Source organism: Notolepis coatsorum (assembly GCF_963971535.1).
Source record: "Notolepis coatsorum genome assembly, chromosome: 18".
In the NCBI taxonomy this organism is placed as follows: Eukaryota; Metazoa; Chordata; class Actinopteri; order Aulopiformes; family Paralepididae; genus Notolepis; species Notolepis coatsorum.
Window position 1 is genome coordinate 36477092 of NC_140182.1, and position 72089 is coordinate 36549180.

The following is a 72089-nucleotide window of genomic DNA, read 5'->3' on the forward strand; positions in this document are numbered from 1 at the left end:
CCCCCTCCAATGTACAGTAAATGACCAAGTATGGTTTTGTCAATATTCCAATGTACAGTTTTGCTTGTACAGTTGTACCATAACAATAGGTTATAATTCAGTTCAAAGGTACAAGAAATGTGCTCGACGAACACACACACACGCACGCACACGCACACACACACACACACAGACACACACACACACGCACACGCACACGCACACACACACACACACACACACACACACACACACACACACACACACACACACACACACACACACACAGTCACACACACACACACACACACACACACACACACACCACACATTTGGCGCCACACATACACAGTGTTGTACCCAGGGGCGGATTTAGGATTGTAGGAGATCCGGGGCTTAGCCCAGATAGGTGCCCGCCTTTTTTTTTTTTTTTTTTTTCTTTTTTTGGCAGGCAAGGGGTGGTTTGGAGGGGTCAGGCACGACCCCCTCCACGGCATTTTTTTTTATTTTTTTTATTTAATGAACCTGTACGTGCAATTTCCTGCAATATAGAGCCTTCAATCTTGACCAATAAAGCTGCTCTTTTCACTATAAAACTCAGTTAACCATAACGTAGTTATGGTTAGATTTATATATTGGGGGCGGATATATCATATTTTTCATATGATCAAAAAGTGGTGGAGCAAGAGCATACCTTTGCTCCCCTAAGTTCAATAGTGGGAGAGCAGTGATGCTCCGAATGCTCTTATGGCCAGGCGTCTATGATTCACTGATACAAAGTAAAATAGTGCAGTGCAATAAAATAGTTAGTAAAATAGAATAAAATAATGCAATAGTGCATTGCAATAAAATAGTTATCATCGTATTCTTTCGGGAGGCCGGTAAGGAGTGCATTACAGTAGTCGAGTTGGCTTGAGATAAAGGCATGGATCTGGTTTTCAGCGTCCTTTTGATTTATAAATGGCCGTACTTTAGCTATGTTTCTAAGGTGGAAGAATTAAGTTTTTGTCAACTTGTTGATTGTGATTTAAAGCTTAGGTCTGAGTCTACCATAACACCAAGACTTAACTCACTCAAATACAGTTAGCAGCTGGATAGACCACAGATGGAAATTAGCTTCTGCTAAATCTGGTGCAAACATATTTTCATGTAACAACGATGAATTGTCAAAAAAATAAAATAATTTTTTTTTTTTTTTTTTTTTTTTTAAATAGATTCGGGGCTTTTCAGAAAACATTCGGGGCTTGAGCCCAAGTAGCCACCCCCTAGCCCCGCCCACTTGTACCCATGACTTTTTTCTTGTTTTTTTCCTCACATTTCATAACGCAGATCTCATTTAATTATCTAAAACTATAGACAATTATATAGGTCTAAGTTCACTTGGACCTTAAGCCAAGACAGTGTTGATAGAAAACAGTCTATTCTTATTTCTGACCTGATATTACGGCAAGTAGTTAGCTAGACTAGAGAGGTAGCCAGATGGCGTCTCTCACAGGGGGAACAAATCTAGGAGAACCAAGGTTATGTTGAACTTTATGAAGCCAGACAGGGAGATAAGTAAGGAGAGGGTGATAACAAATGGGCATATATTATGCCAGGGAGAGAGCGAATCTGCTGTTGTCTCTTTGGTATTTCACCTTGGAGGAGAGAGAGGCTTCTTCTGTCTCCTTCTTCAGTATTCAGCTCACACAGAGAGAACCTGAGAGAAAACTAATTGTAACTATTTTGCTGTTTATACCAATAAACCTGTGTTATAAAGAGAATACCGGGAGCCCGTGTGTCGTATATTATCTCCAGGGGAGATTTAATTTGTGTGACTTTACTTCAACATCCAACAAAGTCTAGGAAGACAGGATAAGTAACATGAATTAGAAGTCAACCAAATCTAACAGAAATGTACTCCCAGAAACGTGTAGGTGTTCACCATCTCCACCCTCCTGTGATGTGTGGTGTCTTCATCATGAGGCAATACTGTGTGGTACAGAGATTGTAACTGTGGCCATTATATGGTTTCATCATTTATATGTTATTTCAGTTTGTAAGTGTAATATTTGAGAATGTATTTATGTTTCATTTCTTATTTTCTTTATTATTTAATTTGCTACAATTTATAATATATTCATTTTGACGTCTGGTCATATATGGTGTCCCGTTAGGCTGCTGTCGCGTTTTTACCTTTGGAACTGATTAAGACACCTGCGAGCAAGCGGCAGGGATGGTCTGAGACTGGGACTGATTAAGACACCTGCGAGCAAGCGGCAGGAATGGTCAGAGACGAGTTGTACAGGCTCTCTAAATTCTAAGAGTGTACCACTATGTGTAGTGTACCACTATCAAGACTGTTACCAAGAACAGAAGAATAAGACCCCTTTTTATGTAGCATGCAGCCAACGAGGTATTTAATGTTTGTTTGTATTTTGCTTTTCTGATGTGTTGTTTTCATACCGTGTATATTATTGTTTGTGTTGACCTGACGCAGGTGGATTGGAGGACCAAGCCTTTAATAAACCTGTCGAAAGGAAACCACTTGTGTCTGCAGTGCTTGGAAGGAGTTACAGTGAAAACTCGACTGTTCATCGATGCAAGTGGGCGATGAAGCAAGTCCAAGTTTAAGGCCGGCGTCCAGCGGACCTTCCCCGACAATTGTTTGCTGCGCTGCCTGCGCGCCGACATCAAAGGACAGATGAGTCACAAACAATATGCACTACACGCATAAACACAAAGAAGTAAGAAGATGCACACAGTATAATGAGCAGCGTTTCAAGATAAAGCCATAAAGGACTTGGACATTATAAGTTAAGAGTGGTCAGGTCAAGAAGAGTGCTTTGTAAACGTTTCTATAATATATTTGACTGTGAATTCTAATTACTGTGGTGTGCGTGCTAAAATGTTTTGACTTATTTGCCTATATAATTTAACTGAAGCTAACCATTTGTACACATTAAGGTGTCAACGTTAAAGTATAAATATTTTCTGATTGAACACACATTTCTAATTTAAAGTGTGTTTTGGAAATTATAACCTATAAAAGGCATGTATAATTTATAGGTGAAGGCTATTATTGGCATCTAATATTTATGTTCCTAAGCGTTCTGAAGTGCTTAATATGTGGAGGTTATTTTGAAAGCCAATTGAATTAAGCAATTTGATTTGCTCTGAGAGTACTGCATTTAATTCAAATTTGAGTACAACACAGGCTAAAGGTTTAAAGGTGTATTTACTATTTTTTCTTTACAAATTTTGGTCAATTTAAAGTAGTGATTTACAATGACAGAGCCAATTAGGCCTGCAATTGAAGTAGGGGACAGTGTTAGGGATAGTGCAAATTCCCAAGACCGACCTGAAGAAGGTCAGCCAGAAGGTGCTGAAGCCCAGCAAGAGGTACCAAAACGATCTCAAAGAACCAGAACTCTAACAGAGAAGGGTAAAGCAATGCAGGAGGATAAGATTAAAGCGCTGCAGCAAAGATTTAATTACATTTACAATAAATGGAGGACACAAGTTAAATCTTCTAAAGGTCCGTTATCACAATCAACAGAACATTTGTCTGATGAGCTGCTTACTGATATCATTACAGATGTCACAGGTCTTTCTAATGATGTGCAGCATATTTATGATGAACTACGTGACATCTCAACTCCAGACCAGGACACACGTCTAAGAGTGGATCTGTGTGCAGGGATTTCTGAGATAATTGTGTCCAGAGCCACATTTAGACTGGGGGGAAGTGTGTTAGAAGAAGGAGAGAAAGAGTGGCCAGAAGCAGGCTCTCTCTTTGACTCAAGCACCTATAAATCTGGTTCTGCCACTTCTTCCAGGAAAAGCGCCTATAAATCTGGTTCTGCCACTTCTTCCAGGAAAGGCACCTCAGTGCATTCAAGCAGTTCTTCTGTAAAGCGACGAGATGCTGTCGCTGATGCTGCTGCAAGCCAAGCTGTTCTGGAAGTGTTAAAAGAACAAGAAAAAGAACAATTGGAAATGCAGTGCCTAGAAGCAGAAGCTAAAAAGAAGCTAGCTGATCAAGAGGCAGCAGGCATAAAGCGTCGTTTAGAACGAGAAGCAGAAGAGGTTAAACGTCGTTTAGGACAAGAAGCAGAAGAGCTTGAACAAAGAACAGACGAGGTTAAACGTCGTTTAGGACAAGAAGCAGAAGAGCTTGAACGAAGAATAAAGAGAGAGGAAGAGGAAGCTAAATTTAAAGCTCAACTGGAAGAAGAACAGGGAGCTATACAAAGGACTCTGGAGGAAAAACGGAGAAAGATACAGCATTTGGAGGCAGTGAAAGGTCTTAATGCAGCACGAGCAAGAATTCTTGTGTACGATCAAGTGGAGGCCACAGAAGAAGAGCGGAAAGACGTACTACTAGAACATGAGAGGGTAGCAGACAACAAAGTGCCTGCTCCCACAAGTCCTCTGTCCCTGTATACGTCTCCCGTACCACAAGTTGTGACCACCTCCTCAAATGACAGTACAGCAGAGCTTGTTAAGATGCTGGCAGGTGCTTTAAGTGTCAACAGAATTCCAATTCCTGAACCTTCATTATTCAGTGGGGACCCATTGAAATACAATGACTGGAAACTTTCCTTTGAAACACTGATTGATCAGAAGAGCATTGAAGACAAGGAGAAGATATACTACCTCCGTAGGTATGTAAGTGGACAAGCTAAGAAAGCACTTGATGGCTATTTCTTACTCGGAACCAAATCTGCCTATGTTGCAGCATGGAAGATTTTGGAGGAGAGATATGGAAATCCATTTACAATAGCAAAAGCATACAGAGACAAGCTCCAGGCATGGCCCAAGATGGGATCTAAGGACAGCTTTGAGCTCAGAGAGTTTGCAGACTTTCTCAGGAGTTGCGAGGCTGCCATGGTCAACATCAAGGCATTGGACATTTTAAATGACTGTAATGAAAACAGGAAAATTCTTTTAAAGTTGCCTGATTGGCTAACAGCGAGATGGAACAGGATGGTTATCCAAGAAGAAGAAGAGCGTAACCAATTCCCCTCCTTCAGCCAATTTGTAAAGTTTCTGACAAGAGAAGCGAAAATTGCCTGCAACCCTGTTACATCACTACAGTCACTGAAACAAGGTGAGACTGAAAAACCAAAATGCCCAAGATATCAAAGCTTTGAAGCAAAGGCACTGACCACATGTTCCAATGAAAAGACTGTCATAACATGTATTTTCTGTGAGAAGTCAGGGCATACTTTGCATAAATGCAGGACGTTCATGGAGAAAACTGTTTCAGACAGAGTCAAGTTTGTTCAAACCGGAAAGCTATGTTTTGGTTGTCTCAGGTCTGGTCACTACTCAAAGAGCTGCAACAGTAGGAATGTGTGCGACGTGTGCCACAAGCAACATCCTACATGTCTGCATGAGGAGCGAGCCAAAGAAGGACAAAGACCACCACAAGCCAAGCTAAAGCTAAATGAAGAAAAGCCAAGTACAAGTCAACAATGGTACAAAGAAAGACCTCAATCGACACAATGCAAAGAAACAACCACAAACTCTACTTCACATAGAGTAATACTTCATGAAGCTAACACACAAACAACTGCAATAATTCCTGTCTGGCTTTCATCCATGATTCAACCAACACAAGAAGTCCTTGTTTACGCTCTGTTGGATTCTCAAAGCGACACAACCTTTGTTATAAGGGAAGTAGCAGAAGCGTTGGAAGCAACCAAAGTCAAGGTCAAAGTCAAGCTCTCTACTATGACCTCAAGAACCACAGTAGTAAGCTCTGAAAGAATAGACAACTTACAAATCCGTGGCTTTTACTCTGGTAAGAAGATATTGTTACCACCAGTCTATACGCGGGATTTCATTCCAGCCAACAGAACACACATACCAACAGATGGAACTGCAAAAGCGTGGTCCCATCTAGAGCACCTCCAAGGAAAGATTGCACCTATGCAGGACTGTAAAGTAGGTCTGCTCATTGGGTACGACTGCTCACAAGCCCTGCTTCCAAGGGAAGTTGTGTCTGGCGAAGAAAGTCAGCCTTATGCACAGCGTACAGACCTTGGATGGAGTATTGTTGGCCATGGGAATCCCTGTGTAGACATCGGAATCAGCCATCGCATAGTATTAAGACGAGTTACAGCAGGTGTGAAACGTTCTGTTAATCTCAAAACTGAAGTACACTATGTGAGCCGAACCCAAGTAAAAGAAATGACTCCCTCAGACATAAGAGTTCTTGAACCAGACTTCTCAGAAAGAACTGGAGAACATGACCCTGTGTCTCAAGAACATATCAAGTGCCTGTCGAAGTTGAGAGAGACCATCACGCAAAAGAACAATGGTCACTACGACATGCCGTTACCATTCAAAGAAAAGGAAAAGAAAAGAAAAGGAAAAAGAAAAAAGAAGAAAAAACGACCTGTCGGAGAACTCAAGGTGGGAGAAATGAAGGAAGATAATCCTGAACTCCACAAGGCTTTTGTGTGCAACACTAAAGCAAAGGGAAACAGATCATTATTGGATCGCCTACAGAGATTCTCGGAATGTGTCAAGTGTAGAAAGTACAGAAGATGTACTGAAGGACAGAGTGGGCAACTCCACCCTTCACTTACGGTGGCATAGACTGCTTGGCATAGACTGCTTTGATCCGATCTATGTGGAAGGGAGGAAGAATCTCAAAATATATGATCTCTTACTTACCTGGCTATGTTTAAGGGCCATACACGGGGTCAGATGGTAGGGTGAGAAAATTGAAATTACTGGTGAGTGACACCACCTTAAAAGGTAAACTTATAACTAAAAGTGTTCCTTGATACCTGTACAGAAGGTTATAACGCTACTCGAAGCAGACTAATTTAATGTTTTGCCTAAAACTTATGTTAATAATGATATTTACATTTAGTCATTTAGCTGACGCTTTTATACAAGGCGACTTACAAGTTCTGTACAAGTCCCCAGGAGGGGCACAACTAGCGGCTGAATGACCACAAGAAATATTTAATTTAGAAGATAACCAAATTATGTTCAGAGAAATCCCACGTGTGTGCGATTTGGTGGGAGTGTAACTGTGGCCATTATATGGTTTCATCATTTATATGTTATTTCAGTTTGTAAGTGTAATATTTGAGAATGTATTTGTTTCATTTCTTATTTTCTTTATTATTTAATTTGCTACAATTTATAATATATTCATTTTGACGTCTGGTCATATATGGTGTCCCGTTAGGCTGCTGTCGCGTTTTTACCTTTGGAACTGATTAAGACACCTGCGAGCAAGCGGCAGGGATGGTCTGAGACTGGGACTGATTAAGACACCTGCGAGCAAGCGGCAGGAATGGTCAGAGACGAGTTGTACAGGCTCTCTAAATTCTAAGAGTGTACCACTATGTCTAGTGTACCACTATCAAGACTGTTACCAAGAACAGAAGAATAATACCCCTTTTTATGTAGCATGCAGCCAACGAGGTATTTAATGTTTGTTTGTATTTTGCTTTTCTGATGTGTTGTTTTCATCATACCGTGTATATTATTGTTTGTGTTGACCTGACGCAACGTATGTTTCTGTTTAAGTTTTCATGGTGGATTGGAGGACCAAGCCTTTAATAAACCCGTCAAAAGGAAACCACTTGTGTCTGCAGTGCTTGGAAGGAGTTACAGAGATACTGGAGCTAAACTCTGCACAGTGTTCTTGAGCAGCCATGTGAAACATACTATCTGCATTTGGCACATCCTGGCTGGTTGGGAGCAGTGAGCAGCTACAATCTTGCACCTGAGGACCAACCCTAATTGTAATGCTTGAGCCTCGGACAAGGCCTATGTGGGAGTAACTTCAAATGCATATTTGTAAGATAGTGTACTGGCTGATTTCACCCACACTAAGAGGAGGGTATATAGCGGTCAAGGGCATTAGTGCAGAAGATAACAGAAACATTCAACTAATTATGATACAAGCATGAAATGTCTTCATTGTTCTCTAGGCCGACTAGGCGGGCCTATTGATCAAATGTGCCTGATTGGCCACTTGAAAATCCAAGATGGCGGCCATTTATCAAGATGGTCTCCAAATTAGCCTATTATTATTATTATTATTATTATTATTATTATTATTATTATTATTATTATTATTATTATTATTATTATTATTATTATTATTATTATTATTATTATTATTATTATTATTATTATTATTATTATTATTATTATTATTATTATTATTATTATTATTATTATTATTATTATTATTATTATTATTATTATTATTATTATTATTATTATTATTATTATTATTATTATTATTATTATTATTATTATTATTATTTGTATTTTGTTAAGAGATAGATAGATACATAGATGACATTAATAATGGAAAAGGGAAAAACGTGATTGTTAATATATAACTTTATTGGAAAAGTAACAAAAAAGAATGCCATTATAACTGTATTGATCTGTTCTTCAGTTGTAACTCCACACAAAACTACTATCTGTGAGTTTAAACTGCTGAAAGCCTGGCTGAGTGTTCAAAGCTATGTATAATATGTGAATGTTCCTCTGGCTGCTACTGTGGTCACATGCAGCTGCAGAGTGCTGTACACGGGAGCCCTGCTGAGTTGAAGCACTTGCATGTCCGGTTGCACGTTGTCAGTTCCTGACAGCTAGCTGCAATTGGGGGTAACATATATCTGCCACGTATCTGCTGGTGCCTGGCGTGGAGATGGTAGCCTGGCCCCAGATCTCTATCTTTATCTTTATTACGGATCCCCATTAGTCATCACCGCAGCAACAACTAGTCTTCCTGGCCACACACAACAAAACAGTACATACATACATACATAACATTATAGTAGCATACATTTAAAAATACATTCCAATATTCCTACATGTAAAAAATATTCCAAATAGCATTACAGTACACAAACAGAGTATCAGATCACAGAAAATACAACAAAAGGGATTAAACTCTCAGACAGTCATATCTTTACAGTGTACACTACAGTATCTGTGTTTTTCTTTAATGTAAACTTATTTCTTTTTGTCTCAATGCTGTTTTCAATTTATTTTTCAAACTTATCTTACTGGTTATCTGTGTAAGATGTACTGGCAGTTTGTTCCAATATGACATGGCTCTATATAACACAGTTTTCTTTGCTGCATTGATGTTTGGTAGTAGCAGTGTGAACGTTTCCCTACAGGCATGCATCACGTGTACATGTTATTAGCTGTGAATACAAACAGATAGGTTCTCTTGAGATATAGATATTCTTCATGAACAAGACCAGTCTGCAATCCAGTCTGTCTTCCAGTGGATCCCAGCCTGATAACCAGCACGCTTGGCAGGCTCTCCGAGTGCTGCCTGTGTTGGTGGAATTGAGTTGTACTACGGCCTCTGCTTGCGGGCAAAGAGATCCAGTCCTGATCCACACACACCAGTGGCTGTGCTTGATCTGTCCTACATGAGGACAACAAATCTCTCCAGCCGTTTGCAGATCAAGATCACTAACTGATGTTGGATGCTGGCTGAGATTGGTGAAGATTTCAGAAACCACAGATGTTCCAAGTCTGCCATGCAGTCCTTTTCCCTTTACCGTGGAGGGCAGACACAACATCACATCCAGTGAACGCATGAAAGTATGGTATTCCACTGGCCTTCTTCTCAGGCCCTGTTGCAGAAACTACCCCAATGGACTGGAATCCATCGTACAGAGTTAATTATATTGTTTACACTGCCTATTCTTTTTTTTCGATTTTTTTTATATTTCAAGTGGGGTGGAAAACTGTACATTGGAGGTGGTTGGGTGGGTGGAGTGGTGGGGGGGGGGGGGGGGGGGGGGGGGGGTTGGCAGGGGGGGGGGGGTACTGTACATTGGAGGGGGTTGGGTTTGGACATTTACAGGGGCCAGTTTCGAATTGCAGTCTCCCGTAGGTGCTCTTTGAGAGTGGTTTTGAAAGTGGGTAGTGATGTGAGGAGTAAGGTCAAGCAGTAGTCTGACCAGTTTGTTATGTGATGTTTGTAATTTTGTTTTTAGCGCCTTTGAGGTGCTTTGGTACCATGAGGTGCAAGCATAGTCATAGTACCATTGAATGAGTGCTCCTGCCAGAGTCTTCAGGGTATTTTTGTTTACCAGAGAGGAGATCCGGTACAAGAATCTAGTTCGTTGGTTGACTTTTTTGATTACATTGGATGCCATTTTGTCACAGGAAAGATTTGCCTCTAGGATGGAACCCAGGTATGTAATTTCTATTATATTGTCACCCACTGTAACTGAGAAGCCGTCGGGTCTTCCTTGTGTTGCTCTTGGCATCTTCTCCTTTTGTGACAATGAGTGTGCTTGTTGTCTGTGACTCACAGATCTTGTCCACAAGTGAAACAGCTCAGTCTTGTGGCTGTCATCTCAAAGAAAGCTTCTCCAGTTATTCAGAGTCTTACTTGTTCCTGTCACTCTTTTTGACCTGGCTTCAGATTTCAGACTTGACTTCTTGTACACATCAGACAAACACTATGTCCACCCTTTTGTACTTGGCACCGTAGGATTCCACCTTCTGGATGAGGTCTTCTCTAGCATAGTCATCAAATGTGACCAGGCACAGACTTTAGGGTCTTGTTGAGCAATCTTTTTTTTCATCCGCTTTTTCTCCTCCTGTTTTTTCTGTGTTTTTCTCCCATCCCAATTTAGTCGTCATGCCAATTCCCCCCTCCCCTTCCTGGTCGTTGCTTGCATGTGCCCCCCACCGGCCGGTCTAGGGGGGGTTGATAGATACTATCACATGTCCCCTCCGATACATGCGGAGTCAGCCAGCCACTTCTTTTCACCTGCCAGCGCGGACTCTCATTGGTGAAGTGTAACATGTGGGAGGCTCACACTACCCTCACCATCTCCCTTCCTCGCTGTGCAGGCGCCCTGACCGACCTGTAGGAGTCGTTGTTTACAACGACCAGATTACCACCCACTGGCTTCCCTCCCACTGACTCTGCCAATTGAGCCAGTATGACGGCCGGCCAAGCCGGAGGCAACGCTGACAGCCGGATTTGATACCAGTGTCTCTCGCGTTGGTGACGAGCGCTTAGTCTGCTGCGCCACCCAGCCGCCCTTGTTGAGCAATCTTGATCAAATTTATGTAAATAAAAAATCTCATTTTGATATGAAAGTACAGGTTCATACCTTCAAAATAAGCCATCACTTCGAGCGGATACTTTTCAATCTATGTCTTATGAACCATGATGATTTTTGATGAGTTGGAGCTCTTTCTGTTAACGATGCATGCTGAACACTGATCAATACACAATGTATGATTGTGTATGTATTACACATAGCCCTTCCCCTACCTAACACCGTTCAGGTGAGGAACCATGTGGCTTTGTTATTATGATGTGATGATGTGAGAGACAGTCTTACAGTTTAACTTTAATGGAAACCTGTATGAGAGAGAGAGAATAAAATTTCTTTCGACTTTCGACATCTCTCATATTTCTTTTTATATGGATAATTTAAACTCATCATATTCTAAATTTGATGATTAATATTCTAGATCCTTTTTATTAGCCCCCCTAAGATTTAAAAAAGAAAAAAGAAAGAACCTTTTTTTGTAATAATTTATTTAATTTTTTATTCTTGTTTTATTATTATTACAGACATGGATTGCCGGTAGTAGCCTGTTGACCTCATTGGTTAACTATAAAAAACGTAACGTGGTAACGTCATGTCAAGTCCCAGTCCAAAATAATATTTTGTGGTCTCAAAATAGTATTTTGTTCCCTCATGATTTGAACAAACCTTCACTCACTGGAAATGTCTTTTTCCCATAGATGGATATACGAAATTGTGAGTCTCTCTCTCCCTCTCTATCTCTCTCCCTCTCTTTCTCTCCCTCTCTCTCTCTCGAACGCAGTGAGCGCTCCGTAATATGATCATGATCATTATGATCGACTGGAATAAAAAAAATTAAAAAATAGGTTTACTACTTACATACTGTGTAGTTGTCTCCTTAATACTGTAGTTGTTCATTAATGTAACCTAACTGTCATAAGTATAGAAACAACTCACCAAAATTGACTATTGCACAAGTGATTTGAAAAAAAATTAAATAAAAAAACACACCCTCCCTTGCCTGACCATGGCATTTAGTGAAATTATGCTACTGCTCTAGGGGCTGAGCCCCCCTAAAGGTCTGATGCTAGCACCGCCCCTGCTTATGGGTAAACGTCATATTCATTGTAGCAAGTGGAAAAGTAGTAAGCCCTCCTTTGTTTGGTTTATGAATGATTTCAAACTATATTTCTCATCTCTAAAGAAAATGTACTCTAGTAAAATAGATTAGTCTCGGCTCCTCTATGTTTACGTTTTTTGTATATATTATTTTGTTTCTTATACAGTACATGTCTCGTTTTTTTTTGATCAAATCTTTTTATTATTACTTAACATGAAAACAAGACAACACAATACAATAACCATAATAACAATACACAGAACTTCACAGGGAGATAACAGAACAATAATAATAAAAGAAATAACAATTTATAAAAACAGAGTACAACATTTAAAATTTTAAAGGGGTACTTTCTTACAATTGGCCTTTCCCAGTATTCAGTACCGTTTCCCGGCCGTGTGGCTCTATATCAATAAGACTTATGTCTCTAATTCTCATATTGGCCTCACAACCCTCACCCTCACCAAACTGAGTCATCTCAAAACGTGCATATCAGTGATGTCAGAGATTTCCAGCTGCATAACAATGTGGCAATTGTCACCAGGCCACACAGTGGTTGGAGCCCAGCCTCAAAACGGCTTAAGATCCTGAGGTAGAAAAACGCTGCCCCTGAGTACCCGACCAGAAATACAAAACAATGAACCTTTTCGAAAAACAAAACCCTACAGAGTGTTCCATAGACTCACAGGAACCGTGCAAAAGTGCCCAAACAGTGAAGAAATAGCAAAATAGCAAAATAGCTCCCCCCAATAAAATTCCCCCAGTTAAAGTTAAGAAGGACAAGACAAAAGGCAAGACAGACAAGACATTTCCTCCTCCCCCTCCCACGAGACCGCCGGACTCCCCCGAACAAGCACCTCAACCCCGCTCAGCCGCACACGGCGGTCCTGATCTTCTCAGCTGTTGCAAACCACAGGTCAATACCAGCCTGCCCCACCCCAATCACCCGCGCTGTGGATATCTCAAGATAAATCACATCCAACAGTGTTAGGGACCAGTTAATCACTGTGAGCTTCTCAGGCTCCTTCCATCTCAATGCTATTAGCTTCTTCGCTGCTGTGACGCCCGCTAGGACAACCCTTTTTAGTTGTACGGACGCAGGTAGTGTCGTTATATCGTTCAGGAGTAGCGACAGTACATGTCTAGTTATTGTAGACTGTTTTCTCATATTTATATAAGAAATCCCCCCATGTTCTGTTTTGGTGTTTCTTTTTGTTCATTTGACTTTTCGTAATTTATTTTGAAAGTGTGCATAACAGGGCGGCTGGGTGGCGTAGCGGAGATTGCGCTTGTCACCATTGCAAGAGACTCCGCGCCACTCCTCGCCACAGAGAGTCTGCGCTGTCTGGTGAAAAGATGCAACAGGCTGCCTCCTCGTGTACCGGAGGGGACACGTGATGCAAGGCTTCTATCCTCACTACAACCGACCAGTGGGGGGCATAGTCTAGCAATGTTCAAGACAGGGGAGGGGAGAATTGGCTATACGAAATTGGGATGGGAGAAAAATAGAAAAATAAGGAGAAAAAGTGGATAGAAAAACATAATGCATAGTGCAGACATAAAATCACAGTTTTTCACATTAGGATCTAACATCCCAATAGGCCACCTTGTTTATGGTAAAAAATATACAATAATAAAAAGAGTAAGATAGAATAGAGTAAAATAATGCAATAGTGCAGTACAATAAAGTAGTAGAATAGAATAGACATAAAATGAGCACATGTTGCAGACATAAAATCAGTTTTTTTACAGTGCAATAAAATAGTTCTGGATTACTGTTTAACAGATTCAAGTTGTCGTTACCTTCTCTGTTTGGTATCCACAGTTTAGTAAGTAAGTAAGTGTTACAACCCCAGAGGGGTGAATAACATAAGGATGATTGTGTTGTAACTTGTGATAAATGAACCAAAGGAAAAAATAAAGCAATGCCCACACGTTTTAGATGAAAGAAAGTAATATATTGTGCCTTATATATACAGTGTATACAAACAAAAACACCTGAACTTATATACAATGATAATTGTTGTGAAGGGCCAGATTAAACTGAGAATCTACCTTTATTGTTTGATATACTTTGTATATTATTTATATATATACACGGAATATCCCTTTACCTGCGTTCAGACCAGAGTAATATTCGCTCTCCTATTGGACAGCGCCCCCAGGCGCCAGCGCGCAAGCCCCCAACGGCAAGTTCAAAGACAACTGCAGGCATGTCGGAACATGCCCGCAGCAGGGGAGCCTCTTTCACCAGGGGTGATGGCCGCTCCCCCCGTATCAGACCGCCCCTTTCTGTCGGGGTCCCCCCTTGGGTGCGATTGCCTCATTGGTAGAGTCAGGGTGCAATATCCCGGCTCCGTGAGACACCCTGCTTGCGCGGTTGGCGAGACCAGGGTTGACAATGCACAGCGGGAGGGACCGGGCCACCTGTCTACGATTCTTAGCGAACCGGTGCCAGTTGGCGGCGGGGGCGCTTTGGGATTTTTACCACGTATGGCTACAGTAGTGCCATATGTCAGTGTCGATGGAGAGAACGCTTGTGTTACAGTTTGCACACCCCCACCCTCCGTTTTTGGGTTTGGTACAGACTCTGTTGTCAGAGTCCGCGGCAGTGACAGCCCTGGCCGAAGAGATTCGTTCTCTGGTGGCGAAGCAGGCCATCGTCGTGGTCCCATGGGAGGATGCGATGAGTGGCGTTTACTCCCGATATTCTCTGGTGCCCGAGAAATCGGGGGGGGAGGGTGTCAGACCCATACTGGACCTGTCCCATGGAAGGTTCAGAATGTTGACCGTCAACCACCTGTTAAGCGCTGTCAGAGTGGGAGACTGGTTCACCTCCATAGACCTGAAGGATGCATATTTCACATCCCGATCTTCCCTCCTAGGACATACCTACGCTTCCTGTTCAGGGCTTAGCATACGAGTACCAGAGGCTGCCGTTCGGCTACTCTCTGGCTCCTCGCATCTTCACCAAGTATGACTCAGCCGGTCAGAGGAGATCGCCAGGTCTCATACCAGGCAGGTGGTGGAATTTCCTCACCAGCCTGGGTTTTGCTGTAAACTGGTAGAAGAGTACTCCTCTTCTCAGTCAACGGGTGGAGTACTTGGGCTTAATTCTAAGCTCGAGGTCTATGTGGGCATCCCTCTCAGAGCAGTAGCGAGAGGATATTCTCGGCGCGCTCGGGAGGTTCCGTCCTGGTAAGACAGTTACGGCGCTGTCCGTGATGCGCCTGCTCGGTATTATGGCATCTGCTCAAGCTGTGGTCCCTCTTGGCCTCCTCTTCATGAGGAGGATACAGAGGTGGGTTTTTCAGTATGAAAATAGACCCTGTGAGAGTCAAGTGGAAGCAGCTGAAGGTTCCCATGTCAGTACTGGGGGCCCTCGCCCTCTGGGGGCGGCCTGGGGCCCTCACCAGCGGGGTCCCCATGGGCAGCAGGCTGTCACACGTCACAGTCTTCACCAACGCCTCCATCACGGGATGGGAGGGGGACGTGTCGGACCGACGCAGTAGGGGGCAGCTGGCAAGGACCGTGTTGGTGTTGGAATTGAAGGCAGTGCTTCTAGTCCTCGGACAGCTCGGCCATCATGTGATGGGCGAGCATGTTCTGATCAGGACGGACAGCACAACGTCGGCGTCGTATATCAACAGACAGGGAGGAGTACGCTCCCCCCGTCTACACCGGGCGGTGGCCGATTCTGTCCATGGCCGCCCGGGATTCTATATGCGTTCCCCCCCATACACCTGATAGCTCAGCTGTTGGGGCGGGTACGTCAGGAGCGCAGGACTTTGATCCTGGTCGCGCCGGACCGGGGCACAGCTGTGTGGTTCCCGGCCCTGATTCAGCTCTTGGTGGCCCCGCCATGGCCTGTTCTGTGGTCACCGCGGGCCCTCTCTCAGGCACGCGGAACACTGTTTCTGCCTCCTGTTCTGGGGCAGCCTCTAATGGCTTGGCTGCTGAAAGGGTGAATCTGGAGGGGATGCGTCTTAACTCTACTATGGTTAACGCCATCCGGAACAAGCCCACTCCGCCCACTACCGCGGTTTACGCAGGGAAGTGGTGTATGGTTCGAGAGTGGTGTGAGGTTGGGGGCCTGGACCCGGTGTCATGACCCCTGGACTCAGTTCTGTCCTTTCTCCAGTCTATCCTGGATAAGCGGTCGGCCTCGACAGTGAAGGTATACGCTGCAGCTATATCTTCTTGTCATGTGGGCTTTGAGGGCAGAACACTGTTCTGCCACCCTCGCGTGGGACGTTTCCTGCTTGGCGCATGGCGTCTCAAGCCTGTGGAACGTGCTCTGTCTCCGAGTCGGGACCTCCAACTGTTCCTGGAAAGGCTGTTGGGGGCCCCGTTTGAGCCTCTTGAGCAGGCGCCATTGGATCGTCTGTCTTTAAGACCGCGTTCCTTTTGGCCATCACCTCCGCTAAACGCATGGGTGAGCTGTGTGCTCTCTCGGTGCGGTCAAAGTACCTGTCTATGCGGGCCGATAGCAGGCGTCTCGGGACTCCCCTTTTCCCTGGCAGGGGCTTACGGGCCCTCAGGGGGTGCAATTGATGTGGCCACGCATCCGCTCTGCCCCTTTTGATCTCATAATGGCGATTGGCCAGTATGCTATATAACGAAGGTTATCCTATAACCCTAGTTATATGAATACTGGCTGAGCGTCTCGCTCTTCAGCGCCCTGAGGTCCCTTGGATGTTTTCCACGTATGGAATTCAAACTTGGAAGGGCGTGGACGTGACCACTTCCTGTGTCTTGTAGAGGCACGCACGGGAGTAGGCGTGGTCACGTGCAAGTGAGGTGCATGTAAAATGTTCCACGGGCACAGTAGGTGTTGGAGAGATGATATCTCATAATGGCAGAGCGAGACGCTCAGCCAGTATTCATATAACTAGGGTTATAGGATAACCTTCGTTTCCAATTAGTGTCCTGATGAATGACAGGAACCTGGATCAGAGTAGCAGGTGGAGTGAGTGTGAGAGAGAGAGAGAGAGAGAGAGAGAGAGAGAGAGAGAGAGAGAGAGAGAGAGAGAGAGAGAGAGAGAGAGGGGGGGGTGAGAGAGAGAGAGAGAGAGAGAGAGAGAGAGAGAGAGAGAGAGAGAGAGAGAGAGAGAGAGAGAGAGAGAGAGAGAGAGAGAGAGAGAGAGAGAGAGAGAGACAAAAGTACAAACAACATACAAGATACAACAGCCACATGCTGGAACGTAACAGTAAGTAAAACTTTATTTGTATAGCGACCTTCTCAGCACGAGTGCACAGAGTGCTTCACAGCATTTTAACCTATTAAGCCTGCTTTTCTTGATCATAAATCGATCAATAGAGACCGTATTAGATCCCCAATTATCATATCATGGGGTATCATTGGAAAGCCACACTCATTGGCTACAACGCTGTCCAAACATTTTCGAGATCGCCAAATGATTGACGGAGCTAGAGCCCCCGGAGGTCGGGGGTGGTAATGTGTACTTTGGCGCACGCCTCACATATCGGCATGTAACTCGAGAACCGCTGAACGGATTTTGTCACCTGAAAGGGCAATTGACAGGCAACAAATAGGGCTTTAATTCTATATATTGTATTAAAAGAAATGCACACCCAAGCCGCTAGAGATCGGCAAAGTGGCGTGTCGCGAATCGTCCTCATGAGGGCCCACATGTGGGCCCTTGGATGTTATGAGGTTCTGTTTTTTTATTTTATTTTTTGTAGCCTAGAGTAAAGACCATAACCCTATCAAAACAGTAGTCAAAGTGTATATATTTTTTTACCAATGTTTTATACGATTTACAGAAAATACGAATTTATCGAAAACATGCTAATTATATCTATTTTATCGTAAAACCGCAAGGAAATGACTAAATCCAGATTCAACCCTGCCATTGGAGCCTTTTCCCTATCCATAGATGCATGATTTGGCCATAATAAGGTCAAGGTCAAGTTCAAGGTCAAATATGAATTTATAATTAAAATCGATTATCATTTATTACTGTATCTACAAATCCTTCTGTTTAATCATCTTCCCTTTATTCATTTGCTTAGATTTTCTTTACACTTGATCTCAAGAAGGTGCTGAATGAGCTCAGTGAGCGAGCTCGGTTTGCTCACAATTGTAACATGGTGTTATTCACCGGCACAGATGCAAAAATAAATCATGATTCATATATTCTCCCTTTTTTCATTACAATTTACTCAAGCCTAGTAACAGACACAATATTTCTGACACTGGAAATACATACCCCCAGGTCCCTAGATGTTCCTAGATACCAAGAACATGCAAATTGGCCTTGTAGAAGTGGAGCAATCTTCCATTTACTAAGGCATGTACCTTTAGGCGAGATTTCTGAAAATAGGGCTACAGCTTAACAGGTTCACAGAGTGCTTCACAGCATTTTAAAACATCAGTAAAAATACAAGAAATAAAACACGTGAAGAGAAGAAAAAACTTAAAAATTTGCTAAGACAGCAAAAAACGAAAAATACATAAACAGAAAGAAATGTCTATGGGTGTTTAAAAAACCTGCCTGTAGAAGTATGTTTTTAGCTGCCTTTTAAAAATGAGTTTTGAGGGTTTAAAACCTGACATAACAGTCTTCCCTCCTGTTTGATACCCACTTTTACCCTTCGAACCTCCCACACAGGGCAAACCTCCCTCTCAGGGTGCAGTTCTAGGCCTGGGTCCTACACAGTTTTAAAACCTGACCGGCTTTCTTGCTTGATACCCACACAGTTTAATACCCAACAGTTTAGAACCTGTAATAAAAAGTAATATATAAAAAAAAATAGACAGAGTAAAGTAGTGCAATAGTGCAGTGCAATAAAATAGTAGAATAGAATAGACAGTATATTCTGCAAGTTTTTTGTATGCTTTAAAAACGATCCAGGCCACCATATTACAATATAAATAAGTCTACAGGGAGTATTGTATACAACATAAATTAAAACAATTGCAAAAACACAAGCACAAAATAGAATGGTACAATGTAAAAATATACATAATAAAATTAAGAGAGAAAGATAAATAAATACATACAACTTAAAGGGGACATGCATTGCTATTCCTTTCACTATTTGGGCAACTTTACACAATTCCTGTGAGTCTATGGAACACATCTGTAAAGTAAAAAAAAAATAAAAAAAATCATTGTTTTCTATTTCTAATCAATTACTCTAAAGCAGCATTTTTCCACTTCAAGATTTCAAGCTGTTTTTGGGCTGGGTTCCGCCCATAAGCGCTTTGAGTGACAGTCACCCACACAGCGTGATACATGTATACGAGAGAGAGAACGAGCGAGCGAGAGAGAGAGGGAGAGAGAGAGAGGATACATCGCTATGTGCGTGTGTAACAGAGGTACCGCATGTCTATCCACAGTCATAAGGGACTTGTATAGTGAAGTGACTGTGGACGTTAAGCGGTACTGCAAGTAAACTCACTCCCCAGAGGCATCCAGACCCAGTACTTAGAAGTGAATTCACCTGCAGTCAGGTGGCGTAGCGGAGATTGCGTTCGTCACCAACACCGGAGACGCTGGATTCACCTGTTCGAATCCAGCTCACAGCTCTGGCATTGTCACCAGCTTGGCTGGCCGTTCACACTAATACAATTGGCTGTATTAGAGGGTGGGAAAGCTGGCGGGGTGGGTCCGGGTCGTTGTAAACAGCGACTCCTACAGTTCGGTCGGGGCGCCTGCTCAGCACGGATAGGATCTAAGGGGGGTAGTGTGATCCTTCCACAAGTTACACCCTCTCAGTGAGAGTCCGCGCTGCCAGGTGAAAAAAAGCGGTTGATTGGCTAGACGTGTGTCGGAGGAAGCACGTGATAGCCTCCACTCTCCCAGACCGACTGTGGGGGGTAAGTGCGCAGCGACCAGGAAGGGGATGGGAATTGGCATAACGACTAACATTGGGATGGGAGAGAATCGGAGGAAAAAGGAGGGGGAAAAAAGATCAATAAAAAAAATAAAATAAAAAAGAAGTGAATTCACCTCTTGGTATAGTGGTCTGTGATGCCGCCCGCAGCGCGGGAGACCGGGGTTCAACTCCCACTCAGGGCGATCCCTTAACATGGGTCGAATCGAAACAAACACAATGCAGAGTGAGATCACACCGGTCACACGTGCGTGTGTACTGCGTGAGCGGCTCAGCCACGATTGTGTGTAAAATGCAGGTTGAGAGAGAGAGGGAGGGAGAGAGAGAGAGGATACATCGCTCCGTGCGTGCGTGTGCGCTGTGAGCGGCTCAACTGCGATTGTGTGTAAAATGCAGGTTGAGAGAGAGAGGGAGAGGGAGAGAGAGAGAGGGAGAGTCAGGGACAGGGAGACAGCTTCCGCATTATTCCCACTGCTCCGTTGTTGAGCGAATTGTTAATTCTCTCTGTCGGCACCCGTGCACGTCAACCCGTTTGAGGAAGTAATTCCACTCGCTCTGTTGTTGAGCGAATTGTTGATTGTGGGCGGTGACTACAACCAGTGCCTTATTCACGTCAGCAAAACAGTCAAATCAGAACGGCTTAGTTGAGTGAGGATCTCGTGAACTCGAGACTAAACTGATGAGCCAAAATGAGAATTAGAGAAACAGACCCCATTGATATAAACCCCCATTGCTAGGAAACAATGCTAAACACTGGAAATGCCATTTATAAGACACAGGACCTTTAAAAATATATATATATATATATATATAAAATAAAAATAATAATAAGTCAATAAACAATATTGCAAACCAACTCATCATTGTGGCAATGTTGTTGTCCACTATCAAGAATCAAGAGGTTTATTTGTCACATATACCAGGGCATACAGTGAAATGCGGGTGGTCATGCCTGCATCGATTGTTCAATAATACAATAATAAAAGAATAAAATAGACATAGAAAAACACAGGTAAGACACAAGATGTGCATGATAAAAATAGACATGCTAAGTTCCTGAGAAACTGGTTCCTATGTACACTACTATACAATATACAATTTTACTATTTTAACTCCGTCATTTTTATACTTAAAGCATCTACAATACCTCATTCCTTTAAAGTGACTTTTCCATTATTTAAAGTGACATTTTGTTTAAAGTGATTGTTTAATTAGATAGATAGTTTTTAGATACTCTACAGACAGAATCATAGAATGTCAGGTTCACCAATCTAGCATCTACCATAGCTTCTGTGGCATGATAGATAAAACTCTTGTGGACAGCTACAGTAGCATGTGACGTCAGTGAGTGAATACTAAGTAATACTGTATCATCTCACGAGATAAAGCTGGGAACGAGGTTAAATACTGTACCAATCTCTGACTCGTCCTGCTACAGCACTGAAAGTCAAGACAAAAATAGTTTTGCAATAAGATACGCTGCGTTAAATAAATGCCATGTTAAATGGATAGATAAACGAATGGATAATAAATGGACAATGAATGGATAATAAATTAATTAATTCAATAATGTAGTGATCGTACATAATTCACCCACGGAACTATTGTTAGGAACATTCTAGAACATTAACCGCCCGAACATTCTGGACCGTTTGTGATGATGTCATAGCAGGCCATTCTAGAACATTAGTTCCACCCGAACATTCTGGAACGTTGGTGATGATGTCATAGCAGAACATTCTAGAACAGGGGTGGCCAACCCGCGGCTCGCGAGCCGCATGCGGCTATTTGCCCGTCAATGTGCGGCTCTTCCATCCATACATTTTTTTTTTTTTTTTTTTTTTACTCTTTTTTTTTTTTTTATGTCACTCATTCCATAAGGACGTAGAATAAACATTTACAATTTTTTTTTAAATGTCCATTTGCATGTTCTTGGTATCTGAATCTAGGGACATATATGGATCAGTGTCAGAAATAGTGTGTCTGTTACTAGGCTTGAGTAAATTGTAATGAACCAAAGGAGAATATCAATTCTATTTAAAAAAAATTTATCTTTGACTGTGAATAACACCATGCTAAAATTGACCAGACCTGAAAAATCTAAGCAAATGAATAAAGGGAAGATGATTAAACAGAAGGTTTTGTAGATACAGTACTGAATTCTGACATCTTTTTTATAATGTAAATTTCTCCACCATTTTTCATCATATTGCAACACCGTTTTTTGCAAGACGTTCACAGAAAGGTAGAGAAACTAACTGCGTTCTGTTTTATGGCAATAACGTTCAGGTTTGTGGGAGATAATCCGAAAAAAATAAGAGAAATTAAAAAGTAAATCCAGAAGTCAGATGATTGACAGGGGCTGGTGTGAGCTGGGTAGGGTAGTTTTTCGAAATTTGAAAGCCCTGAGTCTCTTCCTTCAAAAGACTACACTCACTTTTGGCTGTGCCACTTCCTCCTGTCAATATGCGCCGGTTTCCGACTCAATGCCCTGAGATATCTATAATCTTATATTTCACTAATAACAGTTAAAATAATTGGTAAACAAACGTAATGCTGAAAATATACACTTTTACTGTATATCTCGGGCTTAAGAGGTTAACCCTGTGAGGCCCAAATTAAAAAGAAATTAGCAACTTCAGAGGCCAGAGGGTGGGACATATAAACACATTTACTATAAAATAGCATTGTGAGGCTGAACAACAGGACCAATTGACTATACATGTGCTTAAAGGGGAACTATCTTATAAATGGCCTTTTTCAGTGTTTACCATTGTTTCTTAGCTATGTGGACTTATATTAATAGGATATATGTCTCTAATTCTCATATTGGCGCATTCTTCCAATTCTCCTCTCACAATATTCACCCTCACTGAACTGAGTCATCTGAAAATGTGCATATCTGTGATGTCAGAGATTTCTCAGCTGCATAATAATGTGGCAGTTGATGTGGCAGTTGGCACCAGGCCACACAGTGGTCTGAGGTAGAAAAATGCGGTTTTTAGTACTTGATTAGAAATACAAAACAATGCATTTTTTTTGAAAAAAACCTAGGTGTTCCATAGACTCACAGGAATTGTGTAAAAGTGCCCAAATAGTGAAAGAAATAGTAAAATAGTTCCCCTTTAACATTTTTTAAATAAACATTATTTTTTTAAATGGCTAAAAGTGATTTTGTAATTTTGCAACCGTGGGTCTCACAGGGTACTTTTAACCCTGTGAGGCCCAAATAAAAAAGACAATAGCAACTTCAGAGGCCAGAGGGTGAGACCTATAAACACATGAAGGGTGCCGTGACTGAAAAAAAAGTTGAGAAACGCTGGTATATGGTGTGGCTCTTTGTGGTACCACAGTCATTTTTGTGGCTCTTAGTCTCTGACTGGTTGGCCACCCCTGTTCTAGAACATTAGTTCCACCCGAACATTCTGGAACGTTGGTGATGATGTCATAGCAAACATTCTAGAACATTAGTTCCACCCGAACATTATGGAACGTTGGTGATGATGTCATATTCTAGAACATTGAACATTCTTATTGGCAGTCATTCTAGCTTTCCAGTAATGTACTGTATCGTGTAGCTGTACTCAATAAATACTATTCGCTCTGCCTCGAGCCACCGTCTCCGACTCCCATCTCTCGGCACTACAATAATAAGTTAATTAATTATAACCTACTTCCTTAGGTTTCGTTTTCGTTTCTGCTCAAGACAACTGACGCCCCTTGGCTGGAATTAAAGCCCAGACCAGAACAGGAAGAGAGGTGGTGGTGGGAGAGGATCCAGAGAGTTGTTCGGGTGATATTATTGCTACAACAGCTATATGTGTCGACAACATCATGTCTTCTATTGTCTCGAAATGTGTCCTCAAGACCCTCTGCCAACACGAAGGATCTTTGGACTTCAAGCGCCTCGACGAGATCGTAGGACAGCATTTCACACTGGCGGAGTCGGTGCTGCGCGGCGTGCTGTGTGACGACGGGAAGATCGCTGTTAAAGTCGGCAGGGAGAAGGACTCCGGGCATGTTCTGAGTCCAGACAGTGTAGTTGTGGCGAAGACCTCCCTGCGACTTTGTCGAAGCCCCCCCGGGGACTGTGCACGGTGCGACAGACTACACCTTTGCAGGTACTTTGTATGCGGTAACTGCAGATTCGGGTGAGTAGTCTACTGTTTAGCCTACATGTTATACCATTCTGATAACTAGGGACACAAACCAACTAGTCTGTTAATTAAGGGCTCACCTGTTGAGAAGGTTGATCACTACAAGTACCTAGGAACAGTAGTTGACAACAAGTTAAACCACAATCGGAATACATCTGCAATCTGCAAAAAAAGGTCTGCAGGGACTCTACTTCCTGCGCAAACTAAACACTTTTAATGTGGACAAAACACGTTATGGTTTTGTTTTACAAATCTTTTGTTGAGTCCATTTTAAGCTTTTGTATTGTCTCCTGGTATGGCAACCTGTCAATACAGAACAAAAACAGTCTGGCCAACATAGTCAAGATGGCCATCAAGATATTCGGGACCCAGGCCAGCAGCTTTCCTTGACAGACATTTATAACAGACAAATTCTGCGGAAGGCTCAGACAATCTGACTCTCACTCAGACCATCCTCTCTTGGAGGAGTTTGTCCCCCTCCCCACTGGCAGGAGATATAGGCTCCCCAGGCTAAAGAGCAACAGATTTACATTTTCGTACATCCCCGGGCCCAGGGCACTAAATGCACTTAACTTCTTTTAAAATAACAGTAATGCAGTTTCATTTTCTTTTTCCTGGTTGGATTCTGTAAGATGTGATGTTTCTTGTGTTGTCCTATTTGTTGTTGTTGTTGTTGTCTCTACCACTGCTGCAAAGCAAATGTCCCCTTGAGGGACAATAAAGTCTGAACTGAACTGAACTGAACTGAAAATGTTTACAGAAAGTGAGATAACACAAAGTGTTAAACAATGTATTTTAAGTTGTACTTCCATGTGTGCTTATCTGTAGACAATTTATTCGAGTAAAATATATGCAATGCAATGCATTATTATAACAGTTAATGAAAGGTGCATGTAAAAATAAATGAGTATCGATAATTAGCAGAAAAGCTATTTAGACAAATTGTTGTTTTTCTGACACCAAGAAGCAATAATAGGGAAATTGAATTTCATTTGAGCTAGATAGGTTAAAATAACAAAATCATGAGAATTCTGAATACAAATGTGGTGATGAAGATTAGTGGCATACTGGGAAATCATTCAAGTGAAATGTGGCGCCATCTAGTGTTTTAATGGAGAGAGAGGGCACAGCTAGGGCGAATGAATGATGAATGAATGAATGATGAATGAAAAACTTTATTAGAACTTTAAATCCATGGTTCCCAAAGAGAGGCTTGGAGGGAGGCTTGCAGTTATGAATGAATGAATGAATGAAAACTTTATTTAACAGATTGCAGAATGGGTACAATACAGTATGGCTCAATACACACAATTGTTAAGGGGATGCAGACCAGAGAAAGACGTTTGTCTTGTTTACATCAGGGTCCCCCATTTTTTATTCATAGTGACATTTATGACATACACAACATACATGACATCATGACATTTATGGCATATAATAGGGACATACATGACATACAGGTATTTAGTACTGTTACATTTGTGACATATACGATATGCAAATATACAGTACTGTTACCCATAGATCCTGACGGAGTATATACATATGATGGAGAGGGGACTGTACATTAGGAGGGGGTGGGTGGGTGGGAGAGAAATATACATACGGTGGGAAGAGAATATATACATACGGTGGGGAGGAGACTGTACATTAGGAGGGGGTGGGTGGGTGGGAGAGAAATATACATACGGTGGGAAGAGGATATATACATATGGTGGGGAGGATACTGTACATTAGGAGGGGGTGGGTGGGTGGGAGAGAAATATACATACGGTGGGGACTCGGGAGAGAATACATGCGGTGGGGACGTGACTGTCTATTAGGAGGGGGTGGGGGTGTTTGGACATTTACGGTGGCCAGTTTCGAATTGCAGCCTCCCGTAGGTGCTCTTTAAGAGCGGTTTTGAATGTGGGTAGGGATTCACATTCCTTTACAGCTTTGTGTAGGGCGTTCCACATTGATGTGGCATAATGTGGTCTATTTAACCTAAATGTTTTGAAGGGCTGTTTATGAGATGGATGTATGTAGTTTTTGGCCTATTGTGAAACGTGTCATTCATTTTATAATTGTATATCTTTATAATTTCAGGAACAAATGCAAGAATTCCCACAGTGTTTCTTCTCCTCACAATGTGGCCCTTTTGACGAGTGTTGGTCTTCAAAACTTCAGTGAGCAAGAGCTGTGTTGCTTATTACTCCAGAATGACCCATATCTGCTTCCTGAGGTGGGTGACAACCGGTCATACTGTAGAAACAAGAAGTAGACTAAATCCCTGTTTATAGACAGGTTTCTCGTCCACATCAGACTCGGTGTGCACGCGCATCAAGGAGGCAAAAAGGAATGTAATCCTGGTCAGCAATAGGGCAGACTACAGTATATTAACATTTATTGTTAGCCATGCTAGTGATCTAAACAATCAATCCATTCCAACACTAGCTAATGTAAAAGGTGACAGACTCACACTCACAGCCATGCTGATGTGGCAAAATAGCATCCAGCCATTTTAGTTTGAAACAACTTTCAGGGGAGTGCCATGGGTTCTCCATAGAGCTCTGTTGTACTCTTTTAGTGCCGCAGCTCAACACAGATAGGGGGCAATTCAGTCACGTGACTCAGTGGGTATTACTGATTGGCTTGAACACATTGTTTATAAACAAGAAACGATAAAGAGGCGAGACAGAGCACAACAAGTCATACTCTAACAACCACGCCCTCTGGAGGGGAAACAATTGGCACAGTAATATTCAACCAAGGGAGGAAACCTAACAAAATGCCTTTAGCTAGGTGGTGTAGTGGGCAAGGTGCTCGCCACCAATGCAGGAGACGCTGGGTTCGAGCCCAGCTCTCCGCATTGCTATCAGCTTAGCTGGTCGTTCATACTAACACAATTGGCAGTGTTAGGGGTGGGAAAGCTGATTGGTGGGGATCGGACGTTGTGGACAGCGACTCCTACAGGTCGGTTGGTGCGCCTGCGCAGCAGAATCAGGAAGTGACGGGGTCGGCGTGTCCCTCCCACGCAGACCCCCGACACTGAGAGATCGCGCTGTGCAGGTGAAAAGATGCGACGGCTGCTTCCTCGAGTACCGGAGGGGACACGTGATGTAAGGCTTCGTCCACATTGCAGCCGGCTTGTGGGAGGCATGGCCTAACAGCGTTCGAGACAGGGGAGGGTAGAATTGGACGTTACGAAATTGGGATGGGAGAAAAATTGAAAATGGGAGAAAAAGGTAGACAAAAAAAAATGCCTTTAGCTATAGTTAAAAACATGAAATATCGGCATGTGAAAGGATTATTGTAGCACCCTGCGTCTACCAGAGAGCAAGATATATTGACAAACAATATACTGTCAATATCTGCAGGTTAGACACACCACAGGAGGGAGGAAAAGTAACGTTTATGGCAATAGTTTGGAACTAAAATGATGATGGGGCAAGTTAGTTGTTAGTAAGCTAATGTTAGCTATGTGTTAGCAAGCTAGTTAACTAAGAAACTTTAAACAAGTGTCGGGGTCCTACAGTTTGCCCATTCTTGCTGCTGATGCCTCACATCTTATATTCACTTTTCTCTTCTTAACACTTTCAGGGCCATTCACGTATACATACGTTATTGGGCGGCAACGGTTAACGGTTAGTTTTCCCTTTTTTTGATTTTAATATCCTATTCAATGTCAGGGACCTGTATGTTGCCTTTTAACACTTTGGACGCCAGACCCGATGATAGTCGGGTTAACTCGCTGACGCTTGGGCGCCAAACCCGAGTATAGTCGGGTTTTCATCGTTATTTCTTTTATTTGATATTTCCATTCATTACAGGCACACGGACATCTGGGTTAACATGGGGAATCATTCTGAGAATGCCAATGTGCAATACCGGCCGCATCCACCCAGGTGGCAGTATCGAGCACCCTTTGAAACATGATATCTTTGCCTGTGGGTCGATCAGAGGTCTCCGGTCGGATTTCTATTGGTCGGACAAGGGGACCGGTTGTCCCGATCGGATTGAGAAGCGTGAATTGCTCCCGATCCATGATGTGTGGCGGATTATGTTGGCGACACGATCGACACCAATACTGGGACTCGCGATCAGATAATTGGAATACTCTTTTTGGGGTACATCCTAGTAAAGGTAAGGCCTATATGGTATCAATCCTGCTGTGATCCAACCATGATTTCACTTCGATCACAATATGTGTGTATTTTACTCCACAACGTGTGCCGTTGGTGACGATCAAAGCATCAAAGAACTACCCCCCCCCCCCCACCCTTTCATGCATTCATGATGATTTTTATTTCAAAATAGTAGCGTGTACAGGCGAGAAATGGCAAAGTTTTTAGTGAATTGCACGTATTGCTGCATATCGTAGTTTTCTGGGATTATTCTAAAACTATAGTCATATTCACCACGGTATAAAACGGGAATGTATGGATGAAAAAATGATTTCTTTAACACATATTGAACGATAGATAGTCGATGTCAAATGGGCCATAGTATTGTATCCATAGCTATAATATAGAATATAGTTATAGCCCTGCAAACACCGCCACATATTCCTATACTTTAGAGCGTCGCGCTTTTAACAACACATCACGCATATCGCTGCGGCGTCCAAAGTGTTAAAAGGCATACTGGGACTCCGAAGGTGCAGTACCGGCCAGATCCTGCTAGTAGGCAGTATCGAGAGTGCAGTAAACCCTGTTCCAGACCAGGTGCTACACTCGAATGTCTCCGGACAGACTTTTCTAGTAATGGGAAACCTAGGGCTTCACTCGATCGCATTGAATCGTTTTCGGGACCCCCGATCCATATGTTGTGGTGGGTTATGTTGTGGACCAGATGGGCATAGGATGGACCAGATGGCGATCAAATAATTGGAATATTATTTTTTAGGGGTGGGACGATACATCGATCCAGATCGATACATCGATGTAATTATCAACAATCGAATCGGATCGATGCGATGTAATAAGATCGATTCATATCGATACTCTTATTTTGAAAATCCTGTGGCGAGTCTCATATCCGCCCAAGAACAACAGCAGTAGCTCCGTGTGTGTAGATGTTACAGCATAGCATTCTCCCTTTCTGTGTGTGTGTGTGTGCGCGCGTCTTTGGAAAGACCAGATGAGGTCAGAGGAGTTTGATGTTTAAATGTTATTTAAACATAAACAATATAATACATAATAAATGTAGGCCTATACATGATCATGCAACATCAACAAATTGTTGTAGGAACGGTTTGGGAGAGGTAGGTTGTGAGTTTTGAGTTCCAAAAAATTTTGCTTAAAGTTTAAAGCTCAATATATAAAAACATGGCACTTTACAGTGAACAGGAGGTCTATTTGTATTAAAAACAATAGATTGATTTTCCTTTAAATGTCTGGAAGAGCTCAAAAATACAAATGTCAAATGATATTTTCATTACTTTTTTTTGTTGATCTAAATGTTACTGATTGTGTTAAATGGGCATATGATATCATCTCATATCGATCGCAGGCACCTGAATCTAATCGTATCGTATTGTATCGTGAGAGACTTTGTGATATCGGCAAATATCGTATCGTTGTCCAAAGAATCGATATCGTATCGTATCATGATGAAACTGGTGATTCCCACCCCTATTATTTTTGGAATACCACCGATCACAGGTAAGGACAATCTTGACGTCAATTTCAGCTTGATCGTGCATGGTTTTCATACCCATCCCCCTGATCGGCGTGTGTTGTGGTAATAATGAATGCCGTTATTGGCAATCAATTAATCAGAAACGACCCCCCCCCCCCTTTCATGCATTCATGATGAAACATAATACCTATCATATGCATTTGATTTGAAAATAATAGCGTGTCCAGGGACGAAACGCCAATGGTTTTAGTAGAATTCACGTTGCGCCCTATAGCCAGCCTCCCAGGAATTAGCCCGGATCATTCTGAAATTATACTCCTATTCACCACGGGATAACGCATGAACATATTCATGAAAACATTTATTCTCATTTGCATCTTGAACGGAAGATAGTTACTGTACTGTCAAATTACCATGGTATTGTATCCATAGCTATAATATAAAATATAGATTTAGCTCTACAAACAACGTGACGCACAGTGAAACTATGTAATGAAAACCTGGCCGTGCTATAGCTAGATGGGGAAATAGAATGGCCCTGAATGTGTTAAAGGTCCCTTCCAGTCAAAAATGTGTTTTTTTAACTTCAAAATGAACTTTTAAATGTGAAATTCTGACACGTTGTATGTGTGATGTTAGATTATGTATTGAGATCGTCGCACCCCTACCATTTCTATTTGAGATTTTTTTTATCCACTTTTTCTCCTTATTTTTCTATTTTTCCCCCATCCTAATTTCATATTGCCAATTCTGCCCTCCCCTGTCTTGAAGGTTGCTAGACTATGCCTCCCACTGGTCGGTTGTAGTGAGGATAGAAGCCTTGCATCACGTGTCCCCTCCGGTACACGAGGACGCAGCCTGACGCATCTTTTCACCAGACAGCGCGGACTCTCAGTGGCGAGGAGTAACGCGTGGGAGGCTCACGCTGCCCCCGATACTTCCTGTCTCTGCTGTACAGGCATCACCCAACCGACCTGTAGGAGTCGCTGTCCACAACGTCCAATCCCCACCCATCGACTTTCCACCCGCTACCTCTGCCAATTGAGATAGTATGACGACTGGCCCAAGCCGGAGGCAACGCTGACTCGGGGAGTCGAGACCGGAGTCTCTTGCATTGGTGACGAGCGCAATCTCCGCTACGCCACCCAGTCGCCCCTCATTTCTATTTGAGATTTAAAAACATTTCCGTCCTTCTATTGTCTACCTCAGATTTGTCTGCATTACAACAAGGGCAACGGCGAACACGGTTCCTGTAGGTTCACGACCACCTGTACCAACCTTCACCTCTGCCTGCATCTTGTCCAAGGCGACTGTAAGTTTGGGCCTGCGTGTAAGAGGGCCCATACGCTTGACGATCACGTCATGAAGATTCTCACTGGCAGAGGATTCAGCCCCAAGAACCTTGGAAACCTTTTCAAGATCTACAGGAACAACTTCATCATCTTGGGTCACCAAGAGAGACCAGCTACTGCGGTTTCCGGTACGATATAAGAAATACATATCTTTAAAGGGGGGGACATAATTACGTATGTTTTCACCAATTTTATACAACTTCCTTGAATCTGTGCAACTATTTCAATTACTTATATTTAGGGCTGACCCCTATTAGTCGACTACTAATCGATCGAAAGGAGCCGTAGTCGACTGCCAACCTCTTAGTCTAATGCAAAAAATAAAAAATAAAAATTATTATTATAATAATAATTCTTTCTTTTTTAAGATTTCTTTTATTATTCTTTCCAAAAGAAAAGAGGCCTAGAAGCCTGGCTAACGCTAATGGCACGCATACCAGAGGCTAACTGCCTAAGAAAACAGGCACAGAGGCACTGAAAGAGGATTTCACCCATCTAATGAACACACTAGACTAGACAAATATCAAGATGTATCCACCAGTGGACCAATTGCATGCTTTTGCAGAGGACAAGAAGCCTTCCGTCGACTCCTTAGATATTAAGCACCCCCCACAGCCCAAATGGAATGATAAAAAAAAAAATATATATATACTTTTTTCTTTTCACATTTTCTTTTTTTCATAGTCGACTAATAGTTGACTATCGGCTAATTTCGGCCAATCAAAGCCGACTATCCAAATCCTTAGTCGGGGACAGTCCTATTCCAGCACTTCTTTCTTCTCTTGTGCTGTAGCTCAAACCAAATCTTAGATACATCATTATATTCCCTGCTACCCTACACCCAAGAGTAAGAAACGGTTTCCAAACTGGGCTGAAAAGCCACAGCTAATTAATTAAATCAAAATAATTGCTTATGCCCCCCTTGTGACATCACAATGATCAATATTTCTGAGGAGCTTGTTTTGGTTTGTTAATCTGAAGTCTTCAAACCCCTGGTCAGCAACAGCAAGGAGTACCTATGTCAATCCCCCCCCCCCCCCCCCCCAGCTCCTAAATAACATTTCATAATGTCAAATCCATACAAAGACTATAAGCAAAACACATTTTCCATAATATGTCCCCTGCGCATACTGATCAAACTAGTGTAAAAATGTATGTGTTTACCAGTGGTGGAAGAAGTACACAGTTCCTTTACTTAAGTATAAGTAGAAATACCCATATAAAATAGTACTCTGGTAAAAGTGAAAGTCTTCCTTCAAAATCCTACTTAAGTAAAAGTAGAGAAGTATTTGATATTGAATGTATTTATGTATCAAAAGTAAAAGTATGCGTTCTACATGATGTTTGTGTATTCCAGTGCTTTGGAGCATTCAAACCTTGAACCATTGACCTCTAAAGGTTAAAGTAGTATGTGGTCCAGTTATGCTGCTCTGATTACGTTCAACAACTCTGAAGTTGACAGGCTTCAAATGTGAAAGTACATAATCTTCATCAATTCTTGCCATGTTTTCTATGCAAAATCTTTTTCTTCAAAATAACTAGTAGCCGATGGGTTCAGATATATGTAGTGGAGTAAAAAGTACAATATTTCCTTTGAAATGTAGTGGAGTGAAAGTACAAAGTTCCCTAAAATGAAAATACTCAATACTCAAAAGTACAAGTAGCTCAAAATTATACTTTAGTAAAAATACTTTCCACCACTGGTGTTTACACACACACGTCTCCATGTGTGCATGTAAGTAAGTAAATAAGTAAACAAGTAAGTAACGTTTATTTATATAGCACCTTTCACTGACCAGGGTCACAAAGTGCTTCACATAGTAAAAACATCAATAAAGTGCAAAGATAGCAGCATGGTAAAAGAAAATAATTAAAAACGTGAAAGATCAGGAAAACCAAAACGGATAAAAAGACATAGAAGATTTACACAGAGCATAATTTGCCAAACACCTGTTTGAACAGGACAGTCTTTAGCTGCTTTTTAAAGGTGTTTACCGAGACCACAGATCTAAGGTCCAAGGGCAGAGCATTCCATAGCCTGGGGGCCACGGTTTCGAAGGCTTGGTCCCCTTTTGTCTTCAATCTAGACCGGGGGACAGCCAGCAAGCCCTGATCAGACGACCTGAGCGATCTGTTCGTGGTGTATGGACGCAGTAGATCGCAGATGTAGGCAGGTGCCTGATGTCGTCCCTTTTACTTCCTCCAGCTGCCACCACTTCCATCAGCGAGACGGACAGGAACGAAATCTGCCTCTATTTCCTCCGCAGACACTGCAGCTTTAAAGGTACCATAGTCACTCATCACACTAGAATGAATATTAAAGGTACCATAGTCACTCATCACACTAGAATGAATGTTAAAGGTACCGTAGTCACTCATCACACTAGAATGAATGTTAAAGGTACCATAGTCACTCATCACACTAGAATGAATGTTAAAGGTACCGTAGTCACTCATCACACTAGAATGAATGTTAAAGGTACCGTAGTCACTCATCACACTAGAATGAATGTTAAAGGTACCGTAGTCACTCATCACACTAGAATGAATGTTAAATGTACCGTAGTCACTAGTTACTCATCACACTAGAATGAATATTAAAGGTACCATAGTCACTCATCACAATAGAATGAATGTTAAAGGTACTCTAGGCTAGTTGCCCATCACACTAGAATAAATGTTAAAGGTGCCGTAGTCGCCCAGAGAGAGAATGTCTGTGTGCCTCTGCTTGTGTCAATTTATACCATAATTCTATTACCAGAGAAGTGTGTCCGTGTCCACCACCACCTGCCTTACAAGTGGCAGGTCCTCGACAGCGATGGAGTGACCTGGAAGGACTTGCCCGACGCGGAGGACATTGAGAAAGCGTACTGTTACCCTGAACAAGACACGAGCGCCACTGATCAGTTGACCAATGACTGGTTAGGATTTCTGACTCTCGAACCAAGGTTCATAACATAATTAATTAATTAATTTAACCAGGCAAGTTAACTAAGAACATGCTATTTATAGCAATGGCCCCTAGACATGGTTGCAGGGACAGGAAATGTCTCTCACACACACACACACACACACACACACACACACGCACACGCACACACCTGAGAGCACTCAGTACAACCAGTCTTCAACAAATGTTGCAAAACGCTACGTGGTGCAGTGGGCAAGGCGCTCACCACGAATACTGGAGACGCTGGGTTTGCCTGTTCGAGCCCAGCGCTCCACATTGCTTTCAGTTTAGCTGGTCGTCCGTACTAATACACATTGGCAGTATTAGGGGGTGGGAAACTGATAGGTGGGGATCGGGCGTTGTGGACAGCGACTCCTACAGGTCGGTTGATGCGCCTGCGCAGTAGAATCAGGAAGCGATGGGGGCGGCGCCCCTCCAAAGCGCAGACCCCTGACACTGAAAGATCGTGCCGCGCAGGTGAAAAGATGCAACTGCTGTTACCTCGAGTATCGGAGGGGACTCGTGCTATGTATCACTTAGTCCACATTGCAGCCGGCTTGTGGGAGGCAAGAAACAGCGTTCGAGACAGGGGAGGGTTGAATTGGATGATACGAAATTGGGATGGGAGAAAAATAGAAAATGGGAGAAAAAGTGGATAAAAAATAAAATAAAAAATTTAGCAAAACTGTATGAATCTGAAAAAACTGTTATGGGATTGTTATTAGATATGCAGTCAGACCCTAGAACCTTAGCACACAATGAGATTACAAGTGCTTGCCGATCTGAGCATGGCACACACACACCTGTAGTGTGGTAGTGAAAGGGTTAACCTGTAGTGGTTGTGAAAGGGTTAACCCTTTGTCATGTGGCTATGTGTCTATTGCTGCAGTGAAAGGGTTAACCATTTGGTAGTGTGGTAGTGAAAGGGTTCATTCTTTCATAATCCCTCACAAGCAGAGCTCCCAAGTAAAGTGTTATTGAAAACACAACGGTATTGTTGACCAGGAAGGTAGTATCTGTTAGGGCTGGGCGATATGACCTAAATATGATATCACGATATTTTCGGACCTTTCGGCGATACACGATACACATCACAATGTTTTTCCTTTTTCCCCCAAACAATTCATTATGAGGCTTACCAAGACAGTATTTGAGTTTGCAAACTAACATTAAAGACAAAAGACTCATGCATTTAGCATTTTTATATTATATATTAGATTTAGATGATTGGATTATTAGATTATATATTTAGCATTTTAGCCTTTCGTTTTTTTAGATTATATATTACCGTACTTTTCGGACTATAAGCCGCGGCTTTTTCCCCCATTTTTCGACCCTGCGGCTTATATAACGGTGCGGCTTATATGTGACTCGATGTGACCAAACCCAAAAATGTTAAAATCAAAATATTGCAGGGCGGTTAGGTGGCCGAGCGGAGATTGCGTTCGTCACCAGCCCCGGAGCTGTGAGCTGGATTCGCCTGTTCGAATCCAGCTCACAGCTCCGGGGTTGTCACCAGCTTGGCTGGCCGTCTGCACTAATACAATTGGCTGTATTAGAGGGTGGGAGAAGCTGGCGGGGTGGGTCCGGGTCGTTGTAAACAGCGACTCCTACAGTTCGGTCGGGGCGCCTGCTAAGCGCGGATAGGACTCGAGGGGGATAGTGTGGTCCTCCCACACGCTACGCCCTCTCGATGAGAATCCGCGCTGCCAGGTGAAAAGAAGCAGTGATTGGCTGGACGTGTGTCGGAGGAAGCACGTGGTAGCCTCCACTCTCCCAGATGATCTGACTGTGGGGGGTAAGTGCGCAGCGACCAGGAAGGGACTGGGAATTGGCATACGACTAACATTGGGATGGGAGAAAATCGGAGGAAAATGGAGGGGGAAAAAGACCAAAAAAAAAATCAAAATATTGCTTTTTTGACTGCATTGAAATGTTATTTATCTGTTCCCTTATTTGCTAAACTTAATACAACTTGTAAATGAGTTAATTCTTGTTATTTGTCCGACAGTATTGTGTCCCAATGGTAATTACATATGGTAATTAAACATTAAAACACCTGCGGCTTATAGTCCAGTGCGGCTTATATATGTACACATCATTCAATTTAGCTGCTGCGGCTTATAGTCAGGTGCGGTTTATAGTGCGAAAAGTACGGTAGATTAGATTTAGATTATTAGATTATTTATTGTAACTATTTATTGTAGGGCAAATATAACAGAGGGCATACATAGTACTTATCTTATTAAAAAACGTTTGACTGTTTAAAAATAAATGAACGACCACACTCACACATGACGACTAATTTTTCTTTAATTGTTACATTAGATATAAATACTGATATTTTTTATGTAAATCTACAAACTAGTAGCTTATAACTGGTAATCGAATGCTTTTGCATACATTTATATGAACTATTCCACTTACCAATGGCCAGGTGAAGCCTGTGCCCAAAACACTGTAGTCGAGTCCACTTGTTCAAAGCCAAGGCTTTGACAACATTGGCTCCGCTGTCTTTTCCACGGTTGTCAATGGAACCATGTCCTTTCCTATGTCGAACGTTACCGCATCTGTGATCTCCCTCCATCGCTTGCTCTTCTTGTCATAAGGGATGCTGCTGCTGGCAAATTATGTAGTTAGCGTCGTCTGTTTTGGCTGTGGTTTTAAAACACTCGAGGTAGTAGGGCTACCGCGCAACTTAATCAGGGCTCCAGACTAACTTTTTCATTTAGGTGCAGCACATAATTTAGGTGCACCCAAAAATGTCCACTGCGCCTTTTGCCACTGCAATAATACATTTTAAGCGTTACCTTTGCCATTACCTTTTTTGTCAGTTTCCATACACATTAGTAATTTCTTAAGATGTTATGTAAATTATTGTAAAAAATAACATTGTATTACTGTAGTGGCCGACTGTCATTCCTGGGTGTGCTGACAGGCGTCCACGATGCACCCGCAATTACTTCTCTACTCAGTACCAAAGTTGTGGATGTTGAATGAGTTGAATGTCCAAGTTGCAGCTGGTACGGTTTACAGGGTTTTATTGTTGTCCAAAGGTGAATGATAGTATGATGATGTTGAACAGAACAGGGCCCTATTCCCTGTACCTGGTTCAACTAAGTCGATCAAAAGTCCCATTATCCAGATTCAATTAACCCGATGTTTGAATCCAGGCTTTCCCTGTTCCTCGAAGGTGGATTCAGTCTTGTTAATTCGAACCAGACTTGATACTCAGGATAATTGCACGCGGCCGCCTCACCTGAAAAGACAGCAGGTGTAGATCGCAGAAATCCTGATTTTCCAACGCATTGATTGATTGATTGATTTAAAACTTTATTAACAAGATTGCAGAATGGGTACAATACAGTACGGCTCAATAGCCTCGCCGAGAAGTTAAATGCATAATCTATAGGCTCATTTTAAGTCCCTCATTACCCCAATCAATCAGATTATATTTCTTTAAATGTGCCTGCTGGCAGTAGGCTTAATGGAATGAATAATCAAATGAGATCTTGCTAGCGAAAATAATTAGTTCAACTCTTTCAGAATAAGGATAAAAACAAGCCCAAATAGTATATCTAATTGATACGAATTATATTATGAGGATATCTGTACTGTATGTGCTTAGGTATTATGTACTATATAAATCCATGGTTCCCAAAGAGAGGCTTGGAGGGAGGCTTGCAGTTACACTATTAATCAAGGTTTTAATCTGTTTTGGAAATCATCCATACATGCATTGAATTGATTAACCTTTGGTTTATACCAGTGACACCTCATGTTCATCATCAGATAACAGTGCTTGAAAAGATAAATGCATTTTCTCAAATTCATTCTCAAAAACGTCAAAGGCTCATTCAATTTATCAAGTCACGTCACGTCATCAAATCCATCAAACAGCGCATCTCCTCATATTTTAAACCCAGTTACAATATCACAATAACGTGTGACTGTCACAGTGACAGTGATACAATTAAACAATCCACAGATTCAGATTCCTCATAATTCATATCCACAATCCACGCAGAGACGCTTCAATGTATGCTTGAAATACACAGCGAAGAATATTAAACTAATCCGAGCCAAACGCCCGATAGGTTTCATTCATTAAAAATATCCCTGCGGGATTCACATTTGCAATGCACCGTTATTAAAATAACCACATGCAGTGTATCGCGACACCGAGCTCCGTATAAATACTTAGGACAAAGTATATCTATAGGCTGAATGTGATTTATTATCAGCATCTTAGGTATATTATTTTACATTTCAAAAGCCCCCTCTAGAAGAACGAAGCACAACAACATAATTCAGAATGGTATAATGGGATCTAGCTGTGAATCCAGCTAACTGAACTAAACTCTGCCCTCAACCAGGTTCAAACTTTCTGATCTGTTGCCATAGACAATCCGACGTCGGGGAACGGAAATGTCTGGCTTAAGTCAAGCTATGCTGAAAATTATCTGGCTAACTCAGTTAGCCAGGTACGAGGAACAGGGCCCAGTTGTCAATTGTTTGTTTACGGATAAGCAGTTCCAACAGTGAGACAGGTTTGAAAGTAAATCCTCGGCAGGTGCATGAGATTGCAGTGATCACCTAGGTTACTTATAGAAGTGGGGCTGTAATGGAGGTGGTGAGCCCCCTAGTGTTCAAACACTAGTCTAAACGATATGATATTCTGATATTTTGATATTCTAGCAATACAAATCCACCAAGTCGGTTTCTGCTTCTACAATTACAGTTACACTTTAATCCTTCACTTTTTTATGTCTATTTTAACACATTCAGCTCAGCTCCAGTTAGAGCTGTCCCCAAGCCTGTTTTTTGGATTCGAACATTCACCAGGGTTTTTCGAACCATCATTTTAATCATGCAAACAATTTCCTCCTAAATAGGGAGGTGTAGTCTGAGTGACGTCACTTTGGACCACCTGCGAGGTCCACCCGTATAGGGATTTATCTTTGGGAAAATGGATTATCGGCTATTGTAACAATTCTACCTCATGAACATTTGGAAAGCTTTCCATTTTTGCACAAAATGAGTTCCCTTCTATCACTAACATTATTTGTTGCATTTTTGGTTGAAATCAAATTCAGCGTTTATTTAATTATTTTATATGAATACGCACAGAAAGGTACACCATGCAAATGTTGATGCTTTAATTGTTTTAAACGAGACGATTTAGAAATGGGCAATGGGCAAATACATTGTGTTTTCAAGATGATGGACCAGCCGGAAACAGCAATCATGTAATAGTCTTTCGGGTATTTTATTTTGAAAAATTCCCACTTCCGTCCACGCCTCAAACCAGCGTACTGTTGAGTCTTGACTTTAGCAAAGTTTAGGCACATAGCTAGGGCTGTCTTAAATACTTCGAAGCTTCAAAGCTTGGTTCGATGGGATGAGCTTCGAACATAAAAAAAAAATCGAAGTGTAAAAAAAATATTATTATTATTTTTTGCCTCCAAAATGCATCTCCAAGTACACGACGGCGACGCCACACAAAACATTAATAAGGCTATGCCTATGCTGCTATGACTAATGTGTTGGCTAATTTAATTGTAATCATCTGCTTTTGTAGGTGCATTGTCTGATATAATTATAAATTAAATATAATATAATTGTTTGCTTGATAGATGAAGGTTGCAACATAATTATGTAATGTCATGTCGTTGGCTGTGAGAGCAGCCCCACTGCACCCAGGCAGCGCAGCCGAGTGAAACCTTGTTGGCTGCGTCACAGTCACGAAAGGGGCTACTTAATTAATGAATCCAATCCACTTTATTTATAGAGCACATTTAAAAACAACAAAGTTTACCAAGTCTCACAACATATTAATAATTAATATATATATATATATATATATATATATATATATATATATATATTTTTTTTTTCGAAGCTTCGAATTAAAATCGAAGCTCGGCCCCGAAGCTTCGATTGCCAAAAAAAGCTTCGAAGGTCAGCCTTACACATAGCGCACATTGCTGCGGTTGAGTAGTAGACTACCTACTTACTTGTCACGGGAGGGTTGAATACGTTTGAATGATAATCCATTTTGTGTATACATTTGTTGAAACAGCTTTGTTGGCCGACGGCTCCTGCTATCTTAACGTTAGCAAGCTAAAGGGCTGCGCTCTAACGTTACATGGCTTAATTAACATGCATAACATACCTGTAACGTTAAGCAGCTTGTGTTCCGCTGTGAAAGCATCACTGCATACACTTTGTTTAATCCAAACGTCCATTTGGAAACGTTGTATTATGAAACCAGTATGAGACATTTATCCTTTCAATTTGGAAAGTTGATGCTGACATGGCTATTTTGTTTATTTGTCATTCAGCCAATACGAATTTCAGGGTGATGATCAGAGCCAATCAGAGGCAGATCAGGGCTGGTCCTTGTAGAATGCACGTGTTATAGCCAATCAAAGGCAGAGATTTTTTTTTTTAGAACACACATGGCCACGGGGAAAAAGACGCTACACACACAGACAGACAGACAGACAGCACCAGTGCGACAAGGGAAAACATCCAGTCGCACTGCACTGAATTGCGACCAAAACAGTCGTACTCTGGAGCCCTGTTAATGCTTTCGGCATATTGGTAGTGTTTCCTCCCGTTGCCCCGACTTTAGCTTTACAAAGTTTGCACAGAATGGTGCTTTGACTCACGTCTGTTCGCGTGTAGCCGAACCAGGTCCATATCACTGATGTAGAACCCTTTTTTGGAATTAATTCTATGGTAGAGTCCTTGCTTTCGTTTTCGCCTTGGTCACTCATCTTGTGGCACCGAGCCACCGCCTCTCTGTTCTGGCTAGGTGTGTGCGCTTGCGTGCGTGTATGTTCGTGTAGATGACGTAATCTGGGCAAGTGTGTGTGTGTGACTGACTTTTTTTCTGCGAGAGGGAGAGGCGAGAGGGAGAGGAAAGCATTTAGCACTGCGCTTGTAAGTCTCATCTCAGCCGCGGCGGCCTCTAACGTGAGGGCAAAACATCACGATATCCACGATACATTTAAAAAGTGTATCGTTAATGACCTGTACCCGATATTTATATAATATCGCCCAGCCCTAGTATCTGTTATCACACACTATTGTCATTGCATTATTCAAACATGTATTATTAAACTTGTAAATCTGCAGACACTCACACAATGACCATGGTTGGTCTACCTTTATTCTCAGATCTCCATCCCGCGGTAATAAGTCTGTTAACTTCCTGACAATGGTTTATGAAGGGTCTCCGGTCCGTCGCCTGTCCACCGCCTCCTCGGTCTCCAAGCCCCCCAACTTCATCCTCACCACACAGTGGGTGTGGTACTGGAACGATGATGGGGTGTGGTTGGAGTACGGACTTGAGGTGAGTTTGTATTACTGAGTGAGGAATAGTAAATGGTAAATGGACTGCATTTATATAGCGCTTTTATCCAAAGTGCTTTACAACTTATGCCTCACATTCACCCATTCACTCACACATTCACACACAGACGGCGGGCCTGCTCATTGGGAGTGGCTAGGGGTTAAGTGTCTTGCTCAAGGACACTTTGACACACTGCCGGGAGGAGCTGGAATGCAACCGGGAACCTTCCGATTACAGCTCTCCTGAGCCACTGTCGCCCCATAGTCTTAGTGATAATCAGACCCAGGACATGAAGTAGCCCCCGTTTCAAACATCTCTGACACTGATAGCTGGTGAAAACATGGTAATTTTATTGAAAAAAGTTACCGAACAATCACACAAGTGCTGTGATTTATTAGTGTGAGGCAGCCCACCACAATATCAGACAAACCCACCACGAATAGATCTCACAAACTGATAAAGTAATGCATTAACTGGCTGGCCACCACCACTAAACAACCGAAGGATCTATGGGAAAGATTTGGTTGTACTGTAACTAGATTTGGCGTGTTTGTTTGGACTTTAGTTCCATTGTGACTTGGATGGAGTGTTCATGTGATCATGTTTTCCCTGCAGGCCGGTGGCGACAAGTCTGCTGGAGTCACTTCTCAGACTCTGGAGAACGCCTATCTAGAAGACACAGAGACTGAGATCCCTTTTAGTGTGGGCAAGCACAAGTACATTCTCCACTTCAAAGGTAGGCTACACCACATATATCCACTGGTATCTTTGCCAATGTGTCATTGTCTAACCCTAGAGGGTTAGGGTTAGGGAAAGGGTGACTTTCCACAGCATTACATTTGGTCCTCAAAATGGTTCCAGAGAATTATTAGATAATCTGTTTTGATGCAATTTAAGAATCTGAGGAGGGATTTGCACAAGGTACAAATACAATGAAACTAGACCTGAGACCCTGTCACCTTTATTAAATGATCAATGTCCAGTGCATTATTTGGCCCATGACCCAACGCCTCCGTTACATTTTGGTCCATGGCCCTCTATGTCATAAAGTTTGTGCACCCCTGATCTAGCTTATCTAATTATAACCTCCGTTTCAGGGATGTACCAGCAGAATGCACATCACAAAACCAAAAGAGTGGTCAGGAGGAGGCCACGCTTTGTGTCAGCTCAGGATGTGGAGGCTAAGCTGAAGAGGTATTCTCCTTATTATTTACATTCAGTCATTTAGCTGACGCTTTTATCCAAGGCGACGTACAAATTGTGTACAACATGTCAGCAGTAGGGCTACACCGAACTTGAGTGATACACTCTTGAGTGCATAGTAGTATAGACATATTAGCATAGTAGGTAGTATTATACGCATAGTAGTATAGTACATTGTGGGTAGTAGTATAGGCATAGTAGTGTAGTACATAGTAGGTAGTAGTATAGACATGGTAGCATAGTACATAGTAGGTAGTAGTATAGACATAGTACCATAGTAGGTAGTAGTATAGACATAGTAGCACAGTACATAGTAGGTAATATTATAGACATGGTAGCATGGTACATAGTAGGCAGTAGTATAGAGACCAGGGGTACCCAAAGTGGGGGTCGCGAGCCGCCGCGGGGGGGGGTCGCCAGATGATTTTTTTTGTTTATGCAGTCAGGCCACTGAACTTGGAAGCAGGCCAGGCCAGTGTTTCTAGTTGCAGCAGCGCAATAGTTGGATAACCTAGGTGGGGAACAACCAGGAGATCACTGCAACTCACACAAGTTGGAGAACTATCTCTCTCTCTCTCTCTCTTGCTCTCACACACACACAAAGGGAGCCGCATGTGATTGGTGGAGGGAATGTTGCTAATCATTGACACATGCTAGCCTGTAATAATCCCCCCCAGAAAAATCTACTTTGCATTTGATATATTGCAAATATATGCCATCACACACACTGGCATTTAAAGGGTTAGAATTATAAAATGAATATGTGGTGTTGTGATCAGGGCTGAAGTTGAATAAAATATTCTATTTTTTTTCAATCTGACATTACAAAAAAAACTGAAAATCCATCAAAATCAGTGTTGTTGCTAATCATACATATGCTAGCCTGTTTTTTAACAATAATTTGTGATGCCATCACAAACACTGGCATTTAAAGGGTACAAATAAAAAAATTCCTGCACCAGAATGCAGGAAATGAAGTCTTTGTAACAAAAAATGTCCTGGCCTGAATGATTTCCCCAGTCCGGCCCTGGTTAAAAGCCTCCAATGCTTGTGCAATGCAATGTGTGTGTGCGTTTGAATGTTTGCATGTTTCAACTATACATTTCCATTTATTAAAAAAAAATTAAGATATTAAATGTTTTTTTATACCTCCTATAATAGTGGGGGTCGCGGCTCTCTGACACCGTTATTTGGGGGTCGCGGCCAGAAAAGTTTGGAAACCCCTGGTATAGACGGTAGCATAGTAGGTAATAGTATAGATATAATAGCATAGTACATACTGTAGGTAATATTAGGCATATTAGTATAGTACATAGTACAGTAGGTAGTAGTATATACATAGTAGCATAATAGGTAGTAGTATATACATGGTAGCATAGTACATAGTAGGTAGTAGTATAGATATAATACATAGTAGGTAATAGGGCTGACCCCTATTAATCGATTAGTCGACTAATCGGTCGGAAGGGGCCGTAGTCGACTGGCCAACCTCTTAGTCGAATATAATAAAAAAAAATATATATATATATATATTTTTTTTCTTTTTTTATATATAATTTTTTTCAAAAGAAAAGAGGCATAGAAGCGTGGCTAACGCTAATGGCACGCATACCAGAGGCTAACTGCCTACGAAAACAGACACAGAGGCACTGAAAGAGGATTTCACCCATCTAATGAACACACTACTAGACAAATATCAAGATGTATCCATCAGTGGACCAATTGCATGCTTTTGCAGAGGACAAGACGCCTTCAGTCGATCCCCACAGCACATTTTGGCCAATCCTAGTCGACCATCCAAATCCTTAGTCGGGGACAGCCCTAGGTAATAGTATAGACATGGTAGCATAGTACATAGTAGGTAGTAGTGTAGACATAGTTTCATAGTACATAGCAGTAAAGACAGTAAAAAAACATTGATTGAAAAAGTCGTTAAGTGTTCATAATTTCTTTAATACATTTGAAAATCTTAACATAAAGGGGATATTATTTATCAACGACCCCCTGAGCAGTGGGATTAAGTTAGTAGTTATTTATGTCTCTACTGTAGGTCTCAGTCACCTGAAAAAGATTAGTCAATCTCTGACTGTTAACGCAATCCACCCTCACTGAACTGTGTGCCTTTGTCTCCGCCGTGGTAGTCTGGCATCCGAGGGCTCCGCTTCGTCCTGCACAGCTGTGGCCGTCCCGTCTCACTGGGACGAGGCCGCCCTCCCTGCACCTGGATCTACATACAAGGTATCAGCCAAGTGTTCTTTTTCTTCCAAATGATTGAATACATAATTCACACATATACACACAACCAGGGCTTGACATTAACACCCACCAAATGCGGGTAGAATTCGGCAGTGGCGTGTAACTCCGTCACTCTTACCAGCCACTTTGGCCGGTAGACCGTTTTAGAGTTTTAGTGAAGAGTCTCTTTCTCTCTCTCGGAACACAGTGCGCGCTTACTTGTGTCGTGCGTAATGAGAGTCTCTTTCTCTCTCAGAACGCAGTGCGTGCTTGCTTGCGTCGCGCGTAATGAGTCTCTTTCTCTCTCTCGGAACGCAGTGCACGCTTACTTGCATCGTGCGTAATGAGTCTCTTTCTCTCTCTCTCGGAACGCAGTGCGAGTAGCTCTCTCTGTCTCAAGTAGCCAAACTTTACACTATAAAAACAAACTGGATATTTAGTGTGAGTGTGAGAGTGAGAGTGTTCTGGCTAGTGACTTTGGAAAACCATTAGCCACAGTGACTGGTGAGCCAATAAGTTAATGTCAAGCCCTGTACACAACCCTTCCTCTTTCTCCGCTCCCTCCTCTCAGCTGGTTCCTCTGTCAAGCTCTATGAAGGAGTACACAATGGTGGAGAAGTTGTTCAGGAACACCATGTCGAGCAGGAAGATCAGCAGCATCAAAAGGATCCAGAACCGTTCTCTCTGGAGAGTCTTTCAGTGGTAAGTAACACTCTCATGCTCACCCAGACACCTGCCTGTTCCTCCACCCAGACACCTGCCTGTTCCTCCACCCAGACACCTGCCTGTTCCTCCACCCAGACACCTGCCTGTTCCTCCACCCAGACACCTGCCTGTTCCTCCACCCAGACACCTGCCTGTTCCTCCACCCAGACACCTGCCTGTTCCTCCACCCAGACACCTGCCTGTTCCTCCACCCAGGCACCTGCCTGTTCCTCCACCCAGACACCTGCCTGTTCCTCCACCCAGACACCTGACACCTGCCTGTTCCTCCACACAGACACCTGACACCTGCCTGTTCCTCCACACAGACACCTGACACCTGTCCTGTTCCTCCACACAGACACCTGACACCTGTCCTGTTCCTCCACACAGACACATGTCCTGTTCCTCCACACAGACACCTGACACCTGTCCTGTTCCTCCACACAGACACATGTCCTGTTCCTCCACACAGACACCTGTCCTGTTCCTCCACACAGACACCTGTCCTGTTCCTCCACACAGACACCTGTCCTGTTCCTCCACACAGACACATATCTTGTTGTCTCACACGCTACAGCTCCACTTGACCCTAAACTTGGTTCCAATGAGTCCGATTTTCACCAAATGTTTCCCCATCAAGATTGTGCTACATTAAGCTAACAGTAAGCTGTGTAATGTCCAGTATAGACTGATTCCTCAAGATCTCTAATTACAGGTGGGTTAGAAAGTAAAAAATAAATTCCAGGGCTTCTTTTGCCCCCCTTAACACTTTGAATGACCATAACGAATATTCTCTGGTTTACCCCCCGCAGGTTGAATGCCCATAACGAGAATATTCGTTTTCTCTCGTTTTTTTTATTTTTATTAGCGATCTGAATTCATATTTCATCAACCGAGTCTACCGTTGGTAAATCAGCCACCCCAGGCGCTCAGATGTGAAAAAAGCGCCCCCTATCGTCTCACAGATGGTAATTCACCCTTTTGGATTGGACTCAATGAAAATGCATGAGAAAAAAAAACCCGGACTCCACATTTTACTTCTCACGCATGTAACCGGGGCCGATCCGCTTCATGCTGGACCCTCAGCACAGCGTGGTTACTGTGTTTTACAGTATACGCGTGGGATCAATAAAAGGATAGATTTTTGGAATGGCTATCAGGAATTGGAACAATCCATTTGGATACCATCTGATCTCAAGTAAGGAATCTATTTTACCAGTCTTAGGATAATCAGACCCGTTTTCACGGAGATATAAGCTTTTACCCTATAATGTGATATGGCTGTTTGACTGTAAGAGCGATCAGGAACTGAGAGAATCGATTTTCAGCGCGCGGCACCAGCGTGCACACGTACACATATACTATCGATAATCTAGCGTTTATTTGAAAACTATTCATAAATAGGCCGAAAAATGACAACATTCTAGAATATTCCAGTAAAGGGCGATTATCATGGAATATTTATATTTTCATATATATTTCAAAATGCTATAAAACGAAAATGAACCGATAAAAAAAACAATCCGCTTCGACAATGTTGACTGGAAAACGAGTTATTGATAAGCGACATAGACATAAACATAGATTAGGCGTTATTAACGCTAACATTGAAGTGGATGGTGGGCATTCAAGCGGTAAATCAAGATTAAGCTTGGGCTCTGAAAGTGTTAACAATTGTGTGTATTGAGCCGTACTGTATTGTACCCATTCTGCAATCTGTTAAATAAAGTTTTCATTCATTCATTCATTCAAGGGCTAAACATCTGCGCAAATAGCACATACCACCAAAATTACAAATTGGCCAATGCCTATTAGACGCAAAGGATATCGGTTGTCAAGCTGCTTTTGTATGTTGTAGTGTTGTTATGATACCAACATTTTGACTTTGATACAGATAGGAAAGGCAATGGAATATATTATTAGATGACAGAACATTGAAAATTCTTTATACAATTATTTAATTCATTATAATTGAAACGCTATTGAATAATAGTTAATTAATAGTTAATACAATTATTCTGTTACAGCTACAACTGAGCTATAATTTATACTATAGCTACTGTCCATCAATGTCTTCCTTTTGAATTAAATAGGTTCAGGAGAGATGTAGAGAGGGAGAGGGAGAGAGAGCGAGACACACACAGATACGTAGAGCCATATGAAATCCATTTTTATTATTTTCCAAATTCCATTATATCTTTTCCCAAATTCAGTTTTTTCCATTTTAATATTTCAGAATTCTGTATTTTGCCTTTTACGCCCATTTTACTATCAGAAATAGTGTCTAATAAGTGGGAATGAATACATTTCCACAATTTAATAAGATATAACAGTCCATTTAATGTTTTTAAGTGCTGCAACTCAGAAATACAGTTCAATTTTACACAATATTTTTCAAATAATATTGTGACAAAATAAAAATACACATTTCAAGTGATCACAATGTCAGTAGCCTAGCTATATATATTCTATTGTGATGGAATATAGTAATGCATAATTTATGCACCTTTAGTTTATTTCATTTAAGGACCGTGTAGGCCTACTGACAATAATTTGCAAATACTGTAGATGGGTGCACCAGATTTAGCAAGAAGCTATAATTTCCATCTATAGTCCTATGTACTGTAACGTTACATATCCATTTAAATCACAATACTGTCGGTGATTAGCCTCGCCCTCTAGCTGTATATTGTGATCACCAGAGATCATCGTTAGAGAGTTGGTGTGTTTTGGGAAGCACGGTCCTTGTTCCTGACATGGTTTTTGAAGTGATATTCGCACATGTTTTCAACGTTATCACAATTTGTCCTTTTCTCCCCCTGTGCTCAGGCAGAAGGAACAGATGAAGGAGAGGAGTGCAGGCAAGTCTGTGGATGAGCGGTACTTGTTCCATGGAACAACAGATGAGTCTATAATCGATGCCATCTGTGAGCAGAACTTTGACTGGCGGATCTGCGGCACAAGCCACGGCACGAGCTATGGCAAAGGTACGTCCACATTACCCTCTTACAGCCATGTCAACTGTCAACTGTCAACATAACACCAAAACAAGAGTTCTCATGTCCATGTTATGCCATAGACACAGCTCATTGGCCATGGTTGTCATTTAAAGGAACACACCAACATTATGCGCTTACTGTCTTCTCCCGATTCAGACAAGAAGATGGATACCAATTTTCTCTCTCTGCGTTCAGTAGAAAGCTATCCGGCTGCAAGGTAGCATAGCTTAGCACTAATGAACGGAAGCGGATACGGACCAGTAGCCTAGCTTAAAACTGCGGGAGAGGTGTTTTGGCAGCTAGGCTAACTGGTCCGTATCCGCTTTCATTCATTTGTGCTAAACTAGGCTAGCTTGTATTAGGCTTTCTACTGAACGCACAGAGAGGACATCTATCTTCTTGTCTGACTCTGGAGAAGACATTTTCCATAATGTTGGCATGTTCCTTTAACACACTGGACACCAACCACGTGATAATTCGTTATTGCCCGCCATGCGTTGAAGGCCAACAACGAATAAACATGTTGTTGGGATCAATATTCAATTTTTTCGCCATGGCATTCATAATTCATCCAGCCTCCCTCCGGGACTGCAGCGGCACCCTGTCTGATATTGCAACGCCTCAATACCACCGCCTGGTGACTGATCGGGTGAGTTACACTCCACGCCAAACCGGAAGTGGCGCTGGTGCACAGAGGAAATCCCTCCGGCAGTAATATCTTGTTACGTGGGTCCAGACAAATACTCGAGTGCATCGGATCGCTTTCGAAACGCAATAATCTATATGATTTCGGCGTTTATTGCGTCATACAAACGGGAAATGGATCTAGCAGATCGACGTCAAATAATTGGAATATTTTTCCTCCAGTCTCATCAGCGAACGGTAAGAGGAATATAACGTTATTTTCAGCCCGATTGTTTATTCATTTCACGGCAATCCATCTGAACAATGTATCAACCCATACTAAATAAAGCCGTTACTGACGATCAAGGAATTATAAACGACCCCCCCCCCCCCCCCTTTCCTTCACGCATGATGAAGCATAATGTATACCGATCATATACATTTGAATTTTTTAATATAGCGTGTATAGGAAAGAAACGCCAATCGATAATCTATCATATGCTTCAGGGCCTATAACTCGCGTTTTTGGAATTACAGCAGAAAAGCTTAAAAACATACTTATATTCTCGACGGTATTAACACAACAATGTATGAATGAAAAAATATAACGTTCCCACATCCGAAACGATAGATACCCGATGTTGAATGGGCCATAGTAATGTCGATATAGCTATAATATTTTAAAAGTTATAGCCCTGCAAAGAAGGTAAACATCTCCATAGGCTTACAGCGGTGGCAGACTGGACCCAATGATGGGTACAATACACGGCGCCCAATGTGTTAATGATGATCACCTGTTACGTGATTACAGTCACCTGGTCTTTAGGCACCTCCAAGTCATGTCTCAAATGTCAGAAATATGATTTGAGTGCACATGAACCGTCCAACAACGTGGGAATTACCAATGGAAAAGTCTTTCTATGATTTCGGAGTGAGCTGATAAACACACTTCATGTCTTAGGTTATTAAAACATCGATTACATTTGTTTTGTGTAACATAGTTGTGTGTTGCATGATTTCAGATAAAACGAGCACCTCAAAAATCTTGTTTCTATTGTCCATATTGTTTTCATTCCCGATTTTACGACCAATAACAAGAGCAGTTTCTGACAAAAGCACTTGAATGCATGGCATGTGGTATTTATGACTTCCGAACTGGGAGGTAGGAGCTTCCTAGTTTGCCTACCAAGATGTCTGCAATCATAATGTAATGTAATGTAATAGTATTAATACACTTTTTATATTAAACATGTTTTATGTTAAAATGGCCCATTACTTTTCTTACTGTATAGGGAGCTACTTTGCCAGAGATGCCTCGTACTCTGATAAATATGCGAGTATTAAAGGCACCCGGAAGAAGACCATGTTTGTCGCTCTCATCCTGGTGGGCGACTACACCATGGGAAGCAGCAACTTCCTGCGACCTCCGGCCAAACACGCCGGCAAAGGCTTCTACGACAGCTGTGTCGATTCAGAGGGCAACCCCAGCATCTTTGTCGTGTTCGAGAAACATCAGATTTATCCAGAGTACATCATTGAGTATTCATGAGAAATCTGACTTCTGATATGTGGCATTTGGGGGAAACTCAGGAACTGAGTTGTTTGTCGAATGTGGGCAGGGGGAATTTAACGACATCTCTTGTCGTTGTTGTTTTGCTCAGAGGGCCGGTCACCGTTCTTGTGTGTCTTGACAGGCTTTTTATGAGTTCTGCAATGCGCAGTGCATAATGTGTGGGGTATATAGTGTAGATGGAGGATGATTGGGAGGGAAAATATTGTGGTTGTAGGAAGTTTTGTAGGTTAGTTAGTTTTGCTTCGGGGTTAGAGAGGGGAGCCTGGAGACTGGCCCGCACCCCGGGTCGGTAGGTGGCGGTAATGCCCCAAAAAGTTGGTGGCCGACCGCCATAAAACACCAAGAAGAAGAAGCAATGCGCAGTGGGAACCTCCATGGGATGGCTCACGGCTTTATTTAACCCTCTGTTGTTTGATTCTGTTGGTCGAGTGGATTTTTGGTAGTTCCCTTTTGGAGTAATATTCTGTTATTTTGTTTTCTACAGTTAATTCCTCTTGGAGGCGTGACTCTGTACTTCCTCAAAATCTGAGTTGGAAAAAGACTAAGTGCTTGGGAGAAGATGTGAGGGGGGAAGGGGTGACTGAGCATTCGTAGATTATTGCATTCTCAATGAGGGAAAAGGTTTATGGATGCTGCTAAACCAGTTTGGTATGTTAATTGTTATTCAATATACACTTATTTTAAAACATGTGTGATGGGAATCTTTAAGCTATCTTGAAATAAACTCATTATCAAATTTGATTCCGATTGTCATTGTGTAGTAAGATTAAAAGTCTCTTTGTGTCTCTTTCATTGAAATAATGCATGTAGTAGTAACACAATAAGGTCTTATTTTCAATATTTATTTCACCCTTTTAACTCCGTCGCACCTCCATCCATCTTTAATTCAGTGCACATACAGAAATGTTCCAATACACAGTAATCCTACCCTGGATCAATCACAGTTGATCATAAGAGGGCATTTCAAAATTCAGCACTTGAAATAATCAACATACTCATTCAAATCTATATACATTCAAGCTTAAAACTTAATTCAGTAACACCAGCTTTGAAGTGGGAGGAATTGGAAGTTGTCGTCCTACAGCAAGAGCCTTGAGTATTTCCTACGGTACTATGAATATACAGAAGTGAACAATACTGTATATACAGTGATATAGTAAGTAGTAAGATAAAAGGTGGGTATTTCCAATAATCACCTATTTGGTTTGATTTCCTCAACAACAAAACTAATGAATGTAACTTGCATCAATCAGATACTACTTACTATAATCTATGAATTTCAAATTGTGAAGATTTATGGTTGGTGAATCTAGTTTAGACCGGTTCACCCTCCACTACTGTACATCCTTGAATATGTCAGACATCACATCAGTGGCTTTGTTGTCACTTGAACCTTTCATACGCGTCTCTCTCCATGTGATGCTATCCATTTAGAGCTGCCAGTGTCATGACTGACACCCAAACCAAACGAAAATGCACAATCAGTCAAACTATAGTAATAAGCATACTGTATACATTGTATGTCTATGGTAAGTGTACATTGTGTGTATGGGAAAAAAATACAGGAATCCCAATTCACCATAAATGTCTATAATATTCTACTATAGAAATACTACAGTATTTCTGTATAGAAATACTACAGTATTTCTGTTGTAAATCCACAATGTGTATGAAAAAAAACTACAGGAATACTATGAATCACTACAGTATTTCTGTTGTAGATCCATAATGTGTATGAAAAAAAACTACAGGAATACTATGAATCACTTCAGTATTTCTGTTGTAAATCCACAATGTGTATGAAAAAAAACCTACAGGAATACTATGAATCACTTCAGTATTTCTGTTGTAAATCCACAATGTGTATGAAAAAAAACCTACAGGAATACTATGAATCACTACAGTATTTCTGTTGTAAATCCATAATGTGTATGAAAAAAAATACAGGAATATGAATCACTACAGTATTTCTGTTGTAAATCCATAATGTGTATGAAAAAAAACTACAGGAATACTATGAATCACTTCAGTATTTCTGTGGTAAATCTATAGTGTGTATGGAAATAAAAAACAAAAGAATACTATAGGTTTTATCATTTTCATAAGGGGACCACCACCACAGTAATAACACGCCACAACAAGCTGATTCAGTGGAATAAGAAGTTATTGTTTTGTTTGCTCCTTGTATGAGCTTTGGAGGCACACGTCTTTAAGTTACCACCATTTGTTTATTGAGAGAATTTCCGGTTGCTGTATAATATTTATCTGTGCTCAGTTTTCAGATTATAATTTTTTTGATGGGTACATTTTTGTGCTTAACACGTTCATGGAAAATAAGTTAAAACAATAACCAACGCTGCACAGAGTTGATGAAAAGTTGAAATGAAAACAAAGTCACTGCAGTTGAATCAACCAGATAAATGGACACTTATTGGAAGCCAGACTTGGTAAGGATCTCAACACCGCTTTGGACAAATTCCCTTCTTTTCTGTAGTGCAGCTGTGTAATAGCCTGGTCAACTTCATGGCAACATAATGGTCGATGGTATTATACCGAGATCAGTTATACTACCGGTATTCTAAATATAGCAGCATTTCATCTCATCCCATCTCCCGGTCTCATGTGTATAACGTCTCCTTCTCTGTCCTTACGCTGTAGAATCACTGTTAGTGATCAATAACGTCTCCCTCTCTGTCCTTACGCTGTAGAATCACTGTTAGTGATCAATAACGTCTCCCTCTCTGTCCTTACGCTGTAGAATCACTGTTGGTGATCAATAACGTCTCACTCTCCTTACGCTGTAGAATCACTGTTAGTGATCAATAACGTCTCACTCTCCTTACGCTGTAGAATCACTGTTAGTGATCAATAACGTCTCCCTCTCTGTCCTTACGCTGTAGAATCACTGTTAGTGATCAATGTGCCAGTGGCAAGGGGCGCAGCCTGACCTCTGTCCAGAATACTACCTGATTATAAAGGTCAAGCGCCCTCGGACCGACCTACGATGATGTAATTTACCACGGGAGCGTAGCAATGCTGCTGCTGCGCTGTTTATATTCGGTCCACCTTCATGTTCCCTCCTCCGTGAGAAGCACACAGGACAGGCACTTGGATCGCTGTTTTCACACAGAAAAGTGATTACTTTAATAGAGTTTTTTTTATGTTTAGTAATCTACTTAGATTAATAAAGTATCTATCTATTTATCCAACTATCTCCTTATCATAGCTATCTTGTGGAAATTGTTACAATATGTAACTGCTGGATGGTTTGTATCAGTTTTTTGACGAGAGGAGAACCTCTAGTCTTCTGAAGGAGAGGAGAACCTCTAGTCTTCTGAAGGAGAGGAGAACCTCTAGTCTTCTGAAGGAGAGGAGAACCTCTAGTCTTCTGGAGGAGAGGAGAACCTCTAGTCTTCTGGAGGAGAGGAGAACCTCTAGTCTTCTGGAGGAGAGGAGAACCTCTAGTCGTCTGGAGGAGAGGAGAACCTCTAGTCTTCTGGAGGAGAGGAGAACCTCTAGTCTTCTGGAGGAGAGGATAACCTCTAGTCTTCTGGAGGAGGGGAGAGGAGAACCTCTATCTTCTGGAGGAGAGGAGAACCTCTAGTCTTCTGGAGGAGAGGAGAACCTCTATCTTCTGGAGGAGAGGAGAACCTCTAGTCTTCTGGAGGAGGGGAGAGGAGAACCTCTATCTTCTGGAGGAGAGGAGAACCTCTAGTCTTCTGGAGGAGGGGAGAGGAGAACCTCTATCTTCTGGAGGAGAGGAGAACCTCTAGTCTTCTGGAGGAGGGGAGAGGAGAACCTCTATCTTCTGGAGGAGAGGAGAACCTCTAGTCTTCTGGAGGAGGGGGGGAGAGCTTCTAATCTTCTGGAGGGGGGGGGGGGGAGAGCTTCTAATCTTCTGGAGGAGGGGAGAGCCTCTAATCTTCTGGAGGAGGGGGGGAGAGCTTCTAATCTTCTGGAGGGGGGGGGGGGGGGAGAGCTTCTAATCTTCTGGAGGGGGGGGGGAGAGCTTCTAATCTTCTGGAGGGGGGGGGGGAGAGCTTCTAATCTTCTGGAGGAGGGGAGAGCCTCTAATCTTCTGGAGGAGGGGGGGAGAGCCTCTAATCTTCTGGAGGAGGGGGGGAGAGCCTCTAATCTTCTGGAGGGGGGGGGGGAGAGCTTCTAATCTTCTGGAGGAGGGGAGAGCCTCTAATCTTCTGGAGGAGGGGGGGAGAGCCTCTAATCTTCTGGAGGAGGGGGGGAGAGCCTCTAATCTTCTGGAGGAGGGGGGGAGAGCCTCTAATCTTCTGGAGGGGGGGGGGGGAGAGCTTCTAATCTTCTGGAGGAGGGGAGAGCCTCTAATCTTCTGGAGGAGGGGGGGAGAGCCTCTAATCTTCTGGAGGAGGGGGGGAGAGCCTCATCTTCTGGAGGAGGGGAGAGCCTCTAATCTTCTGGAGGAGGGGGGGAGAGCCTCTAATCTTCTGGAGGAGGGGAGAGCCTCTAATATTCTGGAGGAGGGGGGGAGAGCTTCTAATCTTCTGGAGGAGGGGAGAGCCTCTAATATTCTGGAGGAGGGGGGGAGAGCCTCTAATCTTCTGGAGGAGGGGAGAGCCTCTAATCTTCTGGAGGAGGGGGGGAGAGCCTCTAATCTTCTGGAGGAGGGGAGAGCCTCTAATATTCTGGAGGAGGGGGGGAGAGCCTCTAATCTTCTGGAGGAGGGGAGAGGAGAGCCTCTAATCTTCTGGAGGAGGGGAGAGCCTCTAATATTCTGGAGGAGGGGGGGGAGAGCCTCTAAACTTCTGGAGGGGAGGGGAGAGACTAATCTTCTGGAGGAGGGGAGAGACTAATCTTCTGGAGGAGGGGAGAGGAGAGCCTCTAATCTTCTGGAGGAGGGGAGGGGAGAGCCTCTAATCTTCTGGAGGAGGGGAGATACTAATCTTCTGGAGGAGGGGAGGGGAGAGCTTCTAATCTTCTGGAGGAGGGGAGAGGAGAGCCTCTAGTCTTCTGGAGGAGGGGAGCGCCTGTGATCTTCTGGTGGGGGGTTCACTTGTCCTTCTCTTTTAGTCATTTTCACAAACACACCATTCTTAGGTCCAAGAGTGGTGAACGACTTCAACTCCAGAGGAACCTGTACAAAGGAGAAGAGCAGCAACGTGGATTTGCATTAGAAATTGAGATATAACACAATGTATTACCTATCAACATCAACAACATCATCAGCTATATTCTGTCAGATAATTCTTTTCTAAAATAAAATACCCTGCTGTCAGATAAAAACATTAATATATCAGAAATGTCTACTTCTCTGAAATGAAGAAAATACCTTGACAATTCACAACTATGCGTTGGTGAGATTAAATATTTGAATTGCTCTTCATGAGTCATAGGGTCATGAAAAGCTCTCAACACATAAAGCAGCGGTTCTTAACCTTTTTGGTTTGCCTGCTAGTGACATAATGCTGAACTTTGACACGTAATAATGATTTTAATTTGATCTTCTCGGGCTATGTAACTTGATTCATGAATGGAGGAGGTTCTTTAGATTTCAAGTATTTCTTATTTCACAAGAAAAAGACATCTATACAAAAAATTATAAATATGATATGACATGTATATACTTTGATCTATTAAGTTATCTACAGTATATGTGCTCCATATGGAGGGGATTGTTTCAAGTGCTCCCTGCTTTTGAAATATTGTTGGCATGATGGTATGCTTGTTCTGTACATTGTATGCTTAACCCTTTCACTACCACACTACAGACAGTTAACTGCCAACGACGAGATTTCTCGGTAGTTCATGCCAACCGTTCAGTGCCAACGACGAGAGATCTATTTTTTTTTCTATTATCGATTTCCATTCATTTTTCATCAATCTAGCCTCGCGTTACCAGTGGGGATCTGTCTGAACTCAAACAGGGAAAATACCGCCCCCTATCGTCTCTCCGGATGGTACTGCACACCTTTGGATTGGATTGAATGAAACGCATGGAGAAAAAAAAGTCCTGCTTCCACATTTTACTTGTCAGACATGTAACCGGAGACGATCGAAGTCATCGCCCACCACCAGAACAGCGGAAAATGTGTGTTTCCAGTACCCAGCGTTGGATCAATAAACACGATCGATATTTGGAATGGCGATCAGGAATTGGAATAATCTTTTTGGAGAACATCTGATCTGAGGTAAGGAATCTATTTGACCAGTCTTGGGATAATCAGAGCTATTTTCACCTATATATCAGCGTGTGCCATATGTGTGTGTCTGTGTGCGATCAGGAAATAAGATAATCGATTTTTCAGCCCGCTTCTATAGCGTGCATAAGTACACATATACTATCGATAATCTAGCGTTTATTTGAAAACGATTCATAAATAGGCCGAAAAATGACAACGTGTTTTGTGTATTCCAGTGTATTCCAGTAAAGGGCGTTTATCACACAATCTTTATTTTCTTCTGGAACTTTCATAAAACGAGCGTTTTTCAAAATGGTATAAAACAGAAATGAACCGATTAAAAAAACAATCAGTTTCGACAATGTTGACTGCAAACAAGTCATTGCTAAGCAATGGCCATATTAGACACATAGCCATAATTTAAGATATAGTTTATGCGTTCGCAAATATGAGAGCTCTGTCATTGAAGTGGGTGGCACGCAACGGGGTTCCGGGGCGCGTGAACACTTAAGGTAACTAACTTGCGTTCAGCGTTTCTCTGATTGGCCACGACGCCCACGTGACCGCGCGCTAGCACGCCCCCTTTTCCACGCCTGCCGCTCTCGCTCTGTGTGTTGTGTTGCAGCGCGCGGCAGAGGTCCCTGCCTTCCTCAATTTATACGCATGGAAGTATTGACTACGCCGTAACGAATCATTAAAAAAATATACCGTTAACTGGAATATGTTGTGCCTTTACACATATGTTGGATTATGTAATTGGTTTGTCATGACAAACAAATAAAAAAATCGCGATTTACCCGGTGGCTACAACAACACACAGTGACTGCATGTAGTCACTGTGTGTTGTTGTAGCCACCTCCTCAGAGGCAGGAATACTAAGCTCCCCCTTAAGCTCCAGGAGAGAGGCTGAAAACCCGCAGTTCTTGCCCGACTGATGGGAGCCGAATCCCGGATCCGATTTGTCTGATGAATACCCCCAAAACATGGAGGTCCCGAATGCATGGAAGTATTGATTGCGCCGTAACGAATCATTAAAAAAATATACCGTTAACTGGAATATGTTGTGCCTTTACACATATGTTGGATTATGTAATTTGTTTGTCATGACAAACAAATTAAATATCGCATCGCCGGCTGTCTCTGGCTTGCTCCAGCGGACACCAGAGCTCAGCCAGCGGGGAGAATATGCTGCCGCGAGCGGCATCGCTGAGCTCTGGTGTCCTAGTCTAGGCCTAGCCTAGCATAGGCTAGTCAAGTTTGTCACAAAGGCAACATGTGAGAGCGAGACACAGACAGAGGAGCCAGAGCTGGACTCCAGAGTAAGGTATGTAGAAACAGAGACACATCAGCCCAGTGTACTTAGTACGGTCGTGCAGGCAGACAGTCAGCGACCCCCAGAGGGCGATGACGAGGAGCACCCGAGGGTGACGTCAAGTGCCCCAAGCAGTGGGAGGTATCCCTCAAGGGAACACAAACCCCCAAAGTATCTGACAGACTATGCCCGGAAAGGGAGTGACGAGGAGGACAGTACACCTACCCCCGTTGATTACTACTACAGGGTAGTCAGTGGGGTAACCCCGACCTTTAAAGAGGCCACATTGTCCCCCGAAGAGGGCAGACAGACAGTGGGAGGGAAATGGGTGTATTCAACCAAGTTACCAGAGGGCAGACAGACAGTGGGAGGAAAATGGGTGTATTCAATCCAGGAGGGTATTGAAGGCCACGACAAATACAAAGTGTGGTTCGTAGCAAATTCCTTAAATGCTGAAGGAGGGTACTCCATGTTTAAATAATGAAGATGGGTGGCTACACTGCTTAAAGGCAGGAGGAGGATACTCTAGGTTTAAATACGGGAGGAGTAGAATCCAGGTTTAAAATACCTGATTAGAGTCCATGTCTAAATACTGAAATGGATCCTATGTTTAATCCCAGGTTTAAGTACAGAGGTGGATGATTGTTTAATTCCATGTTTAAGTACAGAGGTGGATGATTTACCATGTTTAAATACAAAAATGGATCCCATGTTTAAATACAAAGGTGGATGACTTACCATGTTCTCAATGATGTAACTATGTGGGAAAGACCCTGAAACGTTTAGACATGTAAGAATGTAGATCAAAGGAAACACCATGTGATCAAAGACTAGACTATCAGAAGGATGCTCAGAAACTGAAAATGTATAGAGATGCTGTGGGTAGCCTCATTTATTTAACAATGTGTACCCGCCCTGACCAATGGTTCGTAGAGAGTGGACTGTCACAGCATTTTGCTGGCCCCACAAGGAACATTTGGATTACAGCCAAGCATGTTTTTCTGTTGTCTTAAAGGTACAGGATCTTGCGTGAGTTTGAATACAGACAGCTCACTGGTTTCATGGGAAAACAAAGAAGCAGCCCACAGGGGCACTATCAACTAGTGAAGCCGAAGATACGGCTCTAGCTATGACCATACATGAGTGTATTTAACCAGAACAACTGCTAGAAGTGATGGAGATTCTGAGTATATTGCTTAATATGTAATAGGTAATTGGAATGTATCCTCTATACCAGATAAGGTGGTTTTTGAAGATGAGGGGCGTTTTGTCAACACCATTTTATGGTATATATGAAGGCTGTTGTTTATGAGGGCAACCAGGGAACCATTGTGATTGTTAGGAACCCAGTGTGTCAACATAGATGTAAACATGTCAATATAGAAAATATCATCTCATCAGATCTGTCATCAGGGAAGAAAGGATGACACTGGTTTACTGTCCAACGGACGACAGGGTAGCAGACACTATGAGGAAACCTGTTCCAAATTAAAATTGAAGGGATTTGCAAGGGTCATGTTTAATGTGAAAATATTGACTGTCACACCCTGTTGATGTTTTGGATTATATTATTTCCTTTGTAAAATGTTTTTCAAAGAAGTTATCCAGTATGCTAATACAAACCTAAGTGGGAGTGTTGAAGTCAGAGGTTCTGTGTAGGATTGTTAGTAACTGTCTAACTGTATATATAACTGTTTCCACCAGTAACTGTCTAACTGCATATATAACTGTTTCCACTAGAGGGCGCTCTAGGCGGAGCCACTCAGGTACACCACCAGGTGTCGAGTAAAAATATAGATGTCTCCTCCCATTCTTTCTCTTTCCCCCAGCCTCTCAGTGAGAGGAGGCCTGTAGTGTTACTGCTCTGCCATGTGAATAATAAACCACGCCAGTTAAGGCTCAAGGTAGAAACCATGCCTCTTGACCACATTATTGTCGACCTATAGCCGAATTCTGTCAACAATCTTTAACCATGGTGTGTTGCTTTTCAACACATTGGGACAACACATCTATTTTGAGAGTGTAAAGCCATACCGTCAAGCCAACCGTACAACCATTAAATAATAGCTTTATGAGCAGTGGTGGAAAGTATCTAAGTATTTTTACTCAAGTACTGTACTTAAAGGAAAACTCCAACATTTTGGGAAATTAGCTTATTTGGCATCTACCCTGGAGTTAGACAAGAAGATACATACCTTTTTTCTTCTCTGTGCATGCAGTAGGAGTAGGAAGACACGCACCGCTACCTAGCTTAGCGTCAGTCACTGGAAGTAGGTTCCTCCATTAGCCTAGTTCCAAATGTCTTCCTACTCCTACTGCATGCACAGAGAAGAAAAAGGTATGCATCTTCTTGTCTAACTCCAGGGTTCCCAAAATGTTGGAGTGTTAAGATACATACCACAAGGAAAGATGAAATTACCTACCTGGGTTCCATCCTAGAGGCTAATCTTTCCTGTGACAAAATGGCATCCAATGTAATAAAAAAAGTCAACCAACGAACTCGATTCTTGTACCGGATCTCCTCTCTGGTAAACAAGAACACCCTGAAGACTCTGGCAGGAGCACTCATTCAAGGGTACTACGACTATGCTTGCACCTCATGGTACCAAAGCACCTCAAAGGCACTAAAAACCAAATTACAAACATCTCAAAACAAACTAGTCAGACTACTGCTTGACCTGACTCCTAGAACCCACCTCACCCCTGCACACTTTGCCAACCTAGGATGGCTTAGAGTAGACGACAGAGTACAGCAACTTGCAATGGGCCTGGTCTACAAGATACACTACACGACCAAGGTACCCATGTACATGTCAAAATACTTCCCAAAGGTCAGTGAATACCACGATCACAACACCAGAGGGAGCTCCACAAATCATGTAAAACCCAGATTCGGCTAAAACAAGGGACTAAACACGTTTCGCAATTATGCCACATCAATGTGGAACGCCCTACCCAAAGCTGTAAAGGAATGTGAATCACTACCCACCTTCAAAAACACAAAAGAACACCTACGGGAGACTGCAATTCGAAACTGGCCCCTACAAATGTCCTAACCCAGTTGTACAATAAAGACCAAGCATGGCTTTGTCAGTATTCCAATGTACAGTGCCCCCCCCCCTACCCAACCCCCCCCCCCCACCTCCAATGTACAGCCCCACCCAACCCCACCCCACCTACCCAACCTCCTCCAATGTACAGTTTCTATGTCAAATGTATGTCAGTATTCCAATGTACAGTGTGTGTCCCCCCCTCACCTCCAATGTACAGCCCCACCCCACATACCCTACCTCCTCCAATGCACAGTTTCTATGTCAAATGTATATACACTCTTTTTCTGGATTTTTTTAGTATCACAAACAGTACTGTATTTGCAAATCTGGTATGTCATAAATGTATAGATGTAGCAGTACTGTCTATCTATCTGTATGTCGTGTGTGTCATATGATGAATTGAAAATGGGGGACCCTGATGGAAACAAGACGAAAGTCTTTCTCAGGTCTGCATCCTCTTAACAATTGTATGTATTGAGCTGTACTGTACTGTACCCATTCTGCAATCTGTTAATAAACTTTTCAATCAATCAATCAAAAACCTTTTTCTTCTCTGTGCATGCAGTAGGAGTAGGAAGACGCGCACCGTTAGCCTAGCTTAGCGTCAGTCGCTGGAAGTAGGTTCCTCCCAGTGGTGCAGTCCTAATATGGGAACTGGTAACACGCCACGTGCATGCGCACATAACTGAATTATACACACACACACGCACGCACACACACAAGCGCATATACGCAAGTGCAATCTTTCTATCATACAAGCTCTTCTTGCTCTCTATTTGTGTAAATGTGCGCGTGGAAAGCTGGCGCGCAGCACAGACGCTTGATTCAATATCATAAGCAGGTAGACCCCCATCACGAATTCCGAGCCACATTAGTATTCACCTCCACTGCCTGTGTCACACAGAATGAAGGGGGAGATGCATTCAGATAGCCAACACCCAGACACTTAGTCTACCTGCGCTTTTTGTTATGTAAAACGGTGGCCGGGTACTTAGTCACAATGAATGGATACAGCGCATTTTTGTGTGCGCGTACACGCGAGTACACATCCGTGCGCGATCGCGCGTACTTCTGCCTCAGTGATCTGGTAACACGGCGTGTAACCGGGTGTGACCGCGACTGCACCACTGGTTCCTCCATTAGCCTAGTTCCCAACATCTTCCTACTCCTACTGCATGCGCAGAGAAGAAAAGGGTATGCATTTTCTTGTCTAACTCCAGGGTAGATGGCAAATAAGCTAATTTCCCAAAATGTTGGAGTTTTCCTTTAAGTACAATTTCGAGCTACTTGTACTTTATGTGAGTATTTTCATTTTAGGGAACTTTATACTTTTACTCCACTACATTTCAAAGGAAATATTGTACTTTTTACTCCACTACATTTATCTGAACCCATCAGTTACGAGTTACTTTGAAGAAAAATATTTAGCATAGAAAACATGGTTAGAATGTATGAAGATTATATACTTTCACAGAGGACATAATCAGAGCAGCATACCTGGACCACATACCACTATAACATAACCTGTTATGCACTGGGATACACAAACGCCATGTAGAATGCATACTTTTACTTTAGATACTTAAGTAAATTCAATAACAAATACATCTCTACTTTTACTTAAGTAGAATTTGAATGGAGAACTTTTACTTTTACCAGAGTACTTATTTATCTGGGTATTTCTACTTTTACTTAAGTAAAGGAACTGTGTACTTCTTCCACCACTGCTTATGAGTAAAGCCATGCCGCGAGTGATCCTGACAGAACATCTTCCATTATCGCCTCACCTTCGTCTCGGAGCAGGCCACGATGTTGAACCTGCGGAACACACGCACCAGCGCCATCTTGATCTCCAGCTGGGCCAGCCGCATCCCCACACAGCTACGCGGGCCGGCCCCAAACGGCAGGTACACAAACGGGTGTCGGCTAAGCTTGGCCTCTGGCGTGAACCTGAGCAAGAGAGCACCAGTATGGGTCACGTTCAGTGCAGTATAGGGGGAGTAGCCTAATTCCTTTTTTTCCATTCATAGAAATAGAATGTGTACAAACAACTCAATTACAACAATCTGGAATTGCATGAAAGAGAATGACTTGGGAAAGATGATAAAGGTAAGGTCCTGTGGTTCTCAACTTTGTTGGTTTGCGACTCATAAAAACAGGGATGCCTGTTCACCCCTCTTACATAGTCAAGCTTAGACAGAATGGTGAACCCTTGACACATAATTACTTTTATTTCTTCTTTTTAGGCCATTTAACTTGATTAATGATTGGGGGAGGGCTTTAGTATGAAAGCCGAGAACGGCCGTGTCTTTATTATTTTATTGCCGTTTTCTCGTGATAACGACTTATTATTTCGTTATCTCGATATAACAAAGTCCGTTTTCTCGTGATAATAACGACTTATTATTATGCTATCTCAATATAACAACGCCAGTTTTCTCGTGATAACGGATTCATTTATTTCATTATCTCGATATAACAGATAATTATCCAGAACCATGTGCAGAACTCGGAGATGATTGCGAGCTGGTTCAAGTGATCACGCCGTCCTGATTTCAGCCTTCAAGAGCTGCCACTGGCTGTCTGTTGCTGTACTGAACAACTTACTGAAAGAAATTAATCCGTTATCACGAGAAAACGATCTTTGTTATATCGAGATAATAAAATAAATGAATCCGTTATATTTCATCCTGGCATAGCGTCTCGCTCTAGCCTTATTGAGATATACATCTTCCGTGCACATATTGTTGAAAACGTTCACATGCACCCGCATTTGCCCGTGGCCACGCCTGCTCCCATGTTTCCTTAAAACCTAGGGTGTGGCCACTCTCATACCCTTCTCATCTTTTTTCACGCGTGACTTCTTGCTCATAGGCACCTGTCAGCCAGTGGAAACGTTTGTTGTTTAGTTTAGAAATTAAAGCACGTCGGATTACCGCCGGAATTTCCCCAGCCCCCCGGGTTTTCCTCAGCGCGTCCAGGATATCGGCTCGACGCTGGACTTCTTCACAGTTCCGTGACAGTGGTCGGGTGAACTTCGCACGACAGTCAGTAGTCGAGCTGAGTCGTGCTAAGGTAGGGCTGGCGACGGTATCCTCTAGTATTAGTACTGTCACTGCCGCCCGCTGTCCCTTGAGAAGAACGGGCGGTGTGTGTGCAGCGCGTGGGGCTGTGTACTCAGGTGAATGCGCACAATGTGTAACGTTATTGAGTGTTTTTCCCAGTATCATGGCGCGCGCCACTAATGCTAAATGCTGTTGCTTTCAGGGCTCCACTCCCGTGCGGGGGAACGCCGAGGCTGTGCTCGGGGTTCCTCCACTTAACCATTACATCGCTGAGGGACAGACGGTGTCTAACGTTAAGGGTTTAGCCAAGGCTTATCTACCTTTTAGACAGGTGGACGGCCTGATGGCAGGGCTTAGGACCGGTGTGCCACGCTTAGAGAAGCAGTTGCTTTCGGTCCTCTGCCCAGACATGGTAGAGTGGCACCTGGCCCGGAAGCCGACGCCAAGGGGCGAATCGGCCCGGCAGGTGGTTGAGTGGGCTGATGAAGCTTATATTGCAGCAGTACAGAATTTAGCGGCAACTAATAACATTGCTCAGTTGGCTGCTTTTCTGTCAAAAATGGTGTCGGGCGATGGGGTCTTGGGGACGGCCAACGTCAAGACCCTCGCTCAGGGTTTTGAGGTTATACAGCTTTTGACGCAGCCGCAAGCTATAACCGCAGGCCTGGGTCTGTCTATGAGAATGTTGTACTATCAGGAGGCTCCCTCGCCACACGCTCGGGCGTGTGCGCTTGGTGAGCCTGGTGTTGTATGTGACGACGGAGCAGGTTCCCCATCTCTAATTTGTTTTTTATTTCGTCAGAGTGGGAACCCTTGGCCCGTGGGGTCACAGTGCGGGTTCCCCCAGCCCGCCCTCGCCAGGCCGGATATTACGTTTGTGCCTCCCCCCGTTCGGACTACCAGTCCTAGCAGCGGCAGTGCGTCAGGCACACGTAATTTGGGTGATAGTAATATCACTACAGGGCTACGGTGTGAGGGGGGTTTTCACCCTAGACAGAGTGAGGGCCACACATCATGCATGTCCAGCCGTAGAGCAGGCCATCCCCAGCAAGCTAATCGATTTGCTAAAACGGGTCAATGCTCAGCAGGGGAGCCACCTCATTCACCAGGAGTGATGACTGTCGTTCCCCCCGTTTCAGACCGCCCCTTTCTGTCGGGGTCCCCCCTTGGGTGCAATTGCCTCGTTGGTAGAGTCAGGGTGTGGAATCCCAACCCCACGAGATACCTTGCTCGCGCTGTCAGCGAAGCCAGGGTTTGCAATGCACAGCGGGAGGGATTGGGCCACCTATCTACGATTGTTAGCAGGCCGGCGCCAGTCGGCAGCGAGGCCACTTTGCGATTTTTACCACGTGTGGCTACAGAAGTGCCACATGTCGGTGTGGATCGAGAGAATGTTGAGAGTGGGGCTTGTGTTACAGTTTGCACACCAACCCTCCGTTTTTGGGTTTGATACAGACTCTATTGTCAGAGTCCACGGCAGGGACAGCCCTGGCCGACGAGATTCAATCTCTGTTGGCGAAGCAGGCCATTGAAGACGTCATAGGCTTCGCATTTTCTTATTGGCCGAGAGATGTATCCGTGAGTTACAGGACCTGCACTGCAGGCCACTGACATTGTAAATGGGAGGTAACACGGTGCAGTCGAGGCTGTTGTCCTTCTGTTCTGCTTTCTTTTAACGGTTGTGTATATTGGGCTGTTATGCCGATTCTCCAATCTGTTAAATAAACCTTTTTCAATTGTTTCACTCACGTTGAGGTCTCTCTGGGATAAGCCCAACGTCTTCCCCTCTTACATAAAGAGCGGAATTGATGCGGTTTATTCCCAGGCTCGTTATGTAGAATGTCAGCGGGGAGAGACGTTGTGGGGCTTTTTCTTGTTAGAAACTCACCGTCACCGTTCTCGGGTTTTTCACGAGCATAATACACGCTGTTCATAAATCAGCGTTTGGTCTTACGAGACCGGTATCAGCGCTGGCCCAGGGTGTTTTTCAATGATTGAATCCACCTGCGTTTTTTATGCGGTCGGTCGGGAAGGAGGTTTCTATCTCTACCGAGCGCCAGCGCACTATAGGTTAGACTCGAAGACTCGCATGCATCTCCAGGGGGAAATGACGGGGTACTGTAGATCAAACATTGGCGGGGGGGTTTCACGCCCGTTAGGTGGGCCACCGGGAGCTGTGCGTTCGCGTGCTGACCGTCTTGGTGGCGCCCCTTGTGATGTTTTTTGATCGACACGTGTACCTAACCCGGCGACGTGACAGGGCGCGGGACTCGTCCTGGTCGCGCCGGACCGGATCAGTTTAACCTGTTGTCCGCCGGGTCACAGAAACGTTCTGGTTGCCCCGTAGGTCCCTGAGCTTTTCCGGGGGGAAAATGCCAGGGTGGGCCGAACGTCACGGGGGTTGATGTCTTGAATGTTGTGTGTCATACAAATGCCACTACGAGTTGTAAACTCCATCCATTTCATGGTTGTCTCCCTGGTGTGCCGATAGCGGAGTCAACTCTCTGGTAGAGCCCGGGTTTGACCCCGGCTCCCCGAGAGTATGCCCCAGCATGTTTTATGACGTCTGCCAATTGTGTCAAACTCTTTCTCTGAAACCCCGACCCCGCGGGATTAATAAATTGGCAGGGTCAGGGTTCGTGGCGGAGTCAGTTCACTGGCGGAGTTGGTGGACCCGACTCCGCGAGGTTCGAGATTATGACATTGTGCGCGGCATACCGAACACCCTTCCCGCCGGGATACTGTTCTTGCAGTCAGCCCCTTTAGGCGTGCCTGTGTAGTTCGCAGTCCTCCGGGCGCAGGTCGAGTTCTGCTCTTGTTACCTGTCGGCCTGGATTAAGGGATCAACCTCCTTGGAGTGTTGTCTTCCCGGTGAGCCAGCTGACCCCACGAGGTTGTGGGGGGGAAGCCTCCTCGGAGGGCCTCGGAGCCGCCTCCTCAGGGAGTTTCAGAGCCTCCTCTGGGGTTTTTTCAGGAGGGGACCTCCTTACAGAGCCTCCTCCTCCGGGAGTTTTCAGAGCCTCTTCCTCAGGGGGTCTTCACGGCATGCCAGGCGGAGAAGGGCCTTCACCTGTAAGGTGTAGGCCCTGTCCGATACGCTGGCGGTGTAGAGGGTGGTGTCACCAGTGAACACCTGGAGAGCTCTCGATGCCGCGGCTTCGTTGACCTCACCAGGCCCCCTTTCTGGGGGTCCTGGCCCCGGGACTCGGCGGTAAGTCCGCCTTGTGTGGCCTGGGGCTGGGACCTTCTCTGCGCCCCGCTGCTACGGCAACTGGTTAGCAGCGCGACTCTGAGGCCTACTCCGGCCTTTGTGCCGAGGGATATCCGGAGCTCTTATTGCTCCAGAGATATTGTGCTACAGGCGTTTCACCCTCCCCCTCACGCAGGTGAGTTGGAGGCGAGCCTTCACCTGTTGTGTCCTGTCCGTGCGCTGACGGTGTACCTTAGGACGCAGGACCTCAGGGCTACTGGTCAACTGCTTGTCTGTTACGGTGGCTCCCACGCAGGTAAGGCGCTGTCCAAGCAACGCCTGTCACATTGGTTATGCGAGGGCATTGCCCTCTGCTACACTTTGGCCGGACGGGTTCCCCCTGCAGGCGTCGGGGCACACTCCACTCGTGGAGTGGCAGCCTCTGCTGCCCTGCTGGGGGGGGGCCTCGGTGGAGGACATCTGCGCTGCTGCCTCCTGGTCCTCCCCGGGTTTTTTTGTCAGAGTTTAACTCATGGACATGACTGGGGGCTCTGTCTCCCAGGCAGTCCTGAGAACCGGGACTTCTCCTGCGCCCCGCCAACAGGTGGGCTAGCAGGAGTGTGTGACGTGGTGCTGTCTCAGCAACACCTGCCACATTGGTGGTGCGCGGGCATTGCCCCTGCTGCACTTTGGTTCTCCTGTACCCCGCCATCGAGTGGGCTGGCAGGAGTGTGTGGGTGTGGACCGCACACGCGGTCCCACTCGCGTTGCGCGTCCTAGGGTGGCTGGTCCCTTTTTCACATATTGGTCAAAGTTGACTGCCCCCCCCCCCCTCGTTAGGACAGACGGGCGGGTGGACGGGACTCCCCTCCTCCCTGTTGGTGGGCATATGGGCCCTCAGGGGGTGCATTTGACGTGGCTGCGCTCTGCTCTGCCCTTTTGATCTCAATAAGGCTAGAGCGAGACGCTATGCCAGGATGAAATATAACGAAGGTTATCCTATAACCGTAGTTATATGAATACTGGCTGAGCGTCTCGCTCTTCACGCCCTGAGGACCCTTGGATGTTTTTCACGCGTGAAATTCAGACTTGGAAGGGTATGAGAGTGGCCACACCCTAGGTTTTAAGGAAACATGGGAGCAGGCGTGGCCACGGGCAAATGCGGGTGCATGTGAACGTTTTCAACACGCGCACAATATGTGCACGGAAGATGTATATCTCAATAAGGCTAGAGCGAGACGCTCAGCCAGTATTCATATAACTAGGGTTTTAGGATAACCTTCGTTATCACAAGAAAACGGACTATGTTATATCGAGATAACAAAATAATAAGTTGTTATCACGAGAAAATGGCAATAAAATAATAAATAAAAATGTGGCCGTTCTCGGCTTCCGTACTTTAGACTTCAAATATTCATTATACATTTACCTTGTATTTACTTGTTTTTTATTTATTTTTTATTTAGGTACTACTATTTTCTATCCTAGTATATTGTGTATTTGAAATATTTGTTCAGGCAGTGCGCCTAAATGTTGACAATGACAATAAAGACAAAGTAAATAAATAAATAAAGTCAAGTGAAATCTATGTATTTTTTTGCTTGATTTTCTATTTTTCTCCCCATCCCAATTTAGTCGCCATGCCAATTCCCCCCCTCCCCTACCTGGTTGTTGTGCGCATGTTCCTCCTACTGGTCGGTACAAGGGAACCCTGAAGTCCACCACATGCTTCCTCCGACACATGTGGAGACAGCCAGTGGCTCTTTTTTCACCTGGCAGCGAGGACTCTCATTGGTGAAGCGTAACGCGTGGGAGGTCACGCTGCCTTCACCATTTCCTGCCTTTCGCTGAGCAGGCGCCCAGAACTGACCTGTAAGCGTCGCTGTCCACAACGCCAGATTACCACCCACGACTTCCCTCGCCCTAACTCAGCCAAACGAGTTAGTATGACGACCGGCCCAAGCCCCAGGGCAATGCTGACTTAGGGAGTCGAGACCGCAGCCTCTTGCATTGGTGACGAGCGCAATCTCCGCTACACCACCCGACCGCCCATAAGTAAAATCTATGTTGATGTGTTGTTTTTCGTGAGCAAGCGCCAAACCAAATCCCTTGTATACTGTATATGTATTTGGAGAATAAAAGTGATTTGGACATGAATACATACAGTAGGTAGAATGTATAGTGTGGAGTAGGGCTGACCCCGATTAGTCGAATAGTCAACTAATTGATCGAAAGGAGCCGTAGTCGAGTGCCAACCTCTTAGTTGAATGCAAAAAAAAAAATATATATATATATATATATATATATATATATATATATATATATATATATCTAATAATAATAATTATTATTATATATATATTTTTTTATTCTTTCCAAAAGCAAAGAGGCCTAGAAGCGTGGCTAACGCTAATGGCGCGCATACCCATATCCCTGTATCCATCAGTGGACCAATTGCATGCTTTCGCAGAGGACAAGAAGCCTTCAGTCGACTCCTTCAGACATTAAGCACCCCCCACAGCCCAAATGGAATGATAAAAAAAAAAATATATATATATATAATATAAAATAATGAAAACAGTCGACTATCGGCAAATTTCGGCCAATCAAAGTTGACTATACAAATCCTTAGTCTGGGACAGCCTTAGTGTGGAGTATATCAAGCAGCCTCTCGCCTCTCAGGGATGAACTTGTGTGGCTCTGGCCAGTGTTCTGGGTCGTAATGAAGGAAGCCAGCAGGGATCTCCAGCGTGGCTCCTTTAGGGAGGAACTGTCCGTTCACTACACAGTCGTGGTCGATGTCACGGGCAAACCTGTAGCAACAACAACAACAACAAAGTAATTGTTTAGGAGGAGGCATTTTTTCCCCAGGTGTACATGTTTAGAATGTTGTTTAAAAAAATCGACGTTAGAATTCTAGAGCTCTATAGACAGCGTAACGTTCTAAATGAGCACACGTTTATTTCCTATTTGCAGTGGGCAAACCTGTGGGAACAAAGTAATGTGTTTTAAAAAAATATATAATTATTTGAGCATTTTTACAGCTTTTTTTCCTGGTCACGCAGGACCGACAGAGGAGAGGGAGAACGGGAGGAGAAGTAGGGAAGACATGCGGCAAATGGTCACCGGGTGTGGGAAGCGAACCCGGGACGACCGCTTCGCGACTCAGCGCGCTATATGGTGTGCTACTGGAGCGCCCCAAAAGAAATGTGTTTTACATTTTGAGTGACATGTCCGGTGCAGGAGGAAATAGAGACAGAGCGCAAATAGGTCCCGCCCCCACACACAAAGGGGAAAACGTTCCATCGCTCTCTGTTGACTTTGTGTGACAGTGCCTCCTTGTCATTTGGGTCAGCTGGCAAACGATAGAAGAAATCCTAAAATACACTACCAACAGGGTAAAGAACCCAGAACTACGTTTTCAGAAGCTTCTGAACCAAAAACTGACCCTTTAAGAAGAGAAAAGTGGATATACTGTAGGCCAGGGGTGGCCAACCCGCGGCTCGCGAGCCGCATGCGGCTCTTTGCCCGTCAATGTGCGGCTCTTCCATCAATAAAAAAAATAAAAAAAAAATAAAAAAAAATGTTTTTTTTTTTTTTTTTTTTTTTTACTTTTTTTTTTTTTAATGTCACTCATTCCATAAGGACGTAGAATAAACATTTACAATTTTTTTTTAAATGGTCCATTTGCATGTTCTTGGTATCTGAATCTAGGGACATATATGGATCAGTGTCAGAAATAGTGTGTCTGTTACTAGGCTTGAGTAAATTGTAATGAACCAAAGGAGAATATCAATTCTATTTAAAAAAAAAATTATCTTTGACTGTAAATAACACCATGCTAAAATTGACCAGACCTGAAAAATCTAAGCAAATGAATAAAGGGAAGATGATTAAACAGAAGGTTTTGTAGATACAGTACTGAATTCTGCCATCTTTTTTATAATGTAAATTTCTCCACCATTCTTCATCATATTGCAACACCGTTTTTTGCAAGACGTTCACAGAAAGGTAGAGAAACTAACTGCGTTCTGTTTTATGGCAATAACGTTCAGGTTTGTGGGAGATAATCCCAAAAAATAAGAGAAATTAAAAAGTAAATCCAGAAGTCAGATGATTGACAGGGGCTGGTGTGAGCTGGGTAGGGTAGTTTTTCGAAATTTGAAAGCCCCGCCCCTGAGTCTCTTCCTTCAAAAGACTACACTCACTTTTGGCTGTGCCACTTCCTCCTGTCAATATGCGCCGGTTTCCGACTCAATGCCCTGAGATTTCTATAATCTTATATTTCACTAATAACAGTTAAAATAATTGGTAAACAAACATAATGCTGAAAATATACACTTTTATTGTATATCTCGGGCTTAAGAGGTTAACCCTGTGAGGCCCAAATTAAAAAGAAATTAGCAACTTCAGAGGCCAGAGGGTGGGACATATAAACACATTTACTATCAAATAGCATTGTGAGGCTGAACAACAGGACCAATTGACTATACATGTGCTTAAAGGGGAACTATCTTATAAATGGCT

The 72089-nt window shown here is 43.2% G+C and overlaps 2 protein-coding genes across 2 annotated transcripts in view; one reads left to right on the forward strand and one right to left on the reverse strand.

Moving 5' to 3' along the window:
- Positions 1 to 23759: 23759 nt before the first annotated feature.
- Positions 23760 to 51504, forward strand: parp12a (poly (ADP-ribose) polymerase family, member 12a). The gene is made up of 12 exons (XM_084334285.1): positions 23760 to 24161; positions 26256 to 26391; positions 30999 to 31269; positions 33348 to 33425; positions 33903 to 34089; positions 41277 to 41451; positions 42067 to 42187; positions 42549 to 42645; positions 44796 to 44892; positions 45461 to 45591; positions 48424 to 48581; positions 50510 to 51504. The coding sequence occupies exons 1-12, from the start codon at positions 23845 to 23847 to the stop codon at positions 50764 to 50766; spliced, it is 2025 nt and encodes a 674-aa protein (XP_084190411.1). The 5' UTR covers positions 23760 to 23844; the 3' UTR covers positions 50767 to 51504.
- Positions 51505 to 55765: 4261 nt separating this feature from the next.
- The window catches only part of tbxas1 (thromboxane A synthase 1 (platelet)), a gene marked incomplete at its 3' end in the record, with an annotated part of 260971 nt that continues 244647 nt past the window's right edge, over positions 55766 to 72089 (reverse strand). Inside the window, 3 exon segments of the mRNA XM_084335155.1 lie at positions 55766 to 55897; positions 63095 to 63257; positions 70238 to 70375. Coding sequence (XP_084191281.1) covers positions 55766 to 55897; positions 63095 to 63257; positions 70238 to 70375 — 433 coding nt within the window.

Coding starts and splice junctions, on each gene's coding strand:
- parp12a (XM_084334285.1), top strand. CDS start 23,845: ATGTCTTCTATTGTCTCGAAATGTGTCCTCAAGACCCTCTGCCAACAC. Junction 42,188..42,548: donor GTACATTCTCCACTTCAAAG/GTAGGCTACACC, acceptor CCTCCGTTTCAG/GGATGTACCAGCAGAATGCA. Junction 44,893..45,460: donor CACCTGGATCTACATACAAG/GTATCAGCCAAG, acceptor CCCTCCTCTCAG/CTGGTTCCTCTGTCAAGCTC.